This window comes from Oreochromis niloticus, linkage group LG23 (assembly GCF_001858045.2).
Source record: "Oreochromis niloticus isolate F11D_XX linkage group LG23, O_niloticus_UMD_NMBU, whole genome shotgun sequence".
NCBI classification, from domain to species: Eukaryota; Metazoa; Chordata; class Actinopteri; order Cichliformes; family Cichlidae; genus Oreochromis; species Oreochromis niloticus.
This window is the reverse complement of record NC_031986.2, coordinates 38,988,549-39,059,660: the sequence shown is the minus strand read 5'-3', so window position 1 is coordinate 39,059,660 and position 71,112 is coordinate 38,988,549. Positions and strand designations below refer to the sequence as shown.

The following is a 71,112-nucleotide window of genomic DNA, read 5'->3' as shown; positions in this document are numbered from 1 at the left end:
AGAGTGAAATGACGCATCAGACGCCCCCTTTATGCGCCTCAGAGGCTGAAGCAGAAAGCCTGACCTATAACAGAGAAAGTTGATAACCGCCGTCGTGGTACCTCTTATCTCTGACTCGGTTTTTTTTTTCATACAGTTAATCAAACCAGCTAAAACAGAGAAAAGCTGTGTTTATATGTGCTGATAAAACGTGTAAAGTAAGTAAACTAATGTTTCACGCGGCTCTGCATCAAGTCGTGCTGTTTCAACTCAATAAGCTGGATGCTATATTTTAAGCGTCTGCGGCTTTCCTCTTTGAGAGAGATGCGTATTACTATTCCATCCATCCATCCATCCACCCTTTTCCAATTCAGCGTCTCGGGGGTCTGGAGTCTATCGCAGCTGTCATTGGGTGAGAGGCAGGGCACGCCCTGGACAGGTCGCCAGTCTATCGCGGGGCTATTAATATTCCAGATTATTGAATTAGAGATGGATTGATTTGGTTCAGTAGGTCCGCTGTTGCTTGTTATCACAGCGATGCCTTAAGGCGTGCTCAGTCACCCAGGAAATCCCACAAAGTTGATTCTGTTCATCTGGATGTAGCGTAGTGTCTTAAAGATCAGCGTTTAACTTTGGATTTTCAGTTTTAATTTTAAAATCTACAGTAACATAAAGCTTCCAGAGATTTTCTTGAGAAAACAGCTTTATCAGTGACACAAAAAAAGAAAAAAAAAGAAAAGAGGAAGCTAAACTGAGAGACAGCCTGAATAGGCGCACTTTTTGAGGCTCTCCAGATATTCTTTGACCCGGATGACTGACAATCTGCATAGAAATAGCTGCACGGTTACTGTATAATGATGATTGTATTAGTGACTAACATTTGTTCTACTTTTAGGACATCTTGTTTATTCTTGAGATGCTACTCTCACTACTGTTTTTAATCAAGCTGCTGTGAGACTTTCCCTAGTTTCTGTCAGCCTGTCTCTTTTCACACCACATCACTTAACCGCTGTATCAAGCAAGTTTGTGCTTCCCAGAGTGAAACACCAAGAAATTGCAAAACAGAGCTGTGTGACCTTTAGAAAGAAAAAAAAGCAAAACAAAACACACACAGAGAGCAATAAGAACAATGAAGAAAATCTAGAAACCCAATAAGCCTCTAATCTTTGAATTTTTTCTTTCCTCAGCAGACGTCAACTGACACGACTGTGCACATAGAGTTCGATCCATTTACAGGTGAGAAAAATAAAACCTTTAGTTTCTGCTCTGATCTTTCCACCCACAGAGATACTGAAAAAGAATACAGAAAGTCATATCAAGTAAAAAGCCTGCTTTCACCTTTAAAAAAGAAATCATGCTGCACTCTTTGTCTCACATTGTATTTTCATTTTTCAGTCCCCCGAGGAAATAAAATACTGGAGTTTCAGGCAATTGCAAGCCAGTACAAAATGGATGTAAATACGGATAAAAATAAGATCGACATCACATGCAGAGGGCCCTACATTTGGTATATGGATGTGTGCTACAAGTCATTGAAACATGGGAAGGTGACCGAAGGGACACTGCAGCTGAAGATGGATGATACTGCTGTCAGTAGCGTCAATCTGACTGTTTCAAATGAGGTCTGCAGGGGGCACCAGAGCATAGTCTATCTCAGGGCAAACACGAAGTCTAGTCTGCACTTGTCCCACGCAGACGAATTCAGGCTCTTGAATGTGACCATGGGCCTAAGCTATCTGCTGGGAAAAAGGTGTGAATTCTGATGAGGGCCAAGACGTGCCTTCAGAAGAGCAAAACCAGCACTGGCTGGTATGAAAAGAGAACTCGACACTGAGCTGTGCTCATCTGCCAAGTGACAACAGACACACTAAGCCTGATTCAAGCTGATGACACGAGTTGTGTTGACAGAGTCTCTTTTTGTTTTCTTTAATCACCTCAGCCAGGGTTGCAGTGAAATCTCGACAGTATGTGCGCAGCCCTGGGCACGAGCAACTTGGTGGACTTTGGTGGTGACACAATCTGTTTTCGTTAACACAAAATAGCTAAAAAAAAGAAAAAAGAAAAACAAAAGAACAAAAAAAGCAAGACAGTGTATTTGATTTCTTGAATAAGCATAATTTTTTATGCACAAAGCCCACACTGATTCCTATTCTTAAACCATTCTGATTGAGTCTGTAACTGACTGTTATTTTTCTTATTGATTTATTGTCCATTTATTTTTTATGCCATTGATGGTTTGATTCTGAAAACAAACCGAATAATGATTGCTTTTCCTTTTTTCTTTTAAACTCATCGTGCTTATCTCCATTTCCTGGTGCCAAAAAGTGACTTTTTCAGCATCCAAAACCAAAGTTATTCAGCTTACTCTTATGCAAGAAGATTAAAAAAACCCAAACATTTTAAACGCTGAAATCAGAGGCTGACTTAAATGCTTAATGATGACTGACTTTTAAAGGTTTACATTAAATGTAATTGGTATCAGTTTTTGTTAAGGTTGAATATGCAGCTACATGTTATCCAAAACAAACCCCGGCCTGGCCTCACAGGCCTCTGCTTGTTAATGGGTTATGAAATTTCTGCACTTCTCAGGTGTACCCTAGTTTTACATATATGTATCCTATAATATCCAGTACTTTATTATTATTGTTGTTGTTATTATTATTTTTTTTACTTAAATGTTTGTTGTACCAAATGAATGTATTTGTTATGGTGCATTTGCCTCCTGTGTAGCTCCGATCTGAGTCTGTAAACTTTCTGTGTGCCAACAAAACATTCCTCACACATTTTTATGTTGGATTTTCTGTCATAATACCAGCACGACTACAGCAGAAGCATGTGGGAGAGCCTTTTTTGGGGCTCTTTTTTGCCTACATGCTGTTAGACATTATCTAATCTACTCTGTGCTTGTGGTCCTGGATTATTACTTATCAGGCTATATGATGCTGCAGTTACACTGGCACACAGACCTCTCAGAGTAAAGACCAGAGAGGAGATGAATGTAATGGGACTTTTTGATTGTATATGCACTTGCAGTGTGCACAGTCCTTGGATTTGTGTGTGTGCGTGTGTGGGTGTGTGTGTGTGTGTGTGTGTGTGTGTGCGTGTGTGTGTTTAAATTATGCATAAAGCACAGACCAAGTGTTGACTGAAGTTCATCATATTGTGGTGTATTAGTTAAGCTATTATATTTAAAATAAAAAGTCACATTTTCATGATTGTTTGGCACACTGTAAAACATCTGGTACAATGTAAATGTAATAAAACATTTTATGCAGGCTGAAAAAAAAACTGTGTTTACATTTTTGTTTTCAAATGATCTGGTACTGGTGATACTTGCAAACTGAGCTAAAGGAGGCTTCTTGTTTTAGCTGGATTTTCTGCTGCATGATTTAACAATGCATACTTAATCCAGGGTTTATACAATGTTTCTACCTCCTGTAAGGTCTGGCGTAGTTCAAATGTTGGGATGAAACTTTAATAAAGAAAAAGTTTCCATTCATTTTGCAATAAGCTTCATTTCTTTGTTTTGATCGTTCCGACTCTCGCTCTCACCCTCCCTTTCTGTGTGTACATGTGGCTCCTGTGAGAGTAAGCAGTTTCATCATCATTACCTGATACGTTCAACCTTGTTTAACCAAAAGTGAAAGTGAATTGCACAACTAGCCTTTCCATATCGCCCAGTGACTTAATGTGACACAACTTATGTACACTTCTGAACTTTAGTCTACACTTTGAGTGTCACGCTCACTTTAACCCATTAAGCTTAGAAGTCCACAGTACTGTGCAAAAGTCTTGAGCCACCTCTCATTCTTTATATTTTGCTTCTAAGCAGCCGGACTTTCTGTGACTTTTAAAAGCCGGTTTAGAGACAATAGTGTTGCTGGACATTGTTTACTTTTTCACTAATTTACGGCCCAGTCCTTGTACCTGACTACTTTAGAGGAATGTTTTTTGTTTGTTTGTTGAATCACTTAGAACTGACCTATGAATCATCGAGCATAAAAAGCACCTAACTCATGGAATGAACAAATATTGTCTACACATAACAGACAGCTTAGCTAAGACTCGGCTTTAAATAGTATCTTTCAGGACTTTGTTCCTATCAGCCTGTCACAAAAGCAACAATAATATGATCTATAAACATAATTAATTTTGATAGTTGAATCTATAAATAATGAAGAAAAAGTGGCGGGCCTAAAAAACAAAAACGGCCTACAGCGAATGAACAGTATCTGAAAGTCATATCCTTAAGAAATAGGAAAAATTCCAGCAAAGACCTGATGTAGGACCTGAGAAATGCATCTGAACCTTCAGCTGATCCATCTACTATTTACTGAAGCCTCATCAGAAAAGCAGTCGGTGACGGGTGATCTTCAAGAAGCCATTTGTCAGGAAGAGAAACAGCGAGAAAAGGCTGATGTATACACACAGGTCTGATTAGAACTCCAATCATTATCAGTATGTACGGCAGAGGTACAACAGTGAGCATTCACAGCTATCTGTAAGACACCACGAAGGCCTGTCGCTGTTTGGGGCTGCATTTCAGCAACAGCTTCGTTTTTCAGCATGACAGTGATCTCAAGGACACTGCCAGTGCAGTAAAAGCCCATCGGGACAGAAATAAAACACACACTGGAATACTATCGTTAAGAAGTGTCATCTTGACAGAGAACAGAAGCATGTATGTTGCATGAATGTAACTGAAGTCCAAGGCCTAAGCGAGCAACCTCTATAAATATGATAATCTTGGGCGAATTTCAAAATTCATATATTAATTTCATAATCAGAGTGAAAGTGAGATTTGAGTGAGCCTCCTATTTTACATTGACAGTCTCTGGGAACCACCAGCCTGCACTCCGAGAGCTTTGTGCTCTGTCAGCATAAAATGTTACAAAGAGGAATCTTGTTTTGGACTTTAAAGTGGTTTCAGATTCAGTTCTTATTTAACAGGAAGCACCAAAGAGAAGCTTATATGAGAGAGATATCTCTCTGTTATCCCCTTTTGGTACTCTCGATCTTGTTATGGAAAAACTGGAGACTTTTGTAGGAGCTTTTATAACAACCTGCTAAAAAGAAATAGTCCACTCTGTCATGTGGGCTCATAGATCAATATAACTGGATATCATCTGCTTAAGAATTGGAATTTATGCCATGTATTCTAATAGTCCCTTATGTGTCCTAATAGTCCCTTATGCATCCTAATAGGGAAGCATGTATAATGTTAAAAGTGCACAGCACCTTGGGGAACTCCATGACTTCTCCACTACAAGAAAAAACTAAACTCTATCAGATAAATATGATTTAGAACAATGCATTACGATTCCTTTAATACTAGTGGTGCATTCTAATCTCTGTAGTAAAATGTTGTGTAAATAGCGGCATAAGGTCTAACAGGGCAAAGACGGAGATGGGTCAGAGGCCATAAAAAGATGATTAACAACCTTCATAAGTGTTGTTTCTGGTAGGATTACCCCCGAAGCTCTGTAAATAAACCACTCATCTGCAGATGAAATTCTGGAATAAAGGAAGATTGGAAATTGGTACGTTATTAGTTAAAACATCGAGATGACGTAATGATAGCAGTTAGGTTAGAGAGATCAAAAGAGCAGAGGCAGTCTAAATAAAGATTAGCATCACTCAGTTGCTGTGTTTGAGGATGCAAATAGCGATAGCTGTGGTGAGGCTGTGGTTATTTTTGTCTCTTATGATTAAAATTTTATTTGTAAAGATGTTCAGTATGCCGTTACTACTGAGGGCGAAACACATGCAAGCTCAGACTGTTGCTCTGACAGGCTGGATTCAACACTGAGAAAAATCTTTTGTTTCTATCAGTGATGATCTTTTTTACTATATAAGAGCACACATTTTTTTCCAGGCTTCTTTTTTTGTATTTTGTAAAAAGTTGATCGCAACTTCCTTTCTAACATATGCAGTCGTTATTAAATCGCGCATTTGTGATGTGTACCAGGGAGTCAGACCTCTGTGACTGTGTGAAGCTACAGCACTATAAACAAGATAATCAACCTGTGTGTGACATGCTTTGCGTTGTTTTTCACACATAGCATTGAAATAAAATTAAAATAATAGTGGAATCGCTTCCTTAGACTGGGTTACAGCCCTTTCTCGTAAACCTCTACCATAATGGAAATCTTACCTGGTCAGGCAAGAAGGGGCTATTCAGCAACTTTCTAACACGTTGTCCCAAGTCTGCGTGCATGCACATTACAGTTTAACGGTTGAATTGGATTTTTAATTATGATTAGTATTTTTTCCATCTCAGCTTAATGTCCGGAAATTCTCAGCTTGGCTTTCCTATTACTAGCTGCCGTCTCTTCTATTAATAGAACAATAGACTTTCCATTACATGCTTTGAAGGATGGCAGTTGAAAGACTAGAAACATTCCAAGATGTTTTTGTGGAAAATTTCATCACTAAATCCTTTCATCACGCTGTTAGGAAATCAGAAGATGCCGCAGCAAGTTTAAACATGAACAGTCGGACCATCGCTTGCGTCTCTGAGTTTATTTTTAGCTTGAAAGTGTGAGAAATCGAAATTATACATGTAGCACCATTTGCAGACAGTTAGTCACGTCTGATTAAATCAGCAGATGAAAATCTAGCATTATATGTATTTTTTTCATCTTTAAAAACATCAAACCGCTCACAGGTGGAGTAAAAGTATACAGAATCTGGGCCCAGTCTGGATCACCCAGATTCTGGTGATTCTGAGCAAAGCAAAGACAATTTGAAGGGTTGAACTGCAGGTTAGCAACTCGCGTGTCTGTTGAAGTTAAGGCAATGCCATTATATAACACGGAAAAGTACCAAAATTCATTGTGATATGCAGAAGTGAAACACGCAAATTGATTAGTAACAAAACTATAGAGACTAAAATCAACTGACACTGTTTGTATGGTTCTTAGGAAACCTGATAGACAGGTATTTTCAAACACCAATAGCATTCATTTAGGGATTTTCCTCTCAATGAAATGAAAAGTGCTTTCAACAAAGAAACTTTTCCACCCTTTCTAATTCTTTTTGCATGCTTAATTCCTGCTTATTATTATTATCTTTTTAAGTTTGTATATAGAAAGTTGATATATATTATGATAATTGCGTAGACCCTTGCTCCTTCTTAATTTAAAACCATTTCTATATCTAGATGAAAACAGTCACTGTGCATCATATCCTGTTAAGTGGTGCGTGACTTGTTTACATCATTCACCATAGTTTTAGAGAAGTACCTGTAATAATATTTGTTTTGCAGAGCTTTGATGTTTTGTCGCCACTGTAGAAAGACAAACCGAATTACGTCACATTTAAGAGGATGGCTGTCTCAAATGACACAGCCGCACTCAGCAACTTGCAGAAGGCCAGAAACATCCAGAGCTGGTGATTGGGGATTGCACTTTAGTTTTATAGTTTAGAGAAGAAAATGTTAGAAGATAATAAATGTTTGTTCATAAAAGGATGCACGTGACAAGCAACAGTAATAAAACAGGCTGTAACACATACATCACAAGCACCAAAAAGAGGAATTCCCCACTCTGTTATCTTATAACCAGCCTGCTCTGTTAACACTTGCTAGTTTGGCTCTATGGATGTGTGCTGATTCATGAAGCTTCAGCAAAAGGAAATTCCTTCCAGTTAATTGTAGGACCTCAGCAATCATCTAGGAATGACTCCAGCTCGTTATTTTACACCCATATACACACCTACTATTTATTATGTACAATTGTTCAGCTTCTTGTTAATCCAGATGTCTAACTAACCAATCAACTGGTAGCATTTAGGCATGGAGACATGATCAAGATGACCTGATGAAGTTAAAATTGTGATAGTGACAAACATAACATAGTTGTTGGTGCCAGACTGGCTGGACTGAGTATTTCAGAAACTGCGGCTACTGGGATTTTCCCACACAACAATCTCCAGGATTACAGAGAACGGAAAAAAAAAATCCAGTGAATAGTTCAGTCAGTAGTTATCCCAGTAAAAATGCCTTGTTGTTGTTTACAGACTTGTCAGACAAGAGAGGCCATACTCCTTCAAAATGGACCATAAGGCAACAGTAACTCAACCAAAATATGCAGAAGAGCAGACAGGCAACAGCAGCAGAAGAGCACACTGGGTACCACTCCTGCAAGCTAAGAAGAGGAAACCGAGGCTCCAGTTCGCTCGGACTCACAAAAATTGGACAGAAGATTTGAAAAATACTACCCGGTCTGACGAGTCTGCTGTGTCGGCCGTAATATGACATAAAGGACATAAAGGACATGAATCCATGCATCCACTATTGTTTGGTGATTTTTAACCAACACAAGGTTTAAAATCTTAAATCTTAATCTCAAATCTTAAAATAGGTTTACACTAAAGTGAATGCTTCACTACACAGCTAAACTGCTAAACAGTTGTGACCCTGCACTGTGTGCATTTGTCAGTGTAACAACATCAATGGTACAACAGCCTCAAATAGGACTAATACATCTCTTTTGTGCTGTTGTTTGTTGTTATTTAGGATCTCAGAGTTCTCTCATATGGGTTTCTTTGTGTGTAAAATCTTCTCCTTAAATAATGCCCATGGAACAAGTCAATGGCTCAGGATCTGTAGTTCTATGCTTTAGCTCTCTGGCATTGGTGAGTCTTTGCCACTTATGCCTTCGGATGCTCTTTGCTGACAAAAATTGAAAGTGAGGTGGTCGTTTGCAAATCCATCCATCTCGAGGTTTGACAAGTCTGAGATTTTCTTTCTGCTCAGTGCAGTAGTAAACAGTCATAATCTCACCTACAACAGCCTTTCTTTTAGCTCCAAGCAGTTTGACCTTCTCCCTGACCATCTCATTATGACAAAGGTTTTTTCCGCATAAATGCCACTCACCGAAGACTTTCTTTTTTGTTATTTGCACCTTTCTGACAAATCTCTAGAGACAGTTGCTCTGAAAATCCCAGAATATTAGCAATTTAAAAAAAAAGCCCCCAAAACTTAAAGTCACTCTAAGCTCACACAAGCTCAAGAAATTGCATTTACTTTCTTGGAGTCTAAGATGTTTCCAATATTTTCATCACTCTTTTAAAGTAGCGAACTGAACACAACTGCAATAAATTGACATCGTAAAACACCATTCAGGTAAATCATTTCACAGTGAGATCAAAGTTTAGTAGGTTTGTGATGACTGCGAAAGACATCCGGCCACATAAATCCGGTGATCCAGTATCCAGTACAATGAATCAAAAATGGCCGACAACATAGAGTACAGTAAGATAATCCATTTTTTTAATAGAGTGCTCCAAATTTAAGTAATTAAGTAATCATACGTTAGAAAAAAACTGGAGTATATCTGAGTTAAAAGTGATGACTAAAATTGCCTCTTTTTTTCTGTGTGAGCGAGAACTACCTGCTCTTTGACACTGCTTCAAAGTGTCAACCAATCTGTCATTGGTTTACACACATCCGTTCGCCACTTTGCATTGGAAAGCGCTGCAAGTGCCAGACGAAAAGTCATCATCCTCACAAAGATGGTAAAAAACGATTCGTATAGCGCCGTTGAGCTTTAATATATATGTATAACGAAAAAGTAAGCCCTGTTTGTCTGCTGAAAGCGAGATCACAGATAAAACACAGTCTATAACCTTTCCAAAATACTGTATATCACATTAGTGTGTGGAAAAAACATACAGCTTTGATGTTTTTGGTGAGAAAGTACATTTTTGTTGTTGTTAGTTTTTTCTTTGTTTTCACTTTGACTACTCAGAGAATTGTTTTTCATATTTTTATCCCCGGTAAATTCCACACATATGCTCTTAATCTCATACTGAGCTGCAGGCTTGCTTTCATGAGGCTTGCAGGTAGCATTGTGGTCTGTCACCACAGATTTGCAGGTACTGAACTCTGTGACCACAGAAAGTATAAGGGACATCAAGTAAAAGCTAAAGGCATCATGTGTAATAATGGAAGCACTATAATTAATACAACTATGAATTTAATTTACATTTCTAAATTAAGTCACACTGGTCGGTTAGACAGCTTACACGCCAATCTAACTAAACTCCTGATACCAGAGGTGTCATATTCATTTTACATTGTAAGTAATATTGTTCCCCTTTCTTCTTTCTCCTTCATTAAAAAGAAGCGCTGTTGTAATTTCAAGAAACCCATCAGTGCAATTCTTTGAATCAGGAACTTTATTTATTTAATGTAATTCTAACAAAACAAACAGCAAACAAAAAAAGAACACCTAATTTTCAAATACTGACTGGTTTATCTTTTACATACTTGTACTCACTTTGTCAGTTAGAAGGCTGTAAAACTGATGAGTTCAAAGACCAAGGTCAAGCCTTCTTTTGCATGTGACATCTGTAATCTATAACCTCAATAAAACAGATTACATGCAGGTACATCAGAGCAGGGCCACGGGAGAGGCTCATTTGAATTCATTTGACTCGTGCAGAGAAAAAAACAAAGACTTGGGTGATTCTTTTGGGCTGAATTCTTTTGGGCTGAATTCTTTTGGGCTGAATTTCGTTAAGATTCAACTTGGATCCTTTTTATTTGCTTACTAACCCTGTCTGTGTTGTTCCGGAGTCTTGGTGCATGAGTCAGTGATCTAAAATGTCAAATAAAGTAAGTGTCACACTTGGCATCTTACTAGAATTGTTGTTCACATGCCAGGTTTTAGTAATATAGCGTGCACCCTGAGTACTTTAGTGCGGTTGCACAAATCTGCTTGCATTGTTTTGCAGCACCTGTGTGCAGCAAACAAATCTTTACATGCAGTGTGAACCACAAGTCGCAGCCTTATGAGTTTGGCAGGTATATCAGCTTGGTCAAATGTTAGAGAGGGACATGAGAATGTCAAAGGTTTCCAGTAGAACTACTCATTTTACTCTGTCCACTTCAGGTCAGAGATTCATTACAAAACAGCGCTCTTAAAAAAAAGCCTTGTTGACTGTATGGCTAAAATTGGATCTTCAGAGAGGGTACAGGGTAAATCCCTGTGTGGTCAGCAATTACTCCATGGTGATTTCAAGTTAACAACAGTTTCAGCTACAGGTTTTCCCTACAGGTAGCATGCTAATAGAAAAATTGGTAAAAGTTGCCACTTTGGTTAAGTGACCTTTGAATACTTGCTGTTAGTTTTGGTTGTGAACCATTTACTCAGATTTTTTTTTTAACAGTTACGTCAAGAAGCCACAAACATCTCTGTGTGCCTGTGTGCTTCATAACTTAATATGAACATTGACATTAGGAAATTCAATGTAGTTAACAGGTTTTTGATGTACTACTGAATGTAATTTAAAAACATGTTTTTTAAAGGTTCTGAGTCATTGATGTACTTTGAGACCTTTGCTTTAACCTACCTACACCTACCTAGATTTCTTTGCTGTTTTCCCCTCTCACCTAAGTTTGCTAACTCTTCCAGAAACCCCAGTTTTCAACTAAATCTTTATCAGACCAATAATTCTGTCATCTAGTATGATTTCTTTCATTTTTCTTTTTTTAATATTTATGTTTATTTTTACTGTGAATCAAAGCTCAATACATTTCTATCTGTGTCATTCATTGGGTTATTCCTTGGTGACTGGATTACTGTAGTGCACTTAAATCTTGCCTGACACAACAAAACCTCAGCTGGAATAAGGTCGATTATATTTAAAAGGTTATTATGTTGATTTTTACTGTTTATTAACAGTTTATTAGTTTAACTGTTTTTGATAATATGTTTTAAAACATAACATATTTTAAATATCAGACCAAAACATTTGAAAATGGACACATTCATCAGATCATCAGCATTTAAAAAATTATGCGACTCTATTAAAATAAAACTTTATCATCTCATGTTTTACGACTTTTCCTAAAATGAGTTTATTGGTCACACAGAAAATTTTGGTGTGTGTGACATAAACTAGAACTGGAGAGGAGATGGGCGGAGGTGTGATTTGTCACAAAAGGACAGCAAGAGTGAAAGGGAAGGTTTGCAAGATGGTAGTGACACCTGCTATGATGTATGATTTGGAGATATTGCACTTACTAACCCTGCTTTGACCTCAACCTGTGCAACCTGAGGTGGAGGTTGGTGAAGAAAAGATGGTGTTTATGGAGCTGAAAGGTGGGACGAAAATAGGAAGACCACAGAGAAGATTTATAGATGCAGTGAAGGACATGCAGACAATTGATGTGACAGAGTAAGACAGTAGGGATAGGGTGAGATGGAGTATAAGAATGAGTCTAAGTAAGTTGTTAAACGAATGAAACCCCTAACATTTAATCTTAAATATGTATTTTGTCAAATTTTATTCATAATAAAAAAATAGATGAAAATTAGCAACTTAACATCTTTAAGAAATCACTGCTGCTCTTGTTGTGGGATGGGGTCAAAATGACCTCCGCTGGCAGTTCTAGTATTAATTAATTCAGTTTTTACTAGTACAGTAAAAAGTCATATTCAGCTTCTCCAGGAATGTCTCTGTTGACACAAACCAAATTTCAAGAATGATTCCTCAAGTGCAGTTTCTAAACAAACATTATGATGAATGCCAGGAGTGCCAGCTCTGCTGCAGTGTTCACTGCGGTTTCAGGAATCAGAAACAGACAATTAACTGTATTGCAGAGTTAATGCAACAGGAAGGCTTTGTAGTTTCATCACAGTAGAATGATACAGTATTCTTGGAACATTTATTGTGAAACTGTAAAAGAAACTAAGAGTTTCATAATTTTTTCCACACAATAACCTCATTAATGCCTTGCGTACTGTACAGTGGTCAAATTTGCCTAGTTGAAAACATCAAAAATGACTTCTTGTCTTTAAACTGGGGTTTAAATTTCTGGAACACACATGCAATAAGAAGCTAACAATCGATGTTGTATTTTCTTTTTAATTGTAAGAATGGGAACTACAGCTTTTGTCTTTTTTGGAGGGGAGAAATACAGTAAGCTACCTTTAACAGATATTTAGTGAAAATGAACTGTAACTGTATAAATAAATTATCTGCCCTACCCTCTATGACTTGGCCATGGTGGGAGTCATTAATCAGTCATAAGAACTTTTGGTCTGACGTATGCAGCGTAAAATACAATCTAATTTATCTTTGAATGCCAACCAATTCATTTTGATGAAAGCCAATTAATCTTAACCACTTTGTTTGGCAGAAACTGTGGGTAGGTAGTTGCAGCCTATCAGTTTCTTTGCTTGTTATCAATAGTGCAAACAATGAGACTATGCAAACACTCTTTTCCCACCACGGGAGCCTGGCTCCATTTCAAATATTTCAACAGTCCATCAGTCTTTGCTTTGACAGCAAAGAATTTCTTGTCCTTCCAGCATGACTGACCCAGGTGGAAATGCATACAACTTTCTGTAGTTTTGTATGCTTGCAACATAAGGTAAAGGATTCTCCACCAGCCTGCGTGTAAATATCACCCCAACTTAACTCCTGGATGAACATTTGCTATTTGTGATTATTGAATTATGCATATGTATTGCAAATGCCCCCAAACTTGCAGTTTGTTCACATCTCTTCTTTTAAGAGGTGATCTAAATATTTGCAGTTTGAAACTGAAAAAAAAGAGGCCTGTGCTCCATTTATGGTGATTCATTTCTGTTCCGGTCTCGGTCATTTAACTGAAAAAACCTTGAAATTACCACAACTTGAATCATGCTGTCTCATGTTTCCAGAGGAGTCCAGTCTTGTTTTAATTGTCTGTCATTCTATTTTAGGGTATAATTTCCTTTTTTTTCTTCCTGGCCCCTGGATATGACACCTCAATTTCGTAATCTCATTTACCGCCTACAACGCCCACAGTATATGATCTCCGGCTTGTGCAACCACACCTTGTCAGATTATTCCGTGAGCTCACACAATGAGAAACGCTCACAGGTCAGCTTCAGGTTTGCCTCTCTTACTGCTACTACTTCCCTGTTTACTAGCCTTACCTGAATGTTCCAGCATCATGCTGCTGCCACAACCCTGTTGCAGACTCCAAACTAACTTTTCATTTTCACAAAAAAATTACACTTATTATCTATTGATTTCCCAAAATTTTAAATCTTTACTCTGCCTGCAATTATTGAAAACACGCAGCATAATCAGTGATTTCTGTAAAGTGATAATTAACACAGGCCTGTTATCACAGCAGTAGACTTCATAAAGCCCACAGTATGCATATTTAACATGTTGTCGGCCATTCACCTTTACTCTTTTGGATATTTCGTATAGATAGTGACAAAGCACCTTTCTTATTTAACTGTGCCTCCTCCTGTACTCTGTTCTCGTGTCTATGACCCACTTTCAATACATCGTGCTGAAAGATGTTTCATTTCCTAAAATGCATCTGGAAATCAGAGGAGAGAAGTAGTTATTATTTAACTGACACTGCTTAAGCTGATGGCTCCCAGACAAAGATATTTAATGCCATCAAATGCCCGCTCCTCGACTCCTCTCTCCTTGTGTCTCTTCTTCACCTCCTTTTCTCACGTCTTCGGTGGGAGGGACTACGTCATGAGGAGAGGAAGCGAGAATGTGCAGTCTGGGAAATGAGTTAATGGAGATTGCTTTGTCTCATCAAATGGTATGCTGCTTCACACACAAACCATGTGCTCTCACAACTCCTACACACAGGAGGCTACTCTGTGACAGCTCTAAACACAACTAGGTGACACTTGCCTCTGTGACCTTACAGCTCGCTTCGGGCATGGTTATGGCACATGTTACCAGAAATGCATGATGTCAGTTTGGTTAGCCGTCTAACCACACTGACTGATAGACTGGAGCAAGTTTCATTTTCTCTGGTTACTGAAATTCTGCAGGTTGTAACACGAATGAGATTTCATGGAAAAGTGGCGCACATAGAATAAAGGGGAATATTCGTAATATATATTATGTAACCAGCCTTCTGTGTTTGTATGCTGTGTGAATACTGCAGTTTTGAAACTTGAATACAGCCTAATTTCCCCTGAGGATTGACTTTGGAAATCTTTAAAAGGCTGTGCGAAACCTGTCGTAGCCTCTCATCTGATCGGCAATGAAACTGAGGAGACACAAATGTGATAAGGAAGTGCAGACGTCTAGGATGCATTAACAGCCAGACAAACAAGGAGTTCTTCTCTGCGTGCGTACGTGCATGCATGTGTGTGTGTGTGTCTGTAGCTTCAGTCAAGTCCTAAAACTTGTGACCCAACCTTACTAGTTGGAATAAAGCCAAAAGGTATAAAAAAACAGTGCTGATGCAAGAGCGACTCCTTTGTACACGTGGGCGGAACAATAACACGATATGATGTAAATGCAGTCAGTTTCTCTGTTGGAGGAATTTCCTGGTAAATGGGTGAAACACAAAACCTAAAACAGACTGAGACTGAGAGAGAGAGAGAGAGAGAGAGAGCGACTGAGAGAGAGATGGAAATACCATTTTCGTGTTCTTGTTTATCTTTGTTTCAGTCGAGCTTTTTTTTTTTTAATGTGGACTTGAGTGAAACAGGTGAAGCCAACAGACAAGACAGTGCATGTATAAGAAATAAATGCTTCCTGCCAAGTGTCATTGTGCAATCTCACTGAATCTTTAACTCTGTGACATAATTCACTCTACATGCAGTGCATATAATAGACTAGTGTCATAGAAGACACCAGAGGTCACACGAGCTTCAAAGTGCAAGAAAAATACCAAACTGGCATTGGGCATGTACAGTAAACAGCCCTTTACAATTATTCCCACATACAACCTGGCTATAAGTCAAGTTTTCCAGAATTCAATTCCAAATTTCTCATTAATATTCCTTTCATCATTTCACAATTTATTTCCTTTCTTTTCTTCACCAGAGATCATTTCACAATTGTCTCCTTTCCCAGTCTTCAGGGGACAATAAATAATTGCAACTGTCTTTACAGGTCTTTACAAAGTTACAGCAGGGATGTGAGTCAGTTTTTCCAGAATTAAACTCAAAATATTAAGTAATGATCATTTCACCATTTCACAATTGAACAATAACTGCATCCCAGAAGCTCAATAGCAATACATCTGTTCATAACAAGTATATAAACTCTTCATTAGCAGATCATAAGAGGCGATCCAAGCTTAATCTTGGTTATAAATATAGACAAACTGATATGCATAGGCTATAATAAAAGCACAGAACATTCCCTGTCTTGCATATCACATGTGCACAACTGCACAACACAGTAATACTAGAGAGTGTGCCACAAAGCTAAATTTATTTCCATTTGTAGACAGTCAGACCTACATGCCTTTCCAGTTTTAAGCAAGTGTGAAATTGGGGGTAACATCAGCAGATGCTTACTGTGAACATGAATTAGCCAAAGTAGCTACACCTTTAATCTTTTCTCACTTAAATGTCTGTACTCCCGCATGCAATTTGAGCGCACAGGCTGCGTCCACATGTACCCGGGTATTTTTGAAAACGCAGATTTTTCTATGCGTTTGCACCTTTCGTCCACACGTAAACGGCGTTTTTAGTCACTGAAAACGGAGATTTCTAAAAACGCCTGCCAGGGTGGATATTTTCAAAAACTCCGTTTTTGCATTTATGTGTGGACGAGGAAAACGGAGAAAACGCATCGTCAAAGGTGTGCGCCTTTTTTGACGTCACACTGTGCGCCACGTTATTGTTTCGGTGAAATGAATTTCTACAATACTGTTACTGTTAATTGTACTCTCTGCACTGTTTAAATGCTTACATATACATGCACAGTTACTGTCCCTCCACACATACGACTCGGTTCTGCTTCATCTTTGTTTACTATTTCCCACCGAGGCTTCTAGACTTCTGATTGGCCAACATTTCTACACGGTTAGGAATATATCGCCACCTGTTGCTTTGGCATGTTCCTAGCAGCGTTTTCCTTCATGTCTGCGTTTACGTGTGGACGGGATTATTTTTTAAAACGAAAACGGAAAATCTCCGTTTTCAAAAATACCCGCGTACGCGTGGACGTAGCCTGACACTACTAGTGGACATGCAGTACATTCGTATTGTTGGGTGTAAGGCACTCCAACATCACTTTATATTGTCCTGTAATGCAGAACTGTCAATCAATTTCATTTTCTCTCTTCAATTCAATTCAATTCAATTTTATTTATATAGCGCCAAATCACAACAAAAGTCGCCTCAAGGCGCTTTATATTGTACAATAGATCGCACAACTCTTCAGTGTAGAAGACTCAGTTTGAGACACTAACACTACTTTACTGAAGTCACACACTGCATAAGTAAGTGTAGTAGTATGTTTGTAGAGCACATGAATACGTACACTACATTCTAACAGAAGTATCTGATTTGAGACGTAGTAAACGCCTCTTGAATAAACTTTTGCTGTGAACTTATCTGCAGTGAATATCTGAATGATATATTTACTATGGACACAAGGATTTGTGTGCTACAACTTTAAGAGACTGCACTTATTTATACCTGTAACAGAGGTGGTCAGATCTTTTCATGTTTTTATTTTATTTTCCATAATTCCAATGGATTTCTTTTTTTTACTCTGACTTCCAACAGTGCACAGAAAAATAAAAGATTTTAAAAATTCCATTAAATTTTAATGTCATCCTCTGGTTTTATGAAATGGAAAATTCCAAATTAAACAAGTACAAAACATTGGGTTTTTCGTTTTCCAATTCCATTAGGGAGACGTCAACTACATGTTTTTTGGATCCTGGAAGAATTTGGCAGATATCCAAAATAAACTGTGAACAAAAACAGAAAAAGGAAAAGGAAACAGGGTAATCATTAAACCAGCTCTTATGCGTGGGCGTAAAGGGATTCCCTTGTCCCTTTCTATTTGCTTTTTATGGCATGGGGCGGGAATTGAACTCGGGATTCCCACTTTCTCTGTCTGTGTGTGGGACGATTAGGGCTATATTAGGAGCAGCACACAGCAAGTAAACACTTCACTCAATATGGACAGACAACAGGCAGAACAGCAGGAGAAACTAGTGGAGGTGAAAATCCAGACAGACTGTATGGAAGACAGTCTTCGGCCCAGAGGTTCACATGGCTTGATTAAGTGTGCACTGACTTTCATGGCAGGGTTGCTTGTGGCTCTGGCTGCAGGCTTTATCCTTCATCATTTTCTGTTCAAACCCTCATGGAACCAGGTAAGAAACACTTCATATCAGTCATAGAAAGTCTTCCATATGTGAATTCTCACTGATTTGTTCGTTCACTTATATTTATAACTAATCTATCTACAGGATGCTGTAGCACTGAGTGACACATCAAAAGTCATCATGACTTGCAAACTAAAAAGTAAGTGTCGTTTAGATTTCAGCTGCTTCCAAAATCTCATCAGATGTAAATGTTGCCTTGTATTAATGGGAGATATTTCCATTTCTTCTGTAGTGACTAATGACCTAGGAAGATATGACATCTTCACAGCAAATGAAGCTGGAACCTATCTTGTCTACGGATGGGTGAAGGTCCCAAATATCACAGAAGAAAAAATTTCTCTGGAGCAAATATGGGAAAGACAAACCAGAACCATCGAAACAAAGCAAATTAAATCCAAAGAAGTGTTTCTGTTCAGTAGAGTCATGCTTGCTGAGAAAACTAGGATGTGCGTTAGATTCATGTCTAACTACACAGACAACTCTTTCCATGTCTATAAGCTCTAATTAAGCTGTTACTAGTTTGAATTTGAAAAACTCGCAGCTTTTTTTGTGGCACTCAACTGTACCGTCATGAGTCTGCAGATGTTCGGTTTATCTACATCAAGATTTTTACTCATGCAGTAGTTTCATGGCAAGAGAAGCAGTTTCATGTTTGTGTCTGCTCTGGGTAGAGTGGGTGTGGCTTTATGAACTCTCCAAAGAGCGGATGCGACTTTTCTCGGGAACTGGTTGAGCAGGCGAGAGTCATTCACAGCTTTGCACTAGGAGGAATATAATATTTTGACAAAAATGTCTCATAACTTTACAGCAACTCATAGTGTGATCGTCTTCTGTACCACCCATCATTCAAACACTTCACCACAAAAATTATTTTAATCTCACTTTCACAAGAAAAAGTTTCTTTTCTTGTCATCTTCTTCTCTGATTGACTACCTTTACCTGTGAAGATAACCCACCTAGCACAAGAGCTATATTTAAAAGATTGTAAAAGTGAATATTTAAAGGTGTAAAAATCATGTAAAAAGTCAAATGACACTTTGTTCTGTTAATGGTGCTTTGAAAACCGAAATCGTGTGTATATAGTTTTGCTATTGTTAATTGTAACTATGTTGGTATTGGTCCAGCTTTGTATTTTGTTCATATCATGGCTGTAACTGCACAGTATGCTGTGCATTACATCGATTGAAAGCCTGTAATTAAATGTCACTACTATATTGGTAATGTGATTATCTGTTTTTACTTGTGTTGTTTCCATGATAGCTTCGAGTTTGAAACATTTTCAGTACACACGCGCACATGCGCTGTTTCAGGATACGCTTGTCCAAAACCGGCTTTTTGGACAAAAGCTTTAAAAAAGTATTTTATTTAGTGTTACGGTAACTGGAGGGACTCAAACGCAGGACTCCTGGACTCAAAGGAAGAACAGAGGGTTTATTCACAAACACCAGGTGAAATGTGCGACAGTGACAAAGTGCTATATACAAGGATGCGGGGATCAGGGCTACAGGGAATCCACAGGGAAAAGCAGGGGAACACTCTCACTCCTCTTCAGTCTTTCTTGGTGTCTCACCAGTCTCTCACTTCTCTCTCGCACCAGAATTTTTGTAGAGAACAAGGGCAGGTCCAGGGTGTCTGTACACAGGGAAACAATATGTTAACGCAAGGAGCAAAACCACAGGAACTAGACTGCAGTGTCCCAGCCAGGATTTCACTGACAGAGATCAAGCAACGATCCAGCGAAGAGCAGTCTCGCTTCTTCCCTTTAGTAGACCCCAGTTAATGAGACGGAGGTGTTGATCATCTCCCTGGTATGTAGGCCAAAGGCGGGAGCCCACAATGAACTCCTCCGTGGCGACAGAGGAAGAGAGGGACAGAGGGAGAGAGAAAAAAAAAGCAACAAAGCAGAATTTCTCAGGCAGATCTCCTGGACCGTGACATTTACATAATTTTCCATGTAATGAAATTTGATTCACTGCAAATGTCGTTTTCCATTTTAGGAATTCACCCCCTTGATTCCATATTTTTTAAAATTTGCCTATGTGTTTTGTCCTATTTGTTTGGGGTTTATGGTATTATTCACTACATGTACTTGTATAAATGTCTTCTCACACTTGATGGAACTGGTGTCACAAGTCAATATTTAGATAGAATACTGACTTACTGATAGTGTAATTGAAACAAAATAAGGGAAAGTGTTATTATGGTTGGAAACTTGCAATCTATGTATAACATGCCTTCTCATTTTGCATATTATTTATCAAAACATGAATAGTCAGTCAGTCACTTAAACTCTGTGATGAATGAATAAAAACCTTTCGCCACCTTTTAACAACCGACTTATCAAATATTAGTGACTTTGGAAAGAGTTCTGCAAAAAACAACAACAACAAAAAAATGCAGGCTTAATGAAGAGTAAAAGTTTATTAGGAACCAGTTTATTAGGTATACCTGTTTCACTGCTTGTCACAGTAATCCAAATGTCTAATCAGCAGCAACTCAAAGCATTTATGAATGCAGACATGATCAAGACAGCCTGCTGAAGTTCAAACCGTATTTCAGACATTGCTGAATTCCTGGGATTTTCCGACACAATCATCTCCGGGTTTACGGGGATGGTCGGGAATGAGGAAATATCAAGGGAGCGTCAGTTCTCTGCAAATATCTTGCTGATGTCAGAGGAAAATGGTAAGACTAGTTTGAGCTGATTGGTAGGCAACAGTTACTCAAATAATCACTCATTAAAAACAAGCTATGCAGAAAAGCATCTCTGCAGGTACAGCACATCTGACCTTGAAGCAGATGGGCTATAACAAAAGAAGGCCACACTGGGGGCCTCACCTGTCAGCTAAGAACAGGAAACCGAGGCTACATTTCGCAAAGAGGATAGAAGATTAAAAAGCGTATTTTTATGGCCCCACTCTCACCAGTCGAGCAGAGCATCCTTGGCATGTGGTTGAAAGGTTTTGTTGAGAAGCTGTGACACAAGACTGAAAGTTTTTATTTCTATTTGTTGCAAGAAATTCTCTGAAAATGCGTTACGGGACTAGATTGCTGGACAGTAGTGAGGAAAGTCAGAGATCTAGAGTTGTGACTGACAAAAGTACAAACTGTTTTGATGAGTTGTCATATTCAAGTGACAAGTGCATGAACACACTAACAAATATCTTTCGTAGTGAAGTATGTGTGGAAACCATAGTAGTGTGTGTAATAGCAATAAAAAAAAGTCTAATGTGGGTGAGGAAATGTTTTACTGATTTGAGAAGTGCACTAAAAGTAGTGAGAATGACTTTTCTGCTATGGGAATTGAGGCAGAAGTGATCAAGAAAAACCGTAATGTGTCATTTCATACCATGAACAGTGGTCGAATCCTCATCTGACCCTAACTGTCTTTTTTCTACACGCTAAAGCTTAAAATGAATAGACAGAAACTACATGTGCTTTAAGTGTACTTTCACACACAATGCCATCCTAAGTTGGAAACATGTTGACTGAGTGTTTTTAGTATTGTTTATTCCCATTATAATCTTATGTAGGGCAGCAATACATGTTTGGTCTTACATGCTGAAATTAAAATATCTATAAATAAAGATATTTTGTTTGATGTTTAGGCTTTTATCTTATCATCTTAGAAACAGTAGTAATATTTAATCAAAAAAGGCTAACTATTTGTTGGATTACAAAAAGTTTGCCCATTTCATTGCGACATTTTTACATCACGACATGTGTCACATGCCCACACAGTTGGTAAACTTCCGTTCTCCTGCTTTGGCTTTTGAAAATCTCTCTTGTTCAAGCGGAAGTGAAAGTTTTAATGCGGCGGCTTAGTTTAAGCTACGAGGTAGTGTTTCATCATCATGATGCAATATCTGAAGTAACACCTCTGGCTCTGCTGCCCCGAGTATCCACCCATACACATTCAAGTATCTGTGCTTCACCCAGCCAAAACGAGATACCTAATGCAACGTTCCTATAACACTCAGGGGACTTTCAGTGACTCGAATATTGCCATATCTTTGGGAAATGTGGGAAATATAAATGAGGCTTGGGACTTTGAATTAGAATGTGACTAACAAAGTTGTAGAAAAAAGCAGCTCAGAAGCACGCTTTATGAGCTTTTTTAAATACCAAGTATGACTGACAAAGCTCAATGAATAATGCACTTGAATGTCATAAAAGTTTCAACTCTAAACTGGAACTGATGGAAGTGACTGAGATGAAATAAGGTTCTTAGTTTAGAGCAGTTCTCAAAACAATTATAGCAAAGAAACAAAATGCAATATGAGACGACATCACGGTGAGTTTAGTGCAGCTTGTCAGCGAATGACAACCTCTACAAAAATAATAACTGCCTGTAGTGGTCTGCTGTTATGCAGGAACCAACACATTACAGTTTCTCTCAGGTTTAGTGGAAGCACCACACTCGAATAACAAAGGTTTGAGTTTAAAATAATCCAGAATTTAATAAATCACATATTTAACCCAAGTCGTCTACGGCTCAGGGGCTACATAAATACTGCTGGTCAGACATAATTAAAATTAAAATGATTAAAAGTTTTCTATATCCTGCAACCTCTTCTTCGGTGTTGTCCTTGAGCTATATCAGATAGAAGATAGAACAGGCGAACCTGTTGATAATGAAGTTTCAGTCTGCCTGAACTTTATTTGTCGATATTACGATAAGGTTTCTGAGGGGTTTCTTTTCAGTTAGTTTAGCCTTTAACACTCCCACACAAATTCTTAACATTTTCTAACGAAAGCTTAACGCTCTCTGCTTTTGCCAAGATCTCTTTTAAACTGTTAACTGGTCACAAGTCTCTTCCATATGAATTTTCAAATCTATGAAAGTTTCCCTAAAACCCAGAAAAATGGGTGCACAGCGCAGTCTTTGACCGAGCCATTGCGACGTCTCGATTCTGTTCTTTTTCAGCCATTCTGTTGTAGATTTGCTGCTGTGCCTGGGATCATTTTCATGTTTTGTGATCCACTGTTGGCCAAGTTTAAGCAGCTGGACAGCTAGTCTCACATTATCTGTGGCTGGAAAACAAGTCCAAATCATCACACCGTGACTAATAGATGGTATAGTATTTAGTTTCTTGGATTTTTACCAAAAATGCCATTAAGTGAACTTCTCCACTTTGTTCGTATCAAAGAGCACTGATAATTATTAGCAAAATGAAATCATTTCACTTGTCATTTTGGTTGTATGTGTCCTTTGTCCTATAACCTTTTCTTAGGTGTTGTCCTTGAGCTATAGCAGATCAAAGATAGCGCGCGCAAGTCTGTTGATAATGTAGTTTCAATCTGTCTTAACCTTATTTTTCCATATTGAGGTTTCTGGGGGGTTTCTTTTCACTTACATGTACTGTCATAAAGTTTAATATTGAACATGCTGAGGCCAAGTCTGATATGCATCTCTTGGTTTTTTTTTTTCAGTTTCTCTGTGCATCGTCTGGTTTTAGGGTAAATTTGCTGGGACATCCACTTCTGGGAAGACTGGCAAGTATCTTGAATATTTTCCACTTGTGAATAAACTTTCTTGGTGTATAATAATGGACTTCAAATTGTTTAGAAATGGTTTTATAAGCTTTTCCAGATTGATGATCAGCAGCAATTGCTTCTCTAAGATCCTTCCTGATAGAGTACCTTATTGGCATTGTGTTAACAAGCACCTGAATGCTCCAAACTTGCAAACTGCCAACTGCGTTTATAGTGATGCTAACACCCAGTGATGATCATTTGGCTTGATTTTTATTAAATAAATAATGACACAGTGTCATATGTCAAGTGTTGTAGTTCATCTGAGGGTCCATCTCTCAACACCACTTAACATAATGACAAATATAGATGAGTAATAAAAAGTCAGTTCCCAAATGTACAGAGTTGTGTGCAATTGACAGTATGAAAGTTATCTGTGGCTGGAATTAGCAGAGGCTTCAGATGGCTTCAGACCAAAACTTTGAGACCTGCTAAAGTCCAAATAATTTTCATTACTTGACTTGATATGTAAAAGCTTTGAATTTAAAGAGAGTTACTTTCTTTTTACTCTGACTGTAGCTAGTGGTTTAACTGCTGGATTAAGATTTAGAGGCTAAACAAACACCTCAGTAGCAAGTGACATGAAAACTTGCTTTGATCATTTTATCATGCATGCATCGTGAATATAGCAATCTTAAGCAAACTGTCTCAAACAGAGTGGCAAATAAACTGATCTTTCAAACGTACGGGGTTAAATATAGATATATAGATTGGCTGTTACAAAAATAAGCACGACCCCATTTACACAACCAAAGAAAGTTGCTCAGGGACAGATCTTACTCATTATTTAGAGAGGCGCTATGACAAGGTGAGGCAGTTCCAAGTAATCCTTTGCAGTTGCTTCTACATAGAAAACAAATGCATGTTCTTCGTGATCCAGATGTTTCATTTGGCAAAGATTTATACCGGATGTCCTTCCTGACGCAGCCCTCTGACACTTGGGGCTTGTGAGTCTCACATAGATGGGTTCAGGAAAAATGCAACAACCTTCAAAGAGTCTCTCAGTCATGTTCTCTAAAACCGAAAGAATTATGGATTTGATCAACTGGTCCCGTAACGAAATTGACACCCTCCTGGGCTTGGGAGCCCGATTGTCCTGCGGAGATGTTTTCTGTCGGATGGTCGGTTGCGTCGTTGTCTGGCGACATGATAGATGATGGGCAGGGCTGTGAGTACTCAGACTGTGTTTATTGAATGCAATATGGATAAGATCTTGGAGAAGAAGAATGGGAATTGAGAGAATTTGTGACCAGTGACGGACATTAGACCAACTGTAAAAATTGGATGCAGTTGTTCGCACTAAACCCAAACATTCACCATCTTCACTCATGCGGCTATCCCACTGGCGCCAGCTGAAGGCCTGCCAAGGTCAAAGCTGACTGGAACAACAAAAATTCTTCCATGATAAACTGGACTGTTGTCAGAACTTTTTGTCCCTCCTTCAAGGCCCCCTGGGTCCACTGGAGACTGTTGACCTTCGTTTAACCGGGCGTGGTGACACTTTCTCTCAGCTGAACACTGGATACACACACACACGCATGCACACATGCACACTGATACTGATACACCCTCACCATCACCCTCCCTTCCCCAAATCCAACGCCTCCTCCCATGCTTACCTCCCATCCGATGTGGACAGCGGATCAGCTGGAGGCGCGATCAAAGATTGCAGCGGTCCCAGATCCAGCTGTACCCACTGGAATATTCTCCCATGTTGCTTGTCTGTGTTTAATTGTGTTATGGTGTGATGGTATCTGTGCATTCCTGGATTATCCTTTTGTGTTACACATTCCACTGTTTTTTTGCTACCTAGCCTGACCTGTCTCCCCAAAGGGATGTTGGTGTATTGTATGTACGGTTGGCAAGGTCTGTCATCTCGGTTGTGGGCAACTGCAACTGACAAAGGCTATCATCATCATCATCATCATCATCATCATCATCATCATCATCATCTACATAAAGATGTGTGGAGTGTTTAATTCATAAGAAATTTGGAGGCCCACCAAATCTGCAGGTGTACTGAGGCTGTTACTGCTGAAACAGAACTTACACATGATGCAATGATATCACAAAACACTTTATTAAGAACACCTTTAATGCACTTATCCGATGAGACAGTCGTGTAACCACAATACAGTACGTAAAATTCAGATACAGATTGTAAACTTTAGGATTAGGAAAGCCTTGAATGTTACATGTTTTTGTGTCTCAGGATGGCCTAAGTGTTTCTAAAGGAGAGCTAATCTCCTTGGATTTTCAGAACTACAATTTAATTTTCTCTAACCTGTGCAAAACAACAAAACCCTCAGCAACTACAGCGGTATATAACACCAGCACTTTATTAAAGATAATCCCAGTTTGCTCTAGAAAACCACCCCCCTGTATCAATGTGGTTTTTCCTACAAAGCAATCTTCAGGCCTGAAAAACAGCCAAAGTCAGTTTCTCAGAAATCCTGAAGTTTGGGGAATACCAGTATCATTCCGGTGGCATTCTTGTTTCGGTTACTGTGAGGACAGATATAAGAAATAACATCTGGGTGATGTCTAAACTAATCTGCAGACAGTGGCTCAAGGCCATGTTTCTGTCTTGTCTGTGACAGAAACACTCATTTTCTACAACAGGTCCACAATAAAGGTAATCCCTATAAACTATCATTTGTTAGGGGGACGGAGGAGCACTGTAATCAGGCCAGAATTGCTAGTTATATGGCTGATGGAGTCAGTTCACAACCAGCAGAGAATTTACTAAATAAGAGTCTGCCTGTGTGTGTGTGTGTGTGTGTATGTCTTACAATGTTTTTTACAATGTTTTTTTTTTTTTTTTTTTTTTTAAATCTCATCTATTTTAACTTTTTAAAAAATTTGATTATATGTTATCCCTCTGTTCAGCACCTTGGCTGACTCCTGATGTTTTTTAAATGTGCTATATAAATAAAGCTGACTTGACTAAAAAATAAATGAACAAAGGAGACAAACAGATTAAACATAACAAGGACAAACAGTCTATCTGGCCAGAAAGAATGAACAGCACTGTGTGGGGACAGGAATAGATAAGAATCGAATAATTCCGATTCCATTTTCAATATCACTAATCACTTATTGTTACTCAAAACAGTAATTTATTACACAGAACACTTTTCTTAAAAGTGACTGCCGCAGTGATTCTAGTCTAGAAACATGAGCAGGTAGAAACGGAGGCTATAGTCTGAATGCTCATCACTGCTTTCGTTACCTGTTAAACTTTAGCGTCTGGCTGCTGGGCTGGGGTCGCCATTCACTCAGCTTTAACATCATTCTGAGTTCTTGGCTGGATTAGCGTTAGCATGCTGTCTGTGCAGGTGCTTGCAAAAAGCCAAAGTTGTGTTAGCAGCATAATGCAGTTGTTTCTGTCCTGGATGTAGTCAGGGGCGATTCTAGGATCAGAGCTTTGGGGGTGCTGAGCACCCAGAGAGCTGCCCAGCCAGGCAAAATAAACTTTACACATCACGATGAGACTTCTTCCCCGTCTCTGTCAGTCCCTGCATACTTAAATGTCTCCAGTTGTCCCGAGTTCTCTATGACAGTCTCCTTGGTGCATTTAAACCCCTGTTTCTCCCAGTCCTCGCTGTGTGTTGTCTTCGTCTCTGTTATCAGTCATCATAATTTTACCATCTCTGTGCAAGTCTGTAAATTTCTTTATTAAATCATAAGATTCTTAAATTCATCAAGTCTCTCTGTGCCTGGGTCCTCGTCACAAAACATGACATCACTGTTTTGTACATTTTAACACAATTTAATCCTCACATTTGTGAAAGAAAAGCAAAACGCCTTTTTAAAAGGCTGTAACAAAACCATCAAATCTGATAAAGGTTATTTAAATGCTGCAAAAGAAGAATGGATTGGAATAAAAAAAATACATATCCTAACCTTAATTACTGCGGGAGAATAATGAATGATGCTCATAGTGAGTAAAAAGTAAACTGACTGCATTTTTTGGACAGAGATTCACTTTTAATGAGTATGTATAATATAATACAGATACATAAAAAAAATACTCCCAAAACAGAATAAGTTATTACAAATAAATTATTACAAAATATTATTTAAAAAATATAAAAATGGAGGCAACTTTGCCTGTGGTAGAATGTATACAATATATGAAAAAATCTTTACTGCCGATACTAATTTGACTAATTTAATAATACTAATTTTGTGTTGTAAGATTTATGAGTTTCATGCTTTCATAGTGGTACTTGAGAGCTTGACATTTTCTCACACTGTAAAAAGTTTGAGAAACACTGATAAGTGTATGTGTGCTTTTGGAAAACATTTAAAGCTGCAGTACAGAATCTTTGAAACAAGCCAGCTTAAAACACTTTTAGAATATAAACAGAGCATCTGCTTCTCTTTACAGCTCCTCACTCCACCAGGGCTGTTTGGCACTTTCTGATTCAGTGCACAAATATGGTGCACGTACTGCAGTCATACAGACAACTGGGCGGTCCAAGAGTTGGCCTAACTATTACTGGCTGAGGTTTTAGTAGAGTTGTGGCTGAACCACATAAAAATATGTCATTAATTTTAATCTCCCCAAGCAATGACAATCTTATGTTGGAATGTTGTTAAAGAGGGTCAAAAATGTTTCAACCCAGTTTGTTTTGCAGATTCTGTATAGCAGCTTTAATATAGGGAGGACAAAACTTCCAGACTGTATGAGTAAAATCAGGTTTTTTCTCTTTGTCAGTTTAACAGTTTCTGTTTTGCCTGTCACTGTTCCCTGTCTGTTTTCTTACCTGGTTCTTCCTGACCTTGTACTTTCTCCTCATGTTCCCCTCTTTCCTCTCTCCCTCTTTGGACTGACAATCATACACAAATAGATTGTATTCAATTAGATGAAAAAATTACATTAATATGAAAAAAATGCTATTAAGATCACCAACAAAAAGTCCTCTCTCAGTGTACTTTCAACCAAAAGGCAAATAACCAAACCACATGAACATCTAATAAAAGATATAAATATTGAAAAACTGATCCAACATAATCCTTTATTGACTGATCATTTGATTTTACACTTTTACCTGAATGTGGCTCCTTTTTTTGAAAAAATTTCCTTATATCCATTATGAATTGTCTCTCTGTACACACACACACACACACACACACACACACACAACAGGAGTTATAAGGTTAATGGGCATTCAGTCAGTTAGCTAGTTAGTATCCATTACAAACAGGACAGTGGTAACAACAGTAGGCTACGGACAATTTTAAGTTTTAGATTTTAAATTGGCTATATACATTTCAAAGGTAGCAACAGGACGGTCAAATGTCGCTGATTTTACTACAGAGCAGGACGGATTGTAGGGTAGCAAACATCGTCGGAAAACAAGTTTTCAACACTGCAGGTTACCTGGTGTAATGTTTTTCAGCTAAAAAGAAACATGGTCTGACTCCTACCTATACAGAGTAACTGAAGGTTAAATGCAACTGTTTTAAGCCAGGCACTTACACCTCCGCTCCGCTGCGTCTCAGCCACCATCGCTCTGGCAGCACTTTACCATTGTGCCCTCGTCCTTTCCATGCTGTTGACAGCACCACTATTTTCCTCCTCCAGCACATGAACTGTACAGCCGAGATCACTTTCTCAGAAATCCAGAAGTTTGGAGAATATCATTATCATTCCTGTGGCATTCTTGTTGGTTACTGTAATAAAAAAGAGATAAAAGAAATAACATTCGGGTGATGTTTAGACTAATCCGCCAACGGTGGTTCAAGGTTGTGTTTCTATCTCATCTGTGCACTCATTTTCTACAACAGCTGCAAAAGAAAGCTCCCATCCCAAAATGCATAACCAAGTAGTTTTTAAAACTATCTTTACAGACTGGTATAAAATGGTTTCACTATCCTTGGATAGATTCAAAACAACTGTACAGTGTAAGGTTCTTAAAAAACCCTATCTCATAGCTGTCTGGCAGGCTGCACCTCAGCTAAAGAGCTGTGAAAAAGTATTTACCCACTTCCTGGTTTCTTGTTTTTTTTTATTTGGTTGGTTTTTTGCATATTTGTCACACTTACATGTTTAAAAAATAGCCAGAGTAAATTAAAAATGCAGTTTTTAAATGATAACTTTATATATTAATGGATGTAATAAAGATGCTTAAACCTATCTGGGCTCCATTTAAAAGAAAGTAATGCCCTCCAAACCTACTAAGAATATTATAATAAAGCTTTGATTCCTTATTTGTCTCAGAAACATCTAAATAAAATTGTCCACACTTCTTTTAAACTAGTCTGGTGTCAAGAAACAAGAAGTACCAATGACACAAAGACTTGAAAAACAAAAATCTTTATTTAGAATTGTGTTCATTAAAAGTTGTAATAAAGCATCCTCATTTGATCTCTCACCCAACCTTTAATGAGCAATCCACACATGACAGGCTTTCATCCAAAATCTGGGCAAAACACAGCAAGTGAGTAACTCAGGTTATGAATAACAGCTATAAAAGCCAGCCATCCTTCGGCCAGCCATTCTTCGGAGAAGCCCATTTCTGCCGCTTGTATCAGCGATCTCGTTCTTTAGGTCACTACCCACAGCTCGTGACCATAGGTGAGGCTAGGGACGTTGATCGACCGGTAAATTGAGAGCTTCGCTTTTACACTCAGGTCTCTCATGACATCCATGCGAATTAATTGCACGCTGTGTGGTCAAATGTGTGTGTCTGTTGAGGTGTTTTCCCTCTTTGTTGTGATCAGTGTTGGCATTGTTACTCAATTACTCAATTGTTACTCAAGTAATGTCCATATCCATGCTGTAGACTGCACCACTATTTTACTGCTCCTGCACATGATCTGAAGTCAGCCAATTGCACAAGTAATCGTGAGACAGTAGGACTAAGAAATCCAAGCTATTGAACTGCTGGACAGGAGTTCTCTACAAGAACTAGTTCTTTATTCCCATTCCTAGCTCTGTGGCACAAGCAAACGGCTCTCACTAATTCCCTGTCCATCGCTACTTAAAGAAGGCATCCAGCCTCCTCTCCTAGTGAGAGGAGGTTAACCCCCCTCCTCTCCTATAAACAGCTCTCCTGTTTCCACTCTTGGCAACGCTGAAAACTGCAAACAGCCCCCAGCCTTTGTGCCTCAGACCAACAAATGCATAGCCAAGCCAACTTTATTTAAAAGACAGCAGCAACAATTGAAAAAAGTGCTGTACATAGTAATGTAATGTGAGGGTTCTTTATATGGCACTCATTTTTTTCAACAGTAAGAAGGAGACGAATAATTGTCTGAGCAGCACATTTTCTCTTCTTCATATTCGTTGTTCAGACGTGTGACAGCACAAACTAATCAGAACCCAAAAAGTGTAGTCTAGTTAGACTTAGGTGAATGTGGTAAAACCATCAAGCAAGAGTCAACCTATTATTATTTCTGTTTTTAAAGGTGCATATCTAAACCTCCAAACACGGAAACACTAAAAATAAAAGGCAAATGTGTATATAGCTCTGTAAAAGTTGTAAAAGCATTGCTGTAAATCAAACAAAATATCAATTTACTTCTGCACTTTACAGAAATAACAATTCAATAAAATGAATTTGTAATACATCAAAGAAAAAATAGGAGACACAAAAAATATAAGTGAAAACAATATAACTACAAAAAAATCTAATGCCAAGCAGAAGAAGTGGGAAACCACCGACAGATGTTACAGTACCTATGTCTATTTATTTTATAGCCTATTCGTTTTTATAATACAGTGGCCAATCTGCGTATCGCACATGTGATCGGTACTGGATTATCCTACAAGTATATGATTGGTTCTTGCTTGCAGATCTCCATATTTGTAAAAGCTGCATTTGCAATTGCTCAAAGTTTTTATTACTTTACTCTTATGTCTTATTTTCAAATAAAGAAAATATGAAGGTAGCGAAACTGTCCATCCAAGCATCCATCCATGTTTGTGACAACTCTGGCAGTGGAGAGGGGCTCTTCCAGCTGTCATAGCAGGAGAACCAAGGTACACCTTGACTGGCCAAGACATCATTCAAGCAAAAGCAGAAGTCAAAGTACACACTGTAAGCAATCTGCCTGCAGTTTACAGATTTTTATTGAACATAATCAGTTCAGGTCAAAGTCTGAAGGAGTTGGGGCAGGGATAGCTCAGTAGGTGAAGCGGTTGCCCCATGATCGGAAGATCAGGGGTTCAAATCCCCTAAACAGCTACCCTGAGGTACCCCTGAGCAAGGTACCATCCCCACACACTGCTCCCTGGGCGCTGCACTGGTGGCTGCCCACTGCTTCACTGAGTGAATGGGTTAAATGCAGAGAAGGATTTCCCCACAGGGATCAATAAGAGTGTACATTATTATTATTATTATTAGATGGTCTCTAGATTCGGTAGTTAATATTTCTGATGGCTTCTTTTATTCTGTTAAATGTAATCTTGCACATCTGCTCAAAATGTAAAAACTGCCATTAATAAGATAAAACATATAAACTGTATGGACAAAATTGCTGGGCCACGCCTTTTAATCTTTGAATCCAGGTGTTTTCAGTCCCATTACCACAGGTATATAAAATCAAGCACCGCACAGTTTGCCTTTGCAAGTATTAGTTAAAGAATGGGCTTTTCTAAAGAGCTCACTGAGCATGGTGCTGTAATAGTCAGTTCCTGAAATGTCTCCCCTCCCAAATATTCCACAATCAACCATCTGTGGTATTATTGCAAAATGGAACTGTTTAGCAACTAAAGCAACTCAGACACAAAGTGGCAGACCATGTAAACCTGTGTACTGAGAACTTCACGGCAGGGTACTGTGTAGGTGGCTCAGAACAGCCAGTTCAACAAAAGTTGGGAAGCTGTTGTAAAATGCAAAAAATGACGATCTGCAAATGTCATAATCCCAAACTCTATTAACAATATCAAACATTTAAAATGAGAAGCTATTACCATTTTAAGAGAAATAATGGCTCGTTTTAATTTTGATGGCAGCAACGTGTCTCCAAAAAAGTTGGGACAGGGCTGTAAACATCTGGGAACTGAGGAGACTAGTTTCTGGACTTCCCATTCTTGTCTGATAGGATTCTAGCTTTTGTTTCAGGTGAAAAATCTGGCCTTTGCGCAGGCTGGTTCAGCAGCTGGGGTCTTCTACTACGATGCCATGCTGTTCTAATAGGTATACTATGCAGTTTAGCATTGTATTGCTGAAATTTGCATGGCCTTCTTTGAAAAATACATCAGCTGGATGGGAGCATATGTTGCTCTAAAACCTTTCAGCTTCCATGGTGCCTTCAAGTATGCAGACTGCCAATTCAGTAGGAACTAATGCACCTCCCAAGACATAAGGTCCCTCTCCTCTCAAGTCCAGGGGATGAAGTGTCTACGTTTTCAAAAATGAATTTTAAATTTTGATTACCGACCACAGAACAGTTTTACATTTTGCCTGAGCCCATTTTAAATAAGCTTCGACCCAGAGAATTTTTACTTCTGAAAAATTCTGCCTCTCTAAGATGCTTTTTTTTTTTTTTTTTTTTACCAATCACGCCACTGATCTGTTGCCAGTTAGCTTAATTAGTTGAAACTCTTTCTCCATGTTTTTATTTTATAACCATTTAATTCTATAGACTTTGTTGTCCCCATGCCAACTTTTTTGAGACATGTTCCTGCCATCAGATTCAAAATGAGCTAGTATTTTTTTTAAATTTTGACACTTGATATTTTTCTGTTGCAAATAAAATATTTGTTTATGATATTTACAAATCATTGAATTCTGCTTATGCATTTTTCAGAGCATCGCAACTTTTGTGCAATTGAGTTTTATATAGATAATACAGTGTTTAAAGATTAATGTACAAAAAAGAAATATAAATTAAATTTAAACTGGCATATACAGTTGTGATCAAAGGTTTAAGTACCCTCATCGTGGATACATGAATGTTATGCTAATTTTGTGCTTTTAATGTTTTTTTGAACTGTTCTTTTCCAGGGTGGAATGATTGTACAGCATACATCATACAGCATAAACAAGTTTGAGGGTCAAAGTATACATACAGATAATATTTGGTTAAATATTCCTAAATCTTCAATCTTAACCCTATTACAAATTGTGGACTGTGCTTAAAAGCTGTGTTTGTGCCAAAAACCAACCAACCAACAAACAAAAACAACCAATGTAAATGAATTCTAACATTTCTGTCATAAAAGTCAATTATCCAACCAGAATTATGTCAGAGACCTGCTGGTGAGTGCCAAAAGTGTCAGATTGAGATATAAGTTGCTAAGGGACAGTAAAGTAAATATGAGCCTACTTGTATGTATATATTTGAGCCTGAATGTACAATTTTGACCCTCTGTGCATGAGAGAAAATCCAAAATAAATTCTTGTGCACCTAATTCTTTTCTCTTTTTTGAGTCTTTAAAGTTCAACCAAAAGTTCAAAACAGTTCAGTGCACTCCAAACAGTTCAAAGAAATCGTGAAAAATCCCAAATGACCACAACCACGATGAAAAGATGGAAATTTTTTTTGACCACAACCGTATTGCATATGATAATCGATATTTTCCCAAAAAGGAAACTAGTGAAACTGAGAGCAGTAAAAAGTGAAAACAGCATAAATATCACATAAGTATCAAACTATTCATTAAGTACAAAATAAGATCAAGACATGTTTCTACTATTTGGAAAAAGTGAAGAATCTCTCTTTATAATAACGTATGATCATGTATGTGGTGGATAGTCTGAATACCTCTGACCTTGCTGTTAGGTCATGGAACTGTATGCTGTAGTTTGCAGGTATACGCAGGTGTCACAGAGTGATAGAGAGCAGCCAAGATGAACACACTCACGGGTTTATCTGTAAACCTTTAAAAGGATCTTTTTCACACATGTATCACCATCTAAAACTCTTTTCTTAGGAACAGCATGCAAATCTAGGAGAACTTTGTATTCTCAGTGGGGAAGATTTTGAGTAGTCATAGAACAAGATGTCTGTCCTCATTTCAGTTGATCATTTCACAAACTGTAGAACAGTAGAAGATGTCAAATAAGTCAAAAGTTTAACCAAATTACTTTTAACCTAATGACCCTAATATCACTTGCATGATATCTTTTTTACTTTTCCATCTCTGAAGGAGGTTTTAAGCTTCTATGTGAATGAGGTCATGGTATTATAAAGACTTAAAATACTGGTCAACAGTGTAGGCTTATTTTCCAGCATGATGCCCTTTACGTTTTCATTAAGAAAGACAAGTGTGAGAATATAATCGTGTGGAATATCAAGCAACCTTACCACGTCTACACCTACCTATGTTAGCTGACATTTCTGGTAATTTTGATCACGGTCTTGGTTTGTAGGTGATCAGTGTCATCTGGCTCCAAACTTAGGGCTCATTGGAGAAAGAGAGAGAGAGAGAGAGAGAGAGAGGGAGAGAGAGAGAGAGAGAGAGAGAAAAGATCATCAGAATCTTCACTTTCAATTTATCTTTCATTTGATTCTTTTTGGAGTTTATCGTTCTCTATTTTCTGTTCTATAAATCCATTTGATTTTACGTTTTTTGTTTTAAAGTGGCTGTAATGCAACATTTTTAGAAAGGTCTTAACAGAATACTATTGCATCTGTGTGGAGCTCCTTGTTTTATAAAAGTTTCACTGAATTTCATCTCATTGTTTAGCTGTCACTACGCATTTAACTTTCAATTCACTTTCTGTCGAGATTATGTGTAGTGCTCATATCAGATCACGTCACATACTTGCACGTCATTATGGAAAGAAGCCCAACCACTTCCCATGACCTCACACATGCATGTAATTAATAACAGAAAAAAATGAACGATTTGCTTATTCAACTTATAATATTAAATTATTTATTAAACATTATTTAAACATGACATTCATGCAGCAATGTAACACTTGCATTTGTACTTGGATATGAGGGAATGCTATTTTAATTGCAAAAATAATTACATAATGTAGTGCTGTCAGTGTTAATCTCGTTAAAGTGACGTTAACGCCATAACCGCATTAACGCAAATCTCCATTAGCGCAAATCTCCATTAGCGCGTTAGCGTGGATCGTGTGTGGGGCTGTGTTAGCTACAGTGTATATGAGAGATGGACATAACTTGAAGATTTAACAGTGAATCCCCTTAAACCACATTCATCCTAATACACTGTATATATATACTGCATATATGTGTACATATGTTGGGTCTTTACCTTACAATATAAACTGCCTTGAGGTAACAGTTGTTGTGATTTGGCACGATAGAAGTCAAATTGAATTTTAAAAAATCAAAAAAAGGAAGTAGGGGGCTCGGGTTGAAAAAATAAAAAAAATGTCTGTGGAAATCTATGAAAGAAACTAACCTTGGCTCCCATTATCTGTAGATCATATTCAACACAACATATTTATTTTCTAAACTGGTCAAAAGTGAGGATAAAGAAGGATATGGACAAATGCAGTGCCCCTCACATTCTCTGTCACATCGACCTCTCACTCATCACATCCAGTTTCTAAGCACCAAGGCGGTGACGGCAAAGAAGGTGACGATTGACCTGCGAATAATTTGTAAGTTTCTTATTTACTTTGCCTTGTTTGGCATCATTCTTTTCAGCACAACCTCACATGTCTGAATGTACTTATTTTTTCATTTTGACATACTGTATCAACACAACTGATCTAAAATCACACAAAAAAGCATAATCTCTGAGTAGAAAAACATGATACAACCATTTAAACCTACTGCTAAAACTAAAATCAGAGAACGAACAGGTGTCACAATAAGATGCCACACAAATGACTTGTGCAGAAAAAGTCCAGAAAATCTTTTCTGTCAACCACAAGAGGAGGAGCACACCGCAGGCCTGACAGCAGGAGGCATATCACTCCCCCTGTTTTCCACCTGGACACAGTGTTTGTATTGCAGTCTACATTTGGTGACTTTTTAGCAGCAACGGTGACATTCACTAGTGCCCTCATTGTTTTGACACACAAAATAATACAAATGACCACACTGCACACTAACTACACACTCCAAACATGCTAAATGTCACAAATCTCTCACATGTCAAAACTTGCTCGCTCCTCACTCTGTCGTGCCGCCATCACTCCCAAAACATCCCCCTATTTCTAAACAACCACATGTTGCCATATAATTTTTTTGATTGGTCGATATGGTACATTTTTTCACCAATATGAAAGGGGTCATGGTTTTTATTTATGCAGTCCTGTGACATTGAGATTTGACCCCAGGGGGTCACCAGTTGATGACTTACAGTCTGTGGTTTGTACTTTTTCTCTTGATCTCTTATCACCACCACATCTGCGGTAATAATTATTTCCCCCATTCAGATGACATTACTCTTTCCACCACAGATGCGACTTCGACCCTTGAGTTGGTTGTTCAGGTCTCGCGTTCAGGAAACCCACTAGTTCTTTCACCGTAACTTTCTCACATTTTTGGTTTAAACGTGGCAGAGGAGGAAATATGGGTGATGGTTGGGGATTTTTTTTTTGGCAAGCATTGATCAAAAACTTCCGTTTTTCTGAGAATCAAAACTTAAAAGAGATTAGAGCATGTCTTGTGTCCTTGGTTTTTGGTCATAAAAACCCCCCAAAACAAACAAAAATGCATAGAGATGACACAGGTAGTGAACTGCTTGTGTGCATGTGCCCTAAATATCAGTGAAACTAATGAATTATTTCATAAGAAGGTCATCACAGTTCTTAGGATAATGTGTAACAAAAGCAAACAAAAACTCACTGAAACTTGACCACATGTTTTAAGTTGTTTAGCATGCTTCCCAGTGGACCAAGAGTAAAAGACGGCCCAGTGAGTTACATGATAGTGAAGATGACATTTAGCTTGTGCTGAATGTGCATATTAGAAAGTTCAATCAAAGCATAATCTGGGGTTAGTATACATAAAAGTATCTTTCCCTTCTTATGTATTCGGGAAAGTCTGTGGTGTGCTGCTGTACGTCATAAAACCATTTATTTTTCCATCTATACCACAGTCCATCAGGTTGCCCCTGAGATCAACTTTATACTCCCCCCGCTGTGTCTATCTGTGTTTCTGTGTGTATGTGTTGTACATGTAGCACACGCCCACAGTCTCTCCACCATCATCCATTTCCTCTATTTTTTTCCTCAGCCGGGGGAGGTGAAGCTGGAACACACTATGTCTAGCATTATCAGTGGTCTTAATTTCCGTTGTGACACATAAACATCCTCTTTCTGTCACCAAAGACCGCCCCACACAGGCCAGCTGACTTCCTCTGTAACTGCCTGGTGCTCAGGGCAGGTAAACAAACTGTCCATTCAGATAGTCTCACTTCTACCCACTTATACTGAAATGTAGGAATAGTTGATGAATTGACTGTTTATTCAAATATAATAGCATTCATATTATTATATTCTACTGTGAATAATAATGTAACCACTAGAGTCAATGGTTGATTTTTTTTGTTTTGTTTTATTTAGTTGCTTTTTTTTGTCTGCAGTAATTGATATTTGGCATTATGGTGCCGCTCATTGTGCTTTAATGCACATATATGGAAAGCTTAAGGTTGGGTGAGCAGCAGTAAGAACCACAGCTTAAGGACTTGTTCGGGATTACTGGTGTTGTTTTAAAATGGTTTATGTCTTATCTATCTGAGAGATCTTTTACTGTCTGTATGAATCAAGTGTTGTCTGAAACATCAGTTCTGCCTTCTGGGGTACCTCAAGGATCAGTTTTAGGTCTGATTCTCCTTTTACTTTATATACTCCCTATAGGCCAAATTATCAGACGTTACAATGATATCATCTCTATGCTAATGACATTCAGTTATGCTATTCTGTCAGAGATTCTGAGTTTTATAAATTGTCTTGTTTAAATAATTGTCTGTCAGAAATCAAACAGTGGTTAAATTACAACTTCCTCCAAACAGAAACTTTGATTATTGCTCCTGATCACATGTTCTCAGAAATTAAGCAGCATATCAGTTTTTTAGACTTTTTTAGACCATTTCAGTCGAGTCTCAGAAACTTAGGTGTTATATTTGACAGTTCAATGTCTCTTGAGAAACACTTCAAACAACTGGTCCGGAACGGTTTATATCATTTAAGAAACATTTCTAAACTCAGACTACTGGTGTCAAAGACAGAACTTGAGATGATTATTCATGCTTTTATTTCCTCTCATTTGGATTATTGTAATGGTCTTTTTACTTGTCTTAACAAATCAGCTTTGGATCGCTTTCAGACTGTACAGAATGCTGCAGCAAGACTTTTAACCGGCACAAACAAGAGGTCACACAGTTTTGGCTCTCTTCATTGGTTGCCACTAAATTTTAGGGTTCATTTTAAAATTTTAGTCGTAACTTTTAGAGCTCTTCACAGTGAAGCTCCCCAGTACATCTCTGACCTGTTGAAACCTCATGCTTCATCCTGTGCACTTAAGTCTTCAGGTCAGAGGTTACTGTTGGTCCTAGGTTCAAAACATGTGGGGATCAGGCTTTTCAGGCGCTGTCTTTACACTGTAAAGACTCCATTGACTCCTTTAAAATGCAGCTGAAGATATTTTTATACAAACGAGCTTTTAATTAATTTTTCATTGTTTTGTATTATTTTATTTATATTTCTGGTTTTATTGTGAAGCACTTTGTGATTTTTATCTGTGAAACGTGCTATATAAATACATTTTACTTACTTACTATCTCAAACAGCGCAGTGAGACCTGATATGTCACTGATTATGTCAAACATCGTATAAAAATGAGGGGCTGGAGTTGAAATTGGTTTGCAAAGAGGCTCATCATCTGTCGACAGGTAAACAGTGAGCCCTATATTGATTTGCCAGTTGAATGCACAATTGGCAATCAGCTGAACTATCAGCTGTTGTGCTGAGATCAAGTGATCTTAGACTTTGTGGCCTGCCTGTCTGATATACTTAATGTAATAAGTCTGTGAAGGTTCTCAGTCATCCAGGTGATTGTAGTCTAAGGAGCTTGGAAAGAAAAGCATCTGGACTTCTTTAAGTTGCTTGAAGACTGTGGTCTGTGGTTTCAGACCCAGCCACACACTCAGTCAAAAACTGGTTCATCCCAAAGACAGAACTCCTGAACAAAAACTTAACAATGTAGTGTATGCTGTACAGTGTAGCAAGGAATGCCCAGACCTCTACATTGGAGAGACCAAACAGCCACTTCATAAAGGCATGATACAACATAGAAGAGCCACCTCCACAGGACAAGACTCGGCTGTCCATCTGCATCGAAAGGACAAAGGTCACTCTTTTGAGGACGCCAATGTTCACATTTTGGACAGAGAAGACAGATGGTTTAAAAAAGGAGTAAAAGAAGCCATCTATGTCCACTGTGAATGACCATCTTTGAACAGAGGCAGTGGTTTATGACACCAACTGTCTGTCATATATAATCTAGTTTTGAGATCCCTTCCCAGACGCCTTAACGCCCACTCACATCCTTTGCCATCTGACCTCAGGAAATCACATGATAGAGTGGGGCTAGGTTTCAGAATGGGTTCCCCCAAAACCTTGGCTGATTGTGACCTACGCCCATTTTCACACCATGGCTCATGTAATTAGGTAGAGGATCAACAGGGGGTCCATGTCTCTCTTGGGAGGTCACTCCCATAGGGCGTAAATCTGTGGGTCTCCACCATTTGACCTTAGAACTGAAGAAGCTTCTGGGATAAAAGGCAAAACATCTTCAAGCAACTTAAAGTCCAGATGCTTTTCTTTTAAGTTCCTTGGACAACAATGTAATAAAATGACTATACTACTACTATAAAGCAAAAAGGACAGAACAATGCTTATCTGAAAGAATAACATCGCATGGTTTGAAGTTACATTATAGTCACAATTCACTTCAAATGTTTGATCAAAATAAATGCAGAGTGCTTTCAAGGGTGAGAAAACAGACCGTGGTCCAAATGGAGATGCAGTGCTGAGGCTGTAATGAAGAAAAGGTCAGTGATTCAGGTGCAGATAAAGGGGATTTCCTTCAGTGTGTCACGGCATTAATGGTAATAAAGCTGTCACATCCGAGTCTGCATCGTTCCTTTTATCTGTGTCTCTATCTAAGTGGAAGAAACCATAGAAAATAAACAGATCGTGGAGGTACTGTGGTTTCACCACAGGTTTGGTTTATGAACCTGCAATTTGTTTTAAACCTGTCCTGTTCAGCAGTTGTAGCAAGCAGAATTATGGTCTGAATGCTTTGTTGTGGCAGATGTATTTTCTTTCCCAAGAGGAGCACCGTAGACTCTCTCTTGGCCTCTCTTGTTAATGTTTTTCCCTAGTGGATGTTTTTCTGGAGCAGACAGGGGACAAAGGCCAGATTCTGGGTCTCCAACTGCTGCTTCCACCCCAGCCTCTGAAGTGTGGACTGACAGGTGCCACCCCATAGTCAACAGTGATCCCGGGATGCAGTTAACCCGTCCCTAGACCCAACCAACCCCAACGCCAGGCTTGGTGTAGGAAATGGGGATGTAGAAGACCCGCCTACTCCCCCTCCCTGCTTGTCGATGTTAAAAATGGCCTGTTTGATTCGTGTGTTGGTATAAGTGAGTGAATGAGACGTAGAAAGCGAGTATGACTGTGTGAAAACTTGAATGCTATTAAAATTCACACGAGCGCATTGACAACAGCACACCCAGCAAAGCCACTTGAATGGTCCAACCAACTGTGGCCTATGCAGCTCATGTTCACCCACTGAGACCCTATGTGTGTCAGTGATGTGTTGTCAGAGGAAGCGGGTGGAAGCGAGGGCTAGGGATGATTAAGAGCGAGAGGCAGAGGAGAGAGCCAGGAAAGCTGGTTCAGTAAGCTCTTTCAGTTTTTAGTTTCCCATTTTTATAATTAGAATTATATTTTTATAATTACAGTAATGCCTTTGGATTTAGTCTTTAACATTTTTAGGAACACTGCAAACATTTCCATTGCTATGCAGATGTTAACCTACTATTTGTCAATGAAGTCAGATGATACAAATCAACTAGTTGAATAACAGGCACGTCTTGAATTCATAAATTCAGACAAAACTGAGGTTATCGTACTCTATCCTAAAAATCTGAGAAACATGGTGTCTAACCAGATACCAATAATGCCACGATCAAAATGCCCATCTTGACCAGGATATGTCCTTCAGTACACATATTAAACAAATATGTATTTATATTGTGCATTCACCCAATATTTTCAAATGTAGAAACTTAAATAATGCCATAAAATATCTCCAAGCTGTCTCATAGTGATGCTGAGAAAACCGGGCTCGATTATTATCTGGTTCTACAAAATCTCCCTGAAAAGTCTTCACAGTGGAGGCTCCTCTAAAGCACCCATGTCCTAACTATCTGGTAAAAATTTTGTATGTAAAGTAATTAGACAATTTGAATAAAAAAAGGCAAAATCTGAGATAAAAGTGAAATAATGTGTCTGTTTCTATCACCAAGTATGTTTAAACTTTGATTTACACATATGTATACAGTGAGCTTCCTCAGTTGCTATTCATCAGTGGTTAAGCATTTAAAACTTGGCTACACCTACAAAAACAAATGACAGTCAGAACTCGATTAGAGTGGGCAGAAGTTGTACATGACATCACGTTGTCGCCCACTTCAACCCAGTGAGAAAAGTTTGTGTCCTACATCATATGCTCAGATACCAAATGAGAACATTTATTTTAAGGGCCTTCAGAGGGGACCTATTAGGCTCTTTTGCAATTCAGAGAAGTTCACAGTTCTATATAATAATGTATCTTAAACTTGGCCTAGGAGCAGCAACAAGTTCATCCACTGTCTGAAATTGTGCCTTCATGTCAGGAAATATTCATTAATGTAGCTTAGACATTCAGCAGTTATCTGTCGCGCAACCTGTTAATCACAGTTTGCTCACATTCCACACTTTGGACTCAAATGATTACAATTAAAAAATGCAGCAAGCTGTGGATCCTTCCATTTTGCAGGGAGTCCCAGAAGTCTTTCTTTAATTGTCTAATATATTACAAATTGCTTTTAAATGCTTTTACCCAGCGGACCTTGTTGTGATGGCAAAACACAGACTCTGCTACTAGTGTTTCTTTTTTACTCGCCCTGAGTTTATAGACCACTTTACATTTAATCATTGGTTGTTATTATTAATCTCTAACTCTATTCCACAGTTTGACCTTTGTCCTATCTCCTTCCGCTCACCCACAACCAGTCGCAGTAGATGGCTGGTTCTGCCAGATGTTTCTTCCTGTTAAAAGGGAGTTTTTTCATTCAGACTCTCACCAAGGGCTTGTTTCTAGTTTTCTTTCTATTATTGTAGGGGATTGACCTTAAAACATAAAGTGTCTTGAGGTGAGTGCCTTGTTGAGATTTGGTTCTATATGAACTGAATTTAATTTAATATTAACAGAGTCTCATCCCAGCTACCATTAATTTTATTATAATGATCACAGCATTGGCCCATCATTGCTTTGATATACTGCTATATCAATACTGAGTTCCCAACTTGTGCCCGTTGTTCCCAACAGGGGAGGCCAAACAAACATTTAACCAGTTACTGCAGATTTCAATATTTCAGATTTGCCTCTTCCTGATGCTTGTGAGTGGCACTAGGAATCCACTGGATGGAGGTGGAGGTAAGCACTGATAACAAGAGAAATGAAAGTAAGTAGAAGATGTGTGTAAAACAGAAATAGGCAGGTAGAAAGGTAAAAATGCTAGTAGCAGAGGTCATGAAAGTGGATGAGTTTAAATAACTGGGTTCAGTCATCCAAAGCAATGGATAGTGCACAAGGGAAGTGAAGAAGAGAGTGCGGGCAGGGAGGAGTGGGTGGAGTGTTAGGAGTGATATGTGATAGAAGGATAGAGCAAGAGTGAAAGGGAAGTTCGTGCGACAGTAGTGAGATAAGCTGTTTGGTTTGGAGACAAACACAAAGGAGGTGGAGTTTGTGGTGGCAGCTGAAGATGTTATGATTTTCATTGGGAGTGACCAGGATGGACAAGATTAGAAATGAGCACATCAGAGGGACAGCTGAGGTTGAGCAGTTTGGAGACAAAGTATTAGTGGTAAAGACGAGATGGTCTGGATATGTACGCAGGAGGTATAATGTTTATACTGGACAAAGTATGTTGAAGATGGAGCAGCCAGTCAGGAGGACCAGTTGAGGTTTGTGGATGTAGTGAAGGAGGACAAGAGGGCTGATGTGACAGAGGATGATGCTAGGATAGGGTGAGATACAGGCTGATGGTCAGCTGTGCTGACTTCTAAAGGAATCGTTCAAAAAAAGATCTGCCACTAGTGTCAAAGCTAAAACACTGAACCATGCTCTTCATAAATCGCTTTGTGAGATGTTGAAAAGGCAGCATAATTATCTTTATTACCCTTCTTTGCAACATTACCACTCTTTCCCATGCACTTGATTTGCATTTATAGAAAAAACACTTTCTTTCTATTTTCACTTTTTGCAGAAATTTACATTTTGTGCGATTTGTGTGTCTTTATCTTTATCGCACTTTCAGGCTTGCAATCTTGGATGTACTAATTTAAATAAGTAAAAAGAGATAAATTTTTTGTATTCTTGCTTTCCAGTGAGCTTGTCCAGAAAGTAAAAACCGCTTAGTTGTTTGCAGAAATGATTGTTTGTTTAATCAAATGATCTGCAGCCCACATTTCTGGTAAATTCATACTTTCCATTTCATTCACACAGGGAGAAGATGGGCACATTTCTTGGACAATACACCCACACTTTTTGGTACTCTGCTCCCAAAACAGCAAAGTGTGATGGTTGTGGGGAGTGGGGAGCACTGTGGAAAAGGTTGCTGCAGCTGGCTGAGTCATTATGAACCTATTTATGCATCAGAAAGGACAGTATCAGAGGGACAACGAAGGGGAGAGAAGCCTAGATAAACATTTGACACTTTTCTATAGAAAATCAAAAGTGCACACATGGCAGGGCAAGATCAAACTACAGTGGATAGATAGGAGATTGAAATTGAGATACAAAGAAAAAAGAAAGGGAGAGGAGAGGGAAAAAAACTGACAGCGAGAGAAACGGAGAGAATCAGAGACAAAAAGAGAGATAGGTGTCCCTACATATGGACAGGGGAGTCCCCAAGGCCCTGCTATGGTGAAGCTTATTTGTCCCACCTCCACACTGGGCTAGAGGCTTTATCTTGTATCTCGAGTGGGCTTTTGTCAAAAGTGTTTATGTCTGGCTATTTAACGTCACCTTTCCTAAACAGACTCATAGAGCTTTAAGATGGTATGGGGATTCCCCCCTGTAGCTTTCTGCCCGTATCTGTCAAGTTCTCCTGCCTGCAAAAAGCTTCATAGACATGTTAAAGGCATTTGTGAGCAATTTATAGACATTAAAGGCATACTGTACAATTCCAGGAAGCCTTCTGCTGACTAAAATAATAAAAACTGGTGGACCCCCTTAGAGCTGTTGTTAATGCACTGTCAAAAGAATAGGTACAGTCCCTGTAGACATTGGATGCCACTCTAGCTTTTTTTTTTTCTTTTCTTTTTTTGGGAGAACGTTGTAGTCTCAGTTTCAGACAGGCAGTTGAGTTCACTCTATGAGTGTTATCTTCATACTAAGTGAAGTTTGAAAGAATCAGTTGAGATTACATTGAAAATAGAGTTTCTGTGACTGCCGTGTTAATCAGTGGCAGATACACAGAATGATAAAGATACTACAAGAATGTATGTGGAAAATGGAAAACACTAATCATGCAAATTACAGTATAAACCAAACATAAGTATAAGCACGGGCTTGACTTGCATCTTTGTACATTACCGTAACTGTTTGGGATTTTATCTTATATCATTCACAGTGGCTTCTTTGTCTTTTTACCCTATCTCGCACAGACACATATGGGTTAGATGCCTAATGATCTCTTGAGACATTTCTGCAACAGACCATGTTCTGCAAATATCACAGAGTCAGAGATGCATGGTTAAGGTCAAGTGCATTACATCAACAATAGAAATGGGAGTGCTTAATGTACCTATAAGTAGAAACGATTTCATTCACTATCTGATATAATGATGTGGCTTTTCAAAGTGTAGCCTGCAGACCAAAGATGTATGTAACACAGTCTTAGTGGTGATAGGATTTAGGACAGGACCACCCTCCCCCGGAGTCTAAATGGTGGTGGTGGTGAAGATGAAGACTGAAGTTTGAATGGACCTCTGGTTTAGGTGTCTCAGGGAGGGTGGGGGGGTCTGAAAGGGAGAATGACAGAGAGCACAGATTTAAACCATGTGAAGCACAAGCTCCAAGACGATGGGTGAGAAGATTTGACTACAGTACTGATGTCAGTATTGCGACTGACAGCGTGGGAAACCCGTAGTCATGTAAAGAACAGAAAAGCAGCCAAACACCCAGGAAAGCAGGCAGATGAGTGATTACAGATCTACCTTCTTGAACTTATTCATAAACTTCATAAAATAGAGATAGCATCAAGAATTTGACCAGCCATCTCAACTAGTGGTTAAAAAAACAACGACACACGAGCACCAATATAAAAAACTAAAAGTGCGGGCATTTTTCCCACGCAGCCTTTAATCATACGCTCATACCACTCAGTCATAAATTAATAATTAGAAACTTGAGCTGTATTTCAGGAAGGGAACTTTAAGTGTGACTGATTTTACTGATAATAAATGAGAAAAGAGACAATTTGCAATGTAATGGGAAACATTTGGTCGCTTTTGCCAAATATAAGACTGCTGCACCTGTGCAGTTTGGTGTCTTATAAATCCGTACATATATGGCACAGCATTTAGAACAGATTAACTCCTGCATGGCTCAACAATGGCACAATTAAAGCCAGTGACAAAAGTGTCCCTATCATTTTATAGTTTGTAAGATTTCTTTTAAAGTCATTTAGGATTAGTGTTTAGTTATTAGAGACTTGAACTAATTAACTTGAATATTAAGTAGCAAAAAGGTGAAGGAAATGTCTTATTAATGTTTATTATTATTATTATTATTTGACAAATTTGTCAGTGCAACCTGTCTGTTGAGATTTTGAGATGAGGGATGTCGACATGACTGTAAGTAAGTAAGTCTGTCCTACACTATTTCTGCAATAACTCAGAGGTTAACAATACTGATAAATTGTAGCTAAAAGTGGGATGGGTTTTTCAGATCACAGCTACATAAATCAACCGTCAGTCAAGAAAAGACCACAACAATGGAATGATTGTATTCAAATCTGCCGTCATATTGCTTTTACTTTTTTGATATCACAGAAACCAACCTTGCTGTGGGAGGGTGATATAACCAAGTTTTTGTTTACTACTGAGTAAATGAACCATTTAACTGTTTTAAATGTAAATGGTGGTGGGCCCCAAATGAAACCTAAATGGGAAATAAACTCACTGTTCAACTAAGAAGGTAGTCCCAGTTTTGACATTACTCATTTTCCATGCTAACGCAGACACACACTGACAAGGTAAAAAAAAAAAATCCATACATGTGCTCACACACCTTCACATATCGGAGAAACATTACGCATCATTTAGAAATGATTTACAGCTACAGTGGGGATCTCAGGCCTGTTTTGACCTCCTCTCAGTTTATTCTTTTTTTTGGGTAGGAGAAAGATAAAATCTGTATATTAAATATGAAGAGAGATTAAGGACATTGTTAGCTTAGTTGGAATTTAAAAACTGTCATAATGTGAAATTTCTGCCCTCTAACCAAAACTCCAAAGCCGAATTTGTTACATCTGTATGAAAACCAAAGTTCAGTCAAGAGCAACATGGCTGTATAAACCTTAACCTGTAGCTAGAGTCAGGCTATTTCTGACCCACCTTTTGAAATCTTGTGTAAAAAAAATACAAATAAAATCAGTGAATAAAGTAGGTGAAAGTAGCAGCTTCTTCTTTTTCTATTTTTTTTTTTTAGCCAGAAATCTTTAAAGTTTAATTTTGACTTTGATAGTCTGTCATTTTTAAATCTCTTAAAAGCTGAAGTCTTTTTGTTATCTTTGTTAATTCCTTCAATGCTATTTTCCAGGGCTGACAATTACACTCCTGCTTTGGATATAGCTTACAATCGGAATACATCCAGTTCTAGAAGTCAGAATAGAAACAGAGTATTTTCGTTGCAGGTATTCCAGTAAAACATACTACAGATGTGGGTGGCATGGTGGTGCAGCGGTTATCGTGCAAAGCAGGCTATCACTTTCCTGGCTGTCTACGGCCTTCTTCTCCTTCTCTGGAGTTCCTTTTGGTAGTCAACCTTCAGTCCAAAGAAAATGATGTTTGGTTCATCAGTGATTTGAGGAACTGACTGTAGATGTACAGATGTATAGACTTCTGTATAGATTGGCAGCCTTTTCAGGCTGTAGCCCTTCTCTCATCCTGTGACAGCTCAAAGAGACTCAAATCTCCTCATGACCCTGATTTGGATGAGTGTTAAATGAAGGAAAACTGTTATCTTTGCTTGAGTAAAAAAAAACAAAACCCTGCAAAAACAGAAATCCCACTAATTAAAATTTTGTATCTGAGTTACATTTGTATGAAAACCAAAGTGTAGCAACCTGTAGCATGCATATTCTAACATAACTTTGATATTTCTGTGTTGTTTTTTTTTCTGGGCAGTCCAGCTTCCTCTGGGAATCTATAGAAATCGATGTTTGGTTAATCACTGATTCGAGGAATTCACTGCAGATGTGGATGTGAGAGTTTGTGGTTGTGTCTCTATTTCTCTTTAGACTTGCAACCCCTGCAGGGTATTAACGTTTTGCAGACACGTGACCACTAACCAAGCGACATTAACTTGTCTAATATTTTGAACCGGTGACAGTCAGGCTGACAGTTTATGGTAAAGTGTCATGCAGGCCTGCAGGCTTTGGTCAGCGGTCCCCTGGCAACCACCTGTTGCTGGAAAAACTGGGTGGAAAAACCTTACATTGCCTTGGTCATGCTATCATATTGCTGTGGTCGTAGTTTAAATGAAAGTGATGGATTTTTCTGGAAACTCTGTCCAGCTACACTCCAAGCTGTAGTGAAACTGAGAAAAGTGCAGCTCAAACAGGTAAAAAACTTCAAAGCAAAAAGTATGCCTTTTGAAACACCTTGTCTGTTTTTGGTTTGTGTCGCACTTTTTAAAGTTTAATAGAATAGCCTATTATTGTCATTGTAAATGTTCAATTATTACAGCTTGACTCTTAGTAAACAAATATTTGTAGACAGCCCCCCCCAAAAAAGAACATCCCCTGTTTCATCCAGTAAGAGTCAGCAAGCTCCATAAAGCACTGCCAGATAGTCGAGAAAGACACATTTTTCCCAGCAACAGGTGGTTGTGTCATGTCCAATATGAGGGCCAACTCTTGAGGAATGTGCAAACAACAAATACATTTGGAAAACTTCTAATCTTGTACAAACAGCAGTTCTTGATGCCACAACAGAAAGTGAGAGCATTAGCATGTCAGGTATGCCAGTAAAAGATATTGCTGTTGTTTTTGTGGGTTACTCGGTTCCTGGTTTCACCATCCTGGTGGTCTGGGGCCTTTCTATGTGGAGTATGCATCTTCTTTCTGTGTCTCTGTAGATTTCCTGTGAATATTCCAGCTTCTAAATACCCGAGGAATAAATGTTTGATTAGTTAGTGATGACTAATCAGTTGATGAGTTTGTAAACTTGAAGCTTTTCCCTGTGATTTGGTCTCTTTTCTTTTCACACGGAGATAAATCCAAGTGAACTCCAAGTGAACCAAAATGCATCACTACAAGCCACTTAAGAATGTTCGGCTTGCTTATTGGCCAGGTGTCTAGGACAGGAGCAACAAAAGGTAATACAGGAAGAAGGTGCTGTGTTCCAGACTACTGGAGAAGATGGAGAATTGACATTTATTTCATGGCTAGCTGCTAGCCCAAACAGACCTTTGCACATCTATAGTACCTTGCCGTATTCAGAATTAAAAGCTACAGGAAGTCTTTTTTTAGCTCAGACTTGCAATGTACACTTGGCAGTTGGGTTGGATCAAGGTAAACAAACAAACCGCACTTAAGTTCATTTGGAGGAGACCACCTCCTCCAAAGGGTCTTGGTGTGGTTGTTTTCGTTGGCACCTGAGTGCGATTACTGTGTTCACACCTGTGCAAGCGAACCACACCAAGGGGGAAGATTCACCAGTGACCACAGACCAGCGACACAAGTGACATCACACCAATGACCAAGTGACCACTGGCGTGGATGTAATTGTGTGTGGTTGACTCTCTTTCTGTGTTAGCTTGTAATGGACTGCATACCTGTCCAGGATGTATCCCACCTCTTGACTCATGACAGCTGGCAGAGGTTGTTTACTTTTTGCAACCTATTTTTAGTCTATCGTTATTTGTTGTGAAACTTCAAATTGAACTGAGCTATATTTTGTACAATATTTTTCTGGATGTCAAACACCCACGCTAATGATGTCAAGAACAAAGCTCGGAAAGTTCCAAATCAAATGCCAGATGCTTATCTTAAAAATCCGTGTCGTATGACTGAAAAATGAAGCAACTCAAATACTAAAAGACAAAACAAAAACTGGAGCTGCAAGCCATAGCGATGGTCGAGCAAAGCTATGGCTCAGGTGTCATGCACACGTATGTTTGCTAATTAGGTGTTGAGTAATTTAGCTACTGAACACCTCGTATCACCACTAGGCGGCAATGGAGAATATTATGAAACCGCCAGTGAAAATTTCATGTACATGGAATGATGATTATCACCTACTGTATATTTCTTGTTGCTACTAGGTGGCACTATGACTCTGACAAAATATTGACACATACACACCTTCACATTTGGAATCTGGAAAACCTATACTTGAGATATATAATTTCGGATCCTGCCACAAGTGACCCAACTGCCGCCATTACCACATCCTTTCATTCACAATTTAACAACACTGAGATCTTTAAATTGAACTCCCCAAAGATCATGTTGATTAAATTAAATCTCTGGGAGGAGTTTGTTACAAGGCCTGAGAATGGCAAAAATATTGGCAACATTACAAATTTAAATCAAAATGGCTAACTTCATGTTGGGTTTAGAGTATAGCTCCAAGGAACTTTTTTTGCCAACCATAAGGCTGCTAAATCTCATAGACCTCGATGAAATGAATATGTATTTTTTATAATGTTGGTGGCGCTATGGAACCAGTTTGGACAACCCAGAAAAAGCCACCATAAATTTTTAAAGCCATACACTCCCTGAGGGTGTGTGCTAAGTTTCATGACTTCTTAAGAATTCCAATCCTCTCCACAACAACTTCTTTTTTCATGGCAAATCGCCATGTCACCAGGGTCCGCCGCTAAATAAAAATTCACAATTTTCACACTGAAGCGCTAGTTACAGTGACCTGGAGCGGTCCGTTATCACACTACTATGAAGTTTGGGCCTGATTGGATAATGTACATGTGAATGATAGCAACTAAAAAATTTAATGGCTGAATGATCAAAATTTGACACTGTGCCATGGACACACCCTTCAATAAAAACACAAAACTTTCCCAATTTAGATTCACTCAAGTCACCCACTCAAGTTTAGATCATATATTAATTTAAAATCACGGGGCCTTGGGATTTTTTTGTACATTGGCATTTGTTTACCAAATTTCATGTATGAAGCTCAAACTATGTGTAGGTTATATTCTAGAGCAGTTGTTCCCAACCCCCGTGCCACAGACCGGTACCGGTCTGTGAGTCCTTTGGTACCGGGCCGCGAGAGTTGAGGCTCAGGTGTAAAATGTATGATTTTCAGGGTTTTTGTCGGTTTTTAGCGTTATTTAAAAAAAAAAAAAAAAAAAAAAATCATTGTTATCGTTAACTCGGTTTTCCTGGGTCTTTTCCTGTGTGTTATGAATAAATCTTCTTTTTTTTGGTACCGGTACTGGTTTTCTTTTGTTGTATTTATCCGCAACACCTTAAAGGCCGGTCCGTGAAAAAATTGTCGGACGTAAACCGGTCCGTGGCACAAAAAAGGTTGCGAACTTATCTAGAGTCATTGCACAAAGCCCATTTCCAAAACCAATAAAGCATGGTTAGGCAATCAAAAAGATGATGAGTTATCCTATTGATTTTTAACCCCACACACTGCACTACAAACTGTCATCAAGGCAACAGCTTTATATCCGAATGCGTGTATAGTAAACATATAGTATCATCACATTTAGTCCAACTCAACGTGTCGCATACAATTTACATTCAATTTAAAGTTGAAATTGAACATTAGAATCGGTCAATAATCAGAATTAATACAATATTTCGGAAGTAATTTTACACATGCAAAGAATTACTTGTGCTTCCTAAATGCAGGTTGGCAGGACCAAGGAGTGTTATAAAATGATAATCTGGCGCCCTCTAGTGATAGAACCTGAACTTACATGTTGAAATAAAGTGAATCCAGAGGTGGGGAACTCCAGTCCTTAAGGGCTAGTGTTATGCAGGTTTTAGATATCACCCTGGGTCAACACACCTGAAACAAATGATTAGTTTATTACCAGGCCTCTAGAGAACTTCGAGACATGTTGAGGATGTAATTTAGCCATATAAATCAGGACACATCTAAAACCTGCAGGACACCTGCCCTTGAGGCCTGGAGTTCCTCCACCCCTGCATTATAAAGAGAAAAGTTCTGGAATATTACACATGCAATTATTTATTTATTTATTTCAATTTTTAAGTAATTTATGACACATTTCATTAATTAATTATATATGTAATTAATTAATTATTGGCACATTTAATAAATTATTTAATGATGTATTTATTTAATTCAATTTGTAATTTCTGGCCCTCCATACTAGAAATTTATAGAGCATAGTTGTAAAAGGGGCAGCACGGTGGCACGGTGGTTAGCACTGTTGCCGCACAGCAAGAAGGTCCTGAGTTCAATTCCACCATCAGGCCGGGGTCTTTCTGTGTGGAGTTTGCATGTTCTCCCCGTGTTTGCGTGGGTTCCCTCCGGGTACTCCGGCTTCCTCCCACCGTCCAAAGACATGCAGTTTGAGGGGATAGGTTAATTGGATAATCCAAATTGTCACTAGGTGTGAGTGAATGTGAGCGTGAATGGTTGTCTGTCCCTGTGTGTTGGCCCTGCGACAGACTGGCGACCTGTCCAGGGTGTACCCCGCCTCTCGCCCTATGACAGCTGGGATAGGCTCCAGCGCCCCCTGCGACCCTGGAAAGGATAAGCGGAAGCGAATGGATGGATGGATGAATAGTTGTAAAAGGTCCTCTGCTAACTGTCGATAACAAAATAACATCAGCACAAGAAGGAGCTTCATGCCATGGGCTTCTATGGCTGAGCAGCACCTGTAGTCTGTGTCCATATAAAGATAACATAGTGCCTAAATATTATTATTAATGCACAGAAAGAAAAATAAATTCAGTTTAAAATCGCACATGCACTTGTATATGACAAATAATCATGTTTCAATATTGTCTGTGGCTGAAGTGCTGTGGTTTCTAAATGCTTCCACTTTGCAATATTACATCTTATGGCTGGTTGCGAAATGTCTAGGAGGGAAGATTTAATAGACTGACATGTTGCAATGATAACACCCTATTACAGCACCATGGTTAAATGCAGCAACCTCTTTAAAATGACCTTTACAAGCAAAAATGTTTGTAAAAACAGAATGCATGGCTAGGTGACTACGCTCTTATATCCTTGCATCAATGGGAAAGAAAACGTGTATTCCAAGATAAAACATCTAAACATTTATATCTTCAGATTTGAGCATTTATTTCACTGGTATAATAACTGTATTGTTATTCCACCAATCCATCCATTTATTTTATCTATTCAAGGTTTCCAGCGGGCTGGTGCCTATCGCTGTCATCATAGGGTGAAAGGTGGGGTACGCCAGGTCACCAGTCTATTCTCACATTCACACCTATGCCAATTTAGAACTGGAGTCCATGCATATCTTTGGACTGACTGCTGGTTGCTGGTGCATCTGGAATGAACCCATGAAAGCAGGTGGAGAACGTGCACTGGCAGGCAGATTAAAGTTCACGCCCAGTTGTGTTTTCTCTTTTCTTTTCTTTTCTTTTCTTTTCTTTTCTTTTCTTTTCAGGAAGAGGCTGTTCACTTTTCACAGTATAGTTTTAGTCTACCGTAGTGTGATGTGAAACTAGCTCACTATGTGAGAATTTTTCTGGATGCACACGTCTGTATAAACACCCACACTAATGATGTCAAAAACAAGGCATGGAAAGTTCCAATGCTTATCGCTCATAAAATCAGTATCGCATGACTGAAAAATGAAGAAAAGTCAAATACTAGAAAAAAAGAGGGCAGATCATGTGTGATAATGATTTGATATGGGGAATTTTGACGTAGCTTTGTGACATGAAGGTTGTCCCGAGCAACAGAAACTACAGATGTGTGGATAACCGCACTACATGAAATTCCCGATTTAGGCTCTATTTTAAACACTGTTGCTGTTTAACCCCACTACAAACTGTCAACAAGACAACAGTTCTATATGTGAATAAGTTTACAGTTTTGCAGTTACTGTAAGTGTAATATTACCTGCCAATCATTTTCATAAAAAACTATGAAATACAACTTGAGTTGGAAGATAAAATTGTGCTACATGAATGTATTGTTGTGTTCTTATCTCCACAAAATTATACGTAGTTTAAACATGATTTTCACTTTGTTGCACGGTCGGTTTGAAGTTTGGTGACTTCATAGTTTCATGCAAACATCTGCCCACCTGTGGCTGAAGATGAATTACAATCAGTGCCATGGTGTGCTTTTTGATAGAGCCAGTAAAGGGCGCCAGAGTACTACTTTTTGGATTTAATGTGACTCAACCTCTATTTGGTACCATGTTCAAGAGTAACATCAGTACAAGCACTGATATTAATATTCGGCTTAACCCCGAAGAAAAGGATTTGGTTCACCGAAACAGTGTAGTGAGAAAAAATAAAGTGAGCCGTAGCCTTTCACTTCTTGTCACAGCTTCAGCCAAATGATGGTGCCAGGCACATGGCTGTCTGACTTATTTACAGTAACACAACAGAATAGCAGAAGTTTAGAACAACCGAATATCTGTTCTCAAGATCTAGCCTTTTTTTTCGTTTAGTGTTAATCCTCTATTATTTATTTATTTATTTATTCATTTTGCTTTGCAAACCCAAAATCTTCTTATTCCGCCTGCTCCCTTTAGGGGTCGCTACAGTGGAGCTCTAGCTGGGATCCTCCTCTGCCACACCAAACCGAAGCGAGACAAGCCATGCCTCCCTTCACTAAACCTCCTCTGTTGTGTTTTCCTCTTACCTGTGTATCCACCATCTCTCCCTTTCACATTTCCAGACCATCTAACCCAGCCTGTCGAACTTTATCAACCTCTGTGTGTATATGTAGTAGTCAGTCTTTTTCTAATGGATGTTTAGTTTTTCCTTTTAAACCACGAAGTTCAGACACACACTCAAGCTCTCCTTTTCGCACAACGTGTTTAATCTATGTCTCCAAACGCGTCAGTTCCTACAGCTATTTAATGGTGAATCACATTCACCGTAGGCTGCACCTTTCAGTTTCAGTTTCCTTACCAGCTAACGAAGAAGTCTTTTTTTCTTATATCTGATGAGTGTTTAGTCCAATTACTGGCTGCTACACCACCGAACAGACATCGGGAAAGGTTTATTCCTGCAGGCCTACCTTTGATGACTGCAGCTCTGTCAAGGCCACGTGCTGCCAAAATGACTGGTTTATCCAAACTGCTGCTTGAGGCTTCGGATGAGGACCTTTGTGATGACTTTGTCTGTTGATGACTCTCACGGTGACAAACTGTTTGTGCATCAAAGCTGGAACACGTCTCACGTGTAAGCTAAACCTTCCTGCAGCCGCTTTGAAGTCACAGCTACGTGGTTTTGCTTTGTCTTTCTGCCCGATAGATATGAAACCTTATGAAGACTCCTTTGATCTTCCTCAGTCTGGTTTTTTTTTTTTTTTTTTTAGATGAGTCCATTGCTGAAGTGGTCTGTCTTACAAGTGCTAAAGAGTAAATTAAGACATAAATACATAAATAACCTCATTATGATTTGGGGAAATGCTCTTGTTTGAGTTTGATTGCTACAGGGGGTGTGTTATTTCTTATAACCAATCTGGACGCTGCTATGTAACTATGAGATCAAACTTTATTTGATTGCCTTCCTTACTCTATTAAAAACAAAACCCCCTGCAGTTTACTGAATATCAAGCATGTGGTCAGAGCCATGGGTAAACCCCTTGAAGTTAGGGGAAATGAAATAAGTGTCTCTGTATTTGTTCTTGTCTGATGTGTGAAACAGTCAAAACTTAAATTACCTGCCCCCCACACTCGAGAAAAGCACATCATTGCTGTGCCAAAAAGGTGATCCACTGCCAAAAACTGATTTCCGGTATTTGCCAAAAACTGATTGCCTGTATTTAAAATGCTATAAATGAATTGTTGGCCTATAATATGTGAAGCATATGCCAAATGTATCCCTATAATAATTCATAATATCAATTCATCTTGAGCCGCAAACAACATTCCTGTCACAGGGTAGAAGCCACAATCAAACTTTTATATACAGCAAGCCCATAATTATTCATACCCCTGGCAAATTTTGACTTAAAGTTACTTTTATTCAACCAGCAATTTTTGTTTTGGGTTTTTGTTTTTTGTTTTTTACCGGAAATTACACAGGCGTCTCCCCAAAAAATAATAAGACAATGTACAAGAAGCATCATTGTGGATAAAAATATTTCTCAGCTTTTATTTATATTTTAGCAAAAAGTGTCATGTCCAGAATTATTTATACCATTCTCAATAATCAGTTGAAAAGCCTTTATTGGCTATTACAGCAATCAAACGCTTCCTATAATTGGAGACCAGCTTTTTGCATGTCTCCACAGGTATTTTTGCCCATTCATCTTTAGCAATGAGCTGCAAATCTTTCAGGTTGGAGGGTCTTCTTGCCATCACCCTGACCTTTGGCTCCCTTCACAGAATCTCAGTTGGATTCAAGTCAGGACTCTGGCTGGGTCACTGCAAAACATTAATGTTTTTGTCTGCTAACCATTTCTTCACCACTTTTGTTGTGTGTTCTGGGTTGATGTCATGCTGAAATGTCCACTGGTGCCCAAGGCCAAGTTTCTCTGCAGACTACCTGATTTTGTTGTTGCGAATCTTCATGTATTGCTCTTTTTGCATGGTGCCGTTTACTGTGATTAGGTTCCATGGTCCATTGGCTGAAAAACACCCCAAACGCATTAGGTTACCACCACCGTGTTTGACAGTGGGGATGGTGTTCTTAGGGTTGAAGGCTTCTCCTTTTTTATGCCAAATGAAGGAAACATCATTGTGACCTACCAATTCAATTTTTCTTTCATCTGACCATAACACAGAAGACCACAAGTCTTCTTCTTTGTCCAGATGAGCATTTGCAAAGGCCAAGCAAGCTTTTGTGTGCCTTATCTGGAGAAGTGGCGCCCTCCGTGGAACACAGCAGTGTGCAGTGTCCGTTGGACTGTCTGCCTTGAGACATTGCCACCAGCAGAGCCCAGATTCACCAGGATGGCCTTGGTGGTGATCCTTCTTTTTCACCTCTCTCACTATCCTCCCGGCCAGCACAGGTGTCACTTTTGGCTTCTGACCACGTCCTCTGAGATTTTCATTTTGTATTTTTTAATAATACTTTGCACTGTAGCCACTGGAACTTGAAAACATTTAGATATGGCCTTGTAGCCCTTTCCTGACTTGTGAGCAGCCACATTGTGCCGCCGCAGGTCCTCACTGAATTCCTTTGTCTTAGCCATGATTTCCACAAACCAACTGCAGAGAGCTGCTGTTTTTCACTTGTTGAGTTGATTAAAACAGTGATTCTCAATTAATCAGGGTACTTAGGATGCTTTAGAACAGATTGAACTATTTGGAATGACATAGAACTTTGGATTTTCCCAGAGACTGTGACAGTTTGTGAAGCATATGAAAATAATTCTGGACATGACACTTTTTGCTCAAATGTAAATAAAAGCTAGGAATTTTTTTTTTTCCACAATAATGCCTCTTGTACATCATCTTATTATCTTTTAGGAGACACCTGTGTCATTTCCAGTCAAAAAAACTTGCTGGTTGAATAGAAGTAACTTTAAGTAAAAATTTGCCAGGCGTATGAATAATTATGAGCTTGACTGTATCCTTTATTTACCCAGTTAAAAAGTCTTGTTGACATCAAAAATGTAGTTTTGAAATGTCCAAGACATTAACAGAGATTGCAGCTAATATAACATCATAGTTCTATAAAGACATTTTAAGTGACCAAAAAGGACTGGCTTGATTATAGTGAAGGTACAATAACACAGTCATAAAGATACCTCTTTCATAATTTCTTTATTTTATATATAAATTTATTTATAAATCCTGTTCACTATAGTGTATTTACTAATATAAGAAGACAAAACACATAAAAAACCCCACATTAAAACAATTGAAATCACTTTTTGCCCAAACACATGGTATTCTAACACAGGTGCGACCTGGCCCAGAAGTTTAGGAGATAAATATCCTGATGAGGGTCAGTGAGGGACCAGCTTGTTCAAAATATCTGTAAGGACATTCCTCAGGGACAGTGTGTGAATCTTTTTTGTGTCATGGTGGTCGATGACCATGTTTTTAATCCCAAATTAGAGAACGATACTTAGATGAGGGAAAAATTCCAAGAATTTCCAGGGGGATGAAAGTCCTTAATCTGATGCTTTTCTAACCTTGTAGTTGGTCTTTAGCATTTGAATCAGATGTTTTACACCACAGGACGTGTTTCAGCATTTTATCTACAGTACTATTGTTTTTATTTTTGCACGGGTCTTGTGATGTCTGCCTTTTGCGACAGGGGGTGCTGCAGACCCCCGCCTCCCTGCTTAGTGGGTTCTTGCATGTGGCACTAAAAATATGATGAAGTGTGCAATTTGAAAAAGGTTCTTAGGCTTTGGAAACAGGGGCAGTTGGCGACACAAATGGTGAGGCGGCGAATTGAAGCTTTAATGAAGTGATGCATCAGGCAGCGATTACTCACACATTTAAATTCACTTCATGAATAAGATCTCAGTTTTTTATTTGCTTTTTTTTTTTTTATCACTATGACAGATCATGGGTTGTAGAGCATCACCCTAACGTATGAGACTTAGACATTAAAAAAAAGATACTCGAAATCACACCTTTGCGTATTTGTTGAATGTACCACTCCAAAACCATGCCCACTACAATAAAAACTCCACTCATCTCAAGACTCTGGAACTGCAGAGAACAGTGACGTTGATGGTGATAATGTGAGAAGGTTGGTGTGATGCTCTGTATTCCATCTGAAACTCAGTCGGATACTCAATGTTGTCAAGTGGGTAGAGCTTGGTTGGAAAAGGGTGATGACAATGGGTATTTTCCTATTTAATCATTAAAAAAAAACTCAGTAGAGCATTTAGAGTCCTTGTTACTTACATAAATACATCTCAACGTACAAATTCAATTACTATGAAGCTGTTCTGTGAGTTGCCTCCTAAAACACTTCTATATTGACCAGAATTCTTTCCTTACTTCACATCAGCTTTGGTAAAACCTTTGGCACAGAGACTGTAACTTCGATCCTTTGATCTTCTTGCACTTATTTGGAAGACACTACCACCGTCACTACCAGTATGCATAAGAAAAGTAGAACAGAGCGACAGTGCGCGAGAGTTCATAATAGCAAAAAAAATAAACCAGGAACTCTGCATGGGTGGCAAATGAATTGTTAATCTTTCTAGTCATCTACTTGACTTTAATTTTCAACATGTTTGTGTCAGCCTCTTTGGTGGTTCTAAAACCCACAGGGGATGTTTTGCTCACGCAGAGAATAACCACAAGCATAGGCTTTTTTAATTTATCTTTAGCTTATCGCTTAGCTTGATCATGTGACTAAGTTATATATATATCTATATATATACAACAGTCTTTCGCTGCATACTATCTAATCTAGTTGTCAGACGTATAAGGTTCTGAATAAGTCTTACCGAGGAACTAATTTTTATGTGTTTTTGTTTTGCAACTTCTTACGTAAAGTTACAAAAGCTTGAACGTAAAGATTTCAGTTGCAGGGCCACCACAGTGAAATGTGTGTGCAATAAAGATTGTGCAGTCATGCAATGATTTGGATTTGTTTTATAAAGTGCAGCAATTATATTCAGAGGTTTAGAGGGCTTTGGAGGCAAGAGCGAGACTTAGTATCGAGTATTGCTTTCAACAGCCAGTATCGTGATGATTATAAACAGTGAATATTGGAACAAGTTGAAACCACAAGCCTAGACCAAGGCTTCATCAAACGGATTTATACCGATGAGTAAAACGCTGAACACCTTCACAGCAGTGGTTTTAATAACGCTTTCTAGATAACTCAGTAAAGCTGCATCTGGAGGTGAGGCCTCAGCAAAGTAGAACAGACGTGGTTCACTAAATGACGCTGAATTTGATTAGCACAGCAAAAGAAACACAATTAAATGCACTTCACTTGCTCAACTGTAGACTTCCTTTAAGGAATGCACAGTGCATGAAAAATATCTTGTTTAATTCTTGCTCTTACTGATCATTAAAGACTGTGAAAACAGTAACTACTGAGATAGTTTAATCCAAAAGATCTGGAAAAATCTAAAAACAAAAACCCAGATGTTTTAAAAGATTAATCAGATCTCATTCACAGTTGTACAAGATGCATGTGTCTTTTAAGCACAAAGTCTTTCACATAAATCAGGATGCACGCATGCACGACCCTCATAGTCTTACAGGAAGGAAACACGTCAACCCTGTTTCAGTTTTGTCCCTTCATTTGTGCCCAAGCTGCATTTTCTCACATCTACTAACATGTGTGTTTGTGGTGTACAGAAAAAGAACAGAGCAATGAGGGTGCTAAACTGAAGAAAAAAAAAAGTTGCAAAAATGCAAGTACAGTTGCAGCATGGTCTCTAAATCGTCTATAAAACGATTAGCAGGAAAAATAGCTTTTAATGACTGGCTGGTTTTCAGGCTCCTTTTCAGATTTAACTGAAAGCTTTAAAGAAAATCTCCTGAAGTGTTAAACTGATGCTGAATCTGAGTGGAACATATGGAAATGAGGGTCATTATCAGTAGTAAATTCATGTTGGTGTCTTCATGTGAATACTTTCCAGTGGTCATACTCAAAACTCATGTAGGTGTTCCTCATAAGACAGACTACTCACACACCAGATGTCAAATGGAAATACTTTATTTATTAACAAATCTGTTTGCTCTTTCATCTCCTGTTGAAAGAAAATAGGAGTATATATTTTTTAAACTCAAGTATAACAACATTCGTTTTATAGACAAATATTTAGATCAAAACCAAAATAAATACTTAGAAAATGCTGAGATTAAATCAGCACTTTAGTGTTAAGTGACTCCCCATTATCAACAAAACACACAATACTTCTTTCTGCATGTGTCAAAGGGTTCATTTAATGTCACTGCCTTTTTAAAGGTGCCATTCACGAGAATGTGCACCATTTCCCTGTTTTTACCTTCACAGAGCATATTATGCAGAGTGCAGTTATTGTGTATGATAGAAATGACATTCAATATATCAGTCAAGTAAAGTAATGAGTAAGTTTCACTTCTGCCTGAGTTGTTTACATTCAGTTGCGTACAATTTCAATATGGGACACACAGCCCAACACCCCAGATTCTTTAGATTGTGTATAGACCAAAGAAGTTGCCATAATGCGAGTGACTAAGTAACTTTGGGTGGGATACATTCACATAAACTCTGTCATATTTTTTCAGCAGCTGGACCGAGCCGAGGTAACTCTCTGTGGTCCACGAGTAGCTCGTGTGCTGAGGGCAGAAACCCGCCCTGTGGGCTTTCATCAAAGTCAGAGGTGCAGTATGTCCTATTCTCCTCACAAACACAGTGTGATCAAATGAGGACGTAGGCGAGCATTGCTTAAAGATCAACTCAACCCGTGAGTAAATGTGGTAGGTTCCGGTCTCATTGACCTGCAGAGCACCATCTGCAGTGAGATATGCCACTGCTCCGTTGGTGAATGCCTGACCCGTCCTTGAATCCCATCTCAAAGTCTTAGGGTGTTCGGTTTCCTCAATTCGCCCTGCCAAATGAAAGATCTGATGTTAACAAATGTGCAGTTTGTAACAATCAAAGAGCATGGCTTAAATTTTTAAAAAAGACATACCTATGACATGTGCTGCAACTCTTTTGCTTTTGTCTTGGCCATAAAGGCCAGATTCATCAAGACCTGAAACAACACACAGATTAGAGTCACATCATCTTTTTTTATCCTTTATTGGGAAAAAAAGCTGTGTGATGAGAGAGACCTACCGATTTGCTTCTGGGGTGCACTAAACTCAGCCGCAGGTTGGTTCACCTTCAGTAAAACAAAAGTGACATAGAAATCTCAATACCACATCACAGACGCTGTGTCTCAGTGCTTATTTCTAAAAGTCGCTCGGAGCAGAGAGAGGATATCCTGTCTCACTGGACTGGTGACCACAGATGGAACAATGAAGCCCTTGGTATGCCTTTTAAATGTCAAGGCACAGCTAAAGAATAACACATCTGTAAACAGTGCCAAACCGAACAGTTAATTAATTAGTAAACTTTGCTGGTCTGCTAAACTTTCCAACTACTCTTCCATTCTCCCACCTTACACCTACCCATCACTCCCCCTCTATGCATGGGTGACAGTAGTCACCTTTTTCACTTTTGGTACGTGGCACCAATTAACACATCTGAAAAACCAAAACCGAACATATAGGAATGTTACTAATATTATGTCTTTGCAAATGTTACTTACTCCACTGCTTTGTTAAGAGTCATCACATCATTACTGTATCTCTTTCTTGACTGCACTAATCTTTAGCTTATTAACTCACTTTCAGATCATTGGATTTGTTCATTCTTATGAATTTTCCATGTTAGTCCTCACCTCTCCATCGCTGTTCCTCAGTTGGTCCTCTATCCTGGAAATCTTAAAGGCTTCAAATCCCAGGGCTGCAAACACGAGCAGGAACAGAAACAGCACGACCAGTGCCAGCCCGGGGCTGATTCCCATGCAGCCCTTACTCTTTCCACGGCCCTTCATTCTCTCCTGGGCAGGCGGGAAGGACCAGCAGGGTATAAGATTTGGAGGCTGAGCAGAATCCTGCGGTCTTCCTCCTCCTCCATCCACAAGAAACACTTGTGGAAATGGATAGTTCGGCTCAAAGTTCACGGTGCAGGCCATACCACTAATCTGTGATGTGTGACAGATATGTGCATCTATGTCCTCTGCAAAAAGGAGGTGTGTGCTTCTGTCTGAGCACCTCTGACTTAAAAGAAACTTCAGCTGTCAAGGCATTCACCACCCACAACCCTCCCACGCACTGAAGAGAGTATGTCATTTTACATGAAAATTTTAACCACTGCTTATTTCCTCTGGGTTGTTTTGTGTGTTTTTTTTTTGTGTTTTTTTCAAAATATAGCCATGTAACTTTTAATTTAAATGTTGTCAAACATTTTGGTTTTTCTATGGTTACTAAGTCAACTATATGAGTGTACTGTGCAACAAAGTCTGAGAAGAAAGGAAGTTAGAGGTTTCAATTGACCCTCACCTCACTAACCACCTTACAAGTCACTTGAGACGTGAAACTTTTTCACAAATTCCACAAAAGGAAAGCTTGAGCAACTACAAACACCTGCACTGGATGTTAGAAAAGTGTAAAAAGTCTAGCTGTCCAGGTGACATACTTTTGAGTCTCTTTACTGGCCTTTCTGGTTTGACAAATTGAAACTTGAAATTTGAACCAGAGAGAGAGATGTCGCACAAATCTGAATCGTTTTAGAGAATAAACTCGTCATTATCAAATGGTATTATTCCTCTGATTTAGTCTTAATGAGACACAGTCTGTTAGTAAACAGTGATACAGCAGTTTCAATAGCACACAGAGTATTCTTGGTGGGATGATTGTGCTGCCACATAAAAGAACGCACGTCTCTGCACTGGCTTTCCTGCCGTCTGCTTGTGAAGACTTGACAGCAAGCGACAGAACGATACTTCAGAGGTGAGACTCAACCCCAACCAATACCTCAGAGATGGGCTTCCAGGAAAGCTGAACACACACTGCTTTCCTCCCTGCTCAGTACATCGTTAATAGCGTTGTGGTCTTACTGACATTTTGGGTTGGTTTCCTAGGATATGGAGCAAATGCGCCTGCCATCTCACTGATGTGGGTGCAGCAGTTTCCATTAGCTCTTATCTTTCAATCACGAAATTCTGCTTACAAGCACAAGTAACCCCTATTAGTGGGCTTTTGGGACAAAAAAAAAGTCTTTCGAGTTTCGACCTTGTAGCTGAGAGGGGTGCAAGGCATTTAGAACTGCATCGAAGCAAACGATTTACATCACCTGTGAATTTAACTAATAACGTCGATTGTCTAGATTCTGGAGTCTTTATCTTTTTTTGGTATTGGCGTATTTTAATCAGTTCGGTGCAAGCCCTCAGTCCTGTCCACAACGGTTTCATTTCTCCAAGTTCATGCAGAGACAGTGGGAACTCCACCATGCAGTGTGCAATAGGTTCGAACTAAAATGGCAACTACGTCACACTTAACCATAAATTGCACAGACTGCATTCAGTCGACAAGCTGATGTATCTGTTTCCCAGAAGTGTCATGCTGAAAGCGGTCCTCGCAGCAACAGTAGCAACAGCTTTAGCAGCAAAGAATGGGTTAGGTGGGAGGGTGGGGTTTTGGGGTCTAACCAGGCCGTCTACGCTGTTCTAGTTAATATAACCTGAAAGGGAAGACTAAAATGAATCACTGAATCAGCAAGTGACTATCGATTAGTTGGCTTCTCACACATTCTTCTTCTGTTGCATAATGGAAGTTGATGTGGTCAGGATGACTGACTTTGCACAGAAGTGCCTGAAAATGACAATGAACTTCTCTACCTGAAATCAACGACATTACTCATCCTTTTTGGAAACATACAATTTCCTTACACAGCAGGTTGTGCAACTTTGCCCTATAATACTTCATAGTTTTCATAAATGAAGGTATTGTTATGACAGTATATGACAACAGACATTTATATGCTACTATAAACTTTGGATGGATGTGCTGAATGAACACAGGAGATGAAAGAGTTTTCAATAAACCATTGTATTACAAAATATATAATATAAAAAACAAGTTATGTGTCAGAGTCATCATCAGAAGAAGAATAACAGTCTAGTCCCAAGACATGACCAGTCCTTTCCTCCATTGTCTCAGTGTTGGATGACTTCCCAGGTATCCTCCCTGCTGCTTCACAGTTCTCTTGGAAGGCAGCTTTCTGCCCAACAGCCTCTGATACCCCGTCTTTGCTTTTCTCTGAAAATATTTGTCTTGATAGGGAATTATTAAGATTTGGCAAGCCGCATTGCAGGATCCTGGCAAGACTCTGCGTTTGAGAGGAACTAGGCTGAACTGGTGTTCCTCTGAATGAAGCTGCAGCCACTGCCAGCCGAGTTTGATCAAAAGAAAGCGGCTGGTCCTGAACTGCACAGATGGCCTTTGGGGTTTCTGAGACCAGCTTAGTGGGTGCAAAACATCCTGTCATTCTGCTAATAAAGTCACTTTCACTTTGCTGACTGGCATCGTTTTGTGAGTCACAGGTCCGAGGGTTTTTAACTGTAAATAAAAGCGAACACACGTGAGATATATGTATGACCGCGACCACTGTCTTAAAGCAACAACAAAACACACAGTGTTAATTTAACAGGATAACAATTTGTGTTAAAAATGGTTATTTTCCTCTTAAAGTTGAGAAGAGTACAGCATTAACTAGACCAAGAGGTCATAAATAAATGATAGATACATTTTACAATTAAGGTAATATAAATTTTTTAAGCTACATCTGGCAATTTAAAATTTGTGTTGTTACTGGTATAACTGTTTGTTCTAATCTTTATATAAAAAAAATATTTTTCTCTATTTTTTTTGCCCAGGTGGTCTCAAAAATATTATAGAGTATTTTACTGAGTATCAATATGAGAGACTGAAATTATAGTTGTGTGACAACTGCATTATCTCTTTGCTATTTGGGCTGATTGGGACCTGATAATGAAAAAACACAGAATTATCTTTTTACCCAATTTTGCTCTACAAGGGCCTGATATCCACATATGAGGACATTCGTTTTAAATTTTGATAGAACAGTGGCAGTGTAATGTCCTTGTAAGTGAATATCAGGCCCTTGTAGAGCAAAATTTAGTACTGTGGTCTAGACAACCCAAAATGTAGGTCCTAGGAGGTTAATATTTACAAGGTAAACACCTTACATTAGTTAAATCTAATGTCAGCTCAAAACATAAAAGATGTATATGTTAACTCACAGATTCTATATTGTTTAGTAAAGTCTTGTTACAAGGCCTTGCGTTACAGTTGTGGTCTGCAGTTTCCATCCAGTCATCATGAGCATGAATGTAAGGATAGTTGTAGGCTCTTCATGATTTCCTTGAATTGTTCTTTTTTCCAGAGAAGAATAATTATGCAACATGAAAATTAAATGACTTTAAAAAACAAGAATTGGGCGCAGAAGTTTAAATTATCACTTATTATAATTATTATTATTATTGAATTTCTCTAATTCACACAAGATCAAAATTCAGGATGAAATATATAAATATATAATTTGATAACTCTAGCTGGATGTTTTTACCACTGTTCTTGGCAAAATTACTAGAGTTCATTTAAATTGGTTGGTTTCATGTCACAGACCTGGTTATTCAATAGGATTGAGGCTGTGGCTTTGGCAAAGCCATTCCAGGATCTAAACACATCAAAAAACATGTGGACACTTGTGTCCACGTTTCAACCATTTGGCTGTTAAACTGAAGGAAAGTTGTAGAATTTGAATGTAGCCCCCTTTCATTATATCGTCCACTTTGTGTAATGTACCTGTACCACTGACAGCAAAATGGCCCCACAGCTTCATGCTACCACCGTTACCAGATTTACCTGAAGGTGCATATACTTTTGACCCTGTGAAAAAATCTGAAAAAAATTCACTATAAACTCATCCTGGAAAAAGAACTGTTCAAAGAAATCATGAAAAATTGCCATTCATGGTATTCATGGTACCATTCATTCCTCTTATTCATGCCCATGTTGAGTGTATACAAACAACTAAGTGTTTTCACCGTCAACATCTTGGAGTTTTGAAAGCTGATGCCACGAGCTGGTGATGGATCTGAATGTGAAACTCAAAGATCACACTCACCAGCTCAGCTTGCCCTGGTCTATCCTGCTTTCTGAAACTAATAATAACCATAATTTACAAATATTTTATTCAGTATGAACTAAAAGTACCAAAGTTTTTACTTAGGAGTCACTTAAACTTTAGCTTCACTTTTCAGACTTGGAAATTATGTATATGGTTTATCTTATTTACACATTCAGACTGTATTTTTTGTGACATTCTAAGATGAAATATTCTCAAAAGTCAAAAAGAGAAACTATTAGTTTCACTCTAAGCAGAATATTAACTACTTACCAATACCTGGAGAATCTTGCGTATCTACTCTTCGTTTGCAATAAGCTCGAGGAGTCCATGGTTTGTGTTTGCACGATGGATCAAGAACTCGTAGTTTGGCAATGAAGCGTTTGTACTCTTTCTCTAAGGCCTCAATGTGCAGCTGGAACTCTCCTATCTTCCTCTCCGGGTAATGAGAAAGTTGTGATTGCTGGAAAAACAACAAGAACTCGGTAAAGTATAAATACTAATAAAATAAACCCAATCTTGCTTTGTTACAAACACTCACCTGTAGATAATACTCGATTTCATTCTTGATGCTGGGGATCCACTTTTTCACAGCAGCAGCTGAATTAAGAGTAGACTGTGGAAGGAAATGGCTTGATGAAATTAGCCAGTTAAGTGAATTATGGTGACAATTTCATGACTTTTGTTTGCTTCTTCATTACCAGCTTTGGTCGACGCTCATGAATATCTCTGAGGCGTCCCTCTGTAAAGGAAAAGAAACCAGTGTAGCCAAAGTCCATCTAGAACATAAGTGAGCCCCCCCCAACGAGGTGCAATACCATCTTAGATAAAATGCACAAAGTGCCAGTGAATAACTTCATCAAAACATGGTCAAAGGTCACAATGAAGATGTTACTAATAACATAGATAAATTAACTAACGAACAAAAAATCCTGCTAAATATTCAGTTCAGTAGCACAACAGTTACTTGCCTTGAGATTCTTAGCATAATGTTGCCTCTTATTAATTATTTTGTTTTCCTGCAGAATAGCCCGCAGGCCATATTTTATGTGTCTGTAATCTAGAAACATGTCTAGAAACACTCGTCAGCCATCTTGGTCGACCTAAATACAGTTATTTGGGCAGTTATTCTGAAGCCTTGTGAAAATTACCTTAAATTTCATTAGCCATCTGGGCATAAAATACTTATTTTTAGAATCACTAAATCTCACTTGATGAAAATGCTTCTAGTATCATCCACCTAACTTTATAGATATATAGATAAAAGTTACTCCCCTCTTGTTTTATATCTGGGGAAGTTTCCGATTAAGAAGTACTTACTTGTCCCTACTGGGAAATCATCCACAATCACCTTAAAGCTTGTGTTCATGGCCTTATGTAACAGTCGTCTTACTCTTCTTTTTTCTATTTTCTAACATAACAACAGGTAAAAATGCAAACTTATATTTTAGTTGCTTTTGTCTCTGGTTATCATCTCTGGGTTTCAGAAGGGATCGCTTATGGTTGGATATGCGTTTTCACGTGGGCTAAAGCCTGTGTATTAAACCTAGTGAATATGTGAGAATGAAAGACAATGGAGAAATAATGCTATGCAGTCCAACAAAACTCCTACTTCTTGAGCTTTGGTGAGTGTGTAAACTACGAGATTTCAATTTATATTTTTAATTGGACTAGTAGCTGAGGGTTAGCACTACTGTATTTAACAGGCAGAGCTAGCTGCCCCCAAAGCGGCTTGTTTTTATCAAGCCGCTTTGGGGCTTAGCATAGTTTAGTACGACATGCTAAATTAGTTTATTACCGGCTTACCCTCTCTCTCTTTCTGGAGCCACAGTCTGTTCAGTCTGCCCTGCTGTTTTTCCTCATTTCTCGCCATTTCCACTTCGTCCACAAAGACCGCTGCGAATAAGGAAAAACAATATCACGTGACACACAACAGCCCTCACGTGATCTCAACCAACATAACGCGAGAGCAGTAGTTAAACTCGCAAAATACATGACATCCCTCGTAAAACCAAACCCCAAATGTTTCTCTTCTTGTTCGTTGGTAAGCGAACGAAATGAAATGTAATATATGGGTTAAAGCGTGCAAACCAAGTGCATCTCTTTTTATTTTCAGTATTATTATATTATTATTATATTTTTTAATGTATTACCTGCAAAGGAGCAGGAAATCCGAATATTTAAGCAGTATCTGTGTAGAAAATAGTGTAGATAACAATCGGCCCTGTTACAGATTTAAAAGTGCAAAGTTGTTAGACATAATTAGATATATTTTGTGTTGGATAATCATTTTAAAAAAAAAACAGACATTACTTAAAAATATATAATAATACTTATGTATTTTAATAAAGTTATACATATCCTTAAATGAAAATTATTCATTCATATATGTGCATATCAATTTAGTTACTTACTCGTATACTGATGAGTAAATGTATCTATAACAATTAAATTGACATATCTGTAACAAAATGTAAACAGTCATTTATACTGTTTATTTTATTTCAAAGCAGCTAAAACGTTCAAATAAATTAGAATAAATTAGTAGAAAGAACAACATTTTCATCCAAAATATAGAACAGGAAAAGTAACAAAAATCCCCTTTAGAAAAAGAAAGTAGCGCAACATTGAAATACTAATATAAAGTACATTAAACCTGTACTTCAGGAAGGTATTTGAGTAAATGTACGTTAAGTTACATTCCTAATCGCTGTCATTGATATCCAGTGACGTTTACCACTGTAAGATTAACAGCACTCTAGTCCAGCCTAGTCAAGCACAACAACTACTGGCAATATTTGGGTAACAAAATACATCCTCAAACATGTTCTTTAAATTTGTTATTTACATATTTCTTCACAAGCCTTGACATGATAACAGTCTAGCCTATGGGTGTGCAATCTGCTCCATATATGGTGGCCTCCATAATGTTTAGGATAAAGTCACAGTTCTATAGTTTTGCCTCTGAAGTGCAGATTTTCAAATGTAATTCAAGGATTTTTACAAAATTTTTGGATGAACCAGAATTACAGCCATTTTTATAAACAGTCCCCCATTTTCAAAATGAATGGGAAAATTGACTGACCAAGAGGTTTCATGGTCAAGTGAATCCTGTTTCACTGTTATTTCATGACAAACAAAGAAGGCATACATCTCAGCAACACCAAAAGGCCAAAAAGATCACAGAAGACACAGAAGTGAATAATTTTGTATTATAAATTATTTCCATAGTTAAGAATAACAGCTTCGCAATATCTAACCGAGTCCAGAACTGTCAAGAGACATCACCATGAAAGGAAATACTGAGAGTGCAAACCACTGATTACACTTAGGAACATAAAGGTCACATTTGAGTTTTCCAAAAAACATCTAAAAAGGCATGCTTAGTTCTGTTAAAGAAAATTCTTTGGATAGTTGAAACCAAGTTGAACTTGTGCCAGAATGGGAGGAGACAAATATGCTCATGAACCAAATTACATTATCTTTCAAACATTGTGGACTTCAAGTAGTCATTGACTGCAAGTATTAAAGAGTCTATAGTTTTTACATTTATTTTAGTTTGCCCTATTAATTTTGAGCATCTATAAATGGGGTACTGTGTATAAAAATGGCTGTAAATCTTAAATGGTTCATACAAAAAAATTTAACACCTCGAATTAAAGTTGAACATCTGCACTTGAATCAAATGTTGATTGTTTGATTTGAATTGAATTTGATTTAAAAGTTGTATCCAAACATTATTGGATGACACTCATTTGGGAGTTTTTTGGAACCTACATTGACTGAAAAAGGGCCGTATGCGGCCACTGAACCTATAGTTTAATTATAAATTTGTTTAAAAAAGGAGGCGTATCCGACTGTAAATGACCACGGCAGACCCGATGACATTATAAAGCTTTTCAACATATTTTATTTACACTTTCCACACAGTTGCTGTACACACAGCTAGCTGCCACTCTCCCGCTGCCAGAACCAAACCTTCTAATGTACAGGAGTACTTGAATGACTTTGTACAAGATGTAAGGGCAATTACACAAGATGGAGTTCAGTATAATGGTGTCCATTTCAGTGTTGCTGCTCCAGATGCATTCATTTGTGATACACCTGCTCGTGCTTTTCTTAAATGTGTGAAGGGACACACTGGCTATTATGCATGTGAGCGGTGCACTCAAAAGGGCATGTATGTAAATAGGAGATTGTGTTTTCCTGAAATTTCTGCTGAGCAAAGGACTGA

The 71,112-nt window shown here is 38.5% G+C and overlaps 2 protein-coding genes and 1 long non-coding RNA gene across 3 annotated transcripts; all 3 read right to left on the bottom strand.

Moving 5' to 3' along the window:
* Positions 1 to 28,639: 28,639 nt before the first annotated feature.
* Positions 28,640 to 39,812, bottom strand: LOC112843882 (uncharacterized). The gene is made up of 3 exons (XR_003216416.1): positions 34,916 to 39,812; positions 29,124 to 29,317; positions 28,640 to 28,749 (listed from the first exon to the last, which is right to left on the bottom strand). It is a non-coding gene; the product is annotated as an uncharacterized LOC112843882 (long non-coding RNA).
* Positions 39,813 to 60,835: 21,023 nt separating this feature from the next.
* On the bottom strand, positions 60,836 to 62,956 carry faslg (Fas ligand (TNF superfamily, member 6)). Its single transcript, XM_003439727.5, has 4 exons — positions 62,566 to 62,956; positions 61,959 to 62,004; positions 61,813 to 61,875; positions 60,836 to 61,728 (listed from the first exon to the last, which is right to left on the bottom strand). The coding sequence occupies exons 1-4, from the start codon at positions 62,860 to 62,862 to the stop codon at positions 61,310 to 61,312; spliced, it is 825 nt and encodes a 274-aa protein (XP_003439775.1). The 5' UTR covers positions 62,863 to 62,956; the 3' UTR covers positions 60,836 to 61,309.
* A 1,802-nt stretch (positions 62,957 to 64,758) lies between these two features.
* si:dkey-86e18.1 (uncharacterized) lies at positions 64,759 to 68,836 on the bottom strand. Its single transcript, XM_003439729.5, has 5 exons — positions 68,685 to 68,836; positions 67,580 to 67,620; positions 67,420 to 67,494; positions 67,152 to 67,341; positions 64,759 to 65,287 (listed from the first exon to the last, which is right to left on the bottom strand). The coding sequence occupies exons 1-5, from the start codon at positions 68,749 to 68,751 to the stop codon at positions 64,809 to 64,811; spliced, it is 852 nt and encodes a 283-aa protein (XP_003439777.1). The 5' UTR covers positions 68,752 to 68,836; the 3' UTR covers positions 64,759 to 64,808.
* Between the last annotated feature and the right edge of the window lie 2,276 nt (positions 68,837 to 71,112).

Bases quoted from the DNA above. Each gene is read 5' to 3' on its own strand.
- faslg (XM_003439727.5), bottom strand. From the start codon at position 62,862: ATGGCCTGCACCGTGAACTTTGAGCCGAACTATCCATTTCCACAAGTG. The intron at 61,876-61,958 runs GTAGGTCTCTCT...GTGTTGTTTCAG, and splicing joins TGCACCCCAGAAGCAAATCG to GTCTTGATGAATCTGGCCTT. The intron at 61,729-61,812 runs GTATGTCTTTTT...TTCATTTGGCAG, and splicing joins AGTTGCAGCACATGTCATAG to GGCGAATTGAGGAAACCGAA.
- si:dkey-86e18.1 (XM_003439729.5), bottom strand. From the start codon at position 68,751: ATGGCGAGAAATGAGGAAAAACAGCAGGGCAGACTGAACAGACTGTGG. The intron at 67,342-67,419 runs GTGAGTGTTTGT...TTGTTTTTCCAG, and splicing joins AAATCGAGTATTATCTACAG to CAATCACAACTTTCTCATTA. The intron at 65,288-67,151 runs GTAAGTAGTTAA...TTTTATTTACAG, and splicing joins GCAAGATTCTCCAGGTATTG to TTAAAAACCCTCGGACCTGT.